The sequence below is a fragment of the Lygodium microphyllum genome, chromosome 22 (genome assembly GCF_053477565.2).
Source record: "Lygodium microphyllum isolate KBCC chromosome 22, Lygodium_microphyllum_v1.1.10, whole genome shotgun sequence".
NCBI lineage: Eukaryota > Viridiplantae > Streptophyta > Polypodiopsida > Schizaeales > Lygodiaceae > Lygodium > Lygodium microphyllum.
In genome coordinates, this window is record NC_141156.1 from 13,775,842 (window position 1) to 13,847,930 (window position 72,089).

The window sequence follows — 72,089 nt, forward strand, 5'->3', positions numbered from 1 at the left end:
TTATGTGGTACGGATTGACCTCATTGCCCTACATATGGGCCCCATTGATGTTGTCTTAGGCTATGATTGGTTGAAAAATGAAATTTGCTATGGACTTCTCTCAACTCTACATGGAGTTTATAATTCATGGATAGCCCATCCACTCTAGAGGGAGTTCAAGATCATGTTGATTTTCAGCTCATTATAGCAACAACTCAAAAGGGAGTTTGAGAAATCCTCAAAAATCTTTGTTTTGCAATTGAATAAGGACAATTTTGGTCAGCCCTTTGTAGTATCCCTCTGTAGTATCTAATGATTCAGCCTTGTAGGCCTTACTTGAGGAATACAATGACCTATTTCAAATGCTTACAGCCCTTTCTCCTAAGAGGCAACTAGACCACCCACTTGATTTAGAGCCCCATTCCAAGCTAGTAAACAAGTCCCCCTTATAGACTCTCCAAGTGTGAGCATGAAGAGGTTGCAAAGCAAGTTAAGGAGATATTGGAGATGGGTTACATTGAACTGAGTTCTTTCCCCTATGCATCCCCTATCCTATTAGTCAAGAAGAAAGATGGCTCCTTTCGCATGTGCATTGACTACAAAGACTTGAGCAAAATCATGGTGAAGAACCGCTACCCCATCCCATGGGCTGACGATTTGCTGGATGAGTTAAAAGGGGCATGCTTTTTCACTAAGATTGACTTACGCTCTGGCTACCATCAGATTCATATAAGGGAGGGAGATGAGATCAAAACGGCCTTCAGGACTGATCATGGAATTTATCATTTTCTAGTGATGCCTTTTGGGTTGATTGACACCCCTGCCACATTTCAAAGCCTCATGAACAAAATCCTACAACTCTTTATGTTCAAGTTTGTGCTTGCTTTCTTTGATGACATCCTCATTTACAATAAGTCGTCCAAGGAGCATTTGACACATGTCAGAAGGGTGTTTGACATATTGACAGAGCATTGAATCTTTGCTTAGGAGAGCAAATGCACCTTCATGCAGACATCTATGGAGTACTTGGGGCACATTCTGTGAAAAAATGGAATACAGGCTAACCCGAAGGTGCAATGTGTTAAGGACTAGCCCACTCCTTCCACCATCACTTCCTTGTGTGGCTTCCTTGGTCTCTCTTCATTCTATAGATGCTTCATTAAGCACTATACCACCATTGCAACACCTTTGACTAATCACTTAAAAAAGGAGGAATTATTTTGGGATGCCACTACTGATCATAGCTTCAAACAGTTAAAGGATGCGCTTACTACTGCCCATCCTTGTCTGCCCCCTAACTTCTCTAAGTTTTATACCATTTATTGTGATACCAGTGGTGCCAGGGGTATTGGTGCAATAGTGTTGCAAGAGCATGGTGTGATTGCATTTGAGAGCCGCAAGCTTGATAAGAAGGAGATGCAAATGAATGTATATGACCATGAGATGTTGGCCATCCTCCATGCAGTCAAGAAATGGCACCACTATTTGTATGGCCGTCGTTTCCAAGTAAAAAGTGACCACCGAGTCCTCCAGTACTTCTTAACTTAGTCCACTTTGACTCCTAAGCAAAGGCGATGGGTGGAAACCTTACAAAACTACGACTTTGACATTTCGCACACTCGGGGTAAGGATAATACTATGGTTGATTCACTCTCTCAAATGTGGGCATGCAGAGTATCCTTTATCTCAGAATTGCACAATGATTGGGTTGAAGAGCTTCAAGAGGCTTACTTGTTAGATGATCACTTCAACCACATATTCCAAAAATTACAGCATGGTGTCATGGCTAAAACTCCCAATATCAGATTAAGCATGGCCTTATTTGGTCCCATGGCAAGATTGTCATCCCACACACTTCACCCTTCACGCAGAAGATCATGGAAGAGATGCATTCTTGCCCTACTATTGGTCACTTGGGTGTTTTCAAAACATATAATAGGATTGCCAAGATCTTTCATTGGAAAGGCTTATGGAGGGATGTCAAGGACTTTGTGACCAAATGTGTTCCATGCCAACAAAACAAGGACATTACACTCTGGCCCATTGGCCTCTTACAACCTCTCCCTATCCTTGAAGGAAAATGGACTCACATCACATTTATCACTAGCCTTGCCATGACCAAAAAAGGGTGGAATAGTTTCTATATGGTAGTTGATCGCCTCACCAAAGCCACCTACTTTATCCCCACTAAGACCCAATACATTGCCTCTCATGTGACCACTCAGTTTATGGAAAATGTCTTCAAGTTGCATGGCTTACCACAAGTCATGGTCCATGATCGAGATGCAAAGTTTATGAGCAACTTCTGGCAAACAATTTTCACCTCCATGGGGACCAAGCCTGCTCCATCCACTGTATACCACCCTCAAACTGATGGCCAAACTAAAAGAGTGAGAAAATGGCTTGAGACATATTTGAGGCACTTTTGCCATGATGTACAACACTCTAGGATATATGGCTCTAGTTGACTGAGTTTGCATATAATAACTCCTCACACTCTAGCATTGGAGTTTCCCCTTTTGAGGTCTTATATGAGTATAAGGTTCCCCTCCCCATAATCTTATTTAATGATAAGATCAACCCTCAGAGTCAGGCTAAGTTGGATCGCATGCAAGCTTTACTTCAGCAATGTAAAGTAAAACTTCAAAAGGCCCAAACACACATGAAGCTCTATGCTGATGAGAAATGAAGGCGTTTGGAGTTCCAAAAAGGAGATTTGGTCATTTTGAAAGTGCCTAAGTCCCGTTACTCGACTCTCAAAGAGGGAAGCAGTAACAAGTTGGCCCACTACTTCTATGGCCCATACCAAATTTTGAAGAGAGTTGGTGACTTGGCCTACCGCTTAGAACTCCCCCCTACCACCAAAATCCACAATGCGTTTCATGTCAGCCAGCTGAAACCCTTCATGGGCTCCTTAGTGGACTATGTGGAAGAACTTCCCCCCATGGATGAAGAAGGCATCTTTTAGTATATCCCTAAGGCCATCATTGGGCACAATCTTGATCTATCAAAGAATACATCATCAAATGGCAAGGCCTACCCTTGGAAGAAGCCTCTTGGCGCCCAACAACCATTGTCAATGAATTCCCCTACCTCCAAGTGGCTACACGGCCTAAAGACTAGCCAGTCATGCCCCATTTTACTATTTTTTGCCTACAGAGACTACACACTGTTTTAGAACAATTTTGTACTTACCCCAATCTCAGGCATGCGCATCCTACCTAGCTGAAAGTACTCGTCATAAGCTCTGCTTCGACATGTTGTATACCCTATTTGGAGCAACCTATCAAAAGTTATGACCCATTTACTTTAGCAGGCCAGTAATCCTAGACAGCATGTTGTCCCTAGTCTTTACCCACCCAATTTTCATTGTAAAAGGGCTCGGAGTAGTACTCTGCAACCCTCCCTTAGCCCACCCATCACTCCCCTCTACTTTTCCTTGTTTTGAGGGAAAAAAACTTCAGGGTGGGGATGGATTGTAACAAGCGGGATACACACCGACTAGGGGTTAGACACCCAATCACACTAACCGGGGTATATAAGGTGTAAGAGTCCCAAATTAGGGCAACCAGTTATTATCAAGAACATACTTTTCACCTTCATCTCCAACTTCCATGGCTTCCTCCCTCCTTCTCTCCTCGTTTATGTCTTTCTCTCTCCTCTTCTAGTCTTTTTTCTTCTTCTTCTTGCTCTTTTTCTCTCTTTTCAATCTTCTCCTCTCTCCTTTCAATTTCATTTATTACATTCTTGATGGAGCGCGTGGTGTTTCAATCTCTAGCTAAAATCAACTTCTACAAGAATTTGTGATGCCATTGGGAGTTGATGTTAGCATAAGGACATTGGGCCAATACTTTACCTAAAGGGGAAGCAATGGAGTCCAAAAAGGGGAAAATGGTGATTTGGTAGATTGGGAAACTTGATCCAGACAACCAGTGCTAGATTTAGGACCCAATGGGTGGAAGTTCATTGTCCATCTAAAGAGTGTAAGGGGGAATTGCATAGCATCCATTGACCATAACCCATGAGGTTGACAACCATTTTGTGAGATTCAAATGTTATTACATGTAAGTATCCAATGTAGAAAACTCGAATTCCTAACCACTACCAATTATCTTTAACCCAATTTCAAAGAGCTTTATTGATGGATGGGGACCATCGCAATGCCCATAAAGAAGTGTGAGATTGATACTCCTTCACTCAATGAAAAATCCATTCATCAAGAATTTGAATTGAAAAAACTGCATTCTTAGTTTTTGCCTTCATTTTGTGGGTCTTCAAAGGTACTCTTGTTGACCTTGTTTGATCATGGAGTAATTGCTTATTGAGCTTGTGCATCAATTCCTCCCGAAACATTACTCTCATGCATTGCTAATGTAGCATCACGAGGTACTCCCTAGGCTTATGCATCCATTCCTCCCAAAACATTACTCTCATGCATTGTTGCTTTGTGAAGCCAATGGGAGTAGGGGGCCAGTGAGACTTTGGAATGTGTTGGAAGGGGGGCAGAGAGAGAGAGAGAGAGAGAGAGAGAGAGAGAGAGAGAGATTATGGGGGTTTTGGTATTAGTATTGGGTTCCATGGAAGAGCATTCCTAGTGTTTTTTGTTGCAAATGAGTTGTTGTGGGAATTTGGAACTAGGGGTTATTTAGCATGGTTGGATGAAGGTTGCTGATGGGGGGCAGATCCATGATAGGGAGGTATACTTGCTAATCCACATAAGTGATTGAGAGAATGTGTAAGCATGCCAAAATAAGGAGTCTCACAGGCTTCCAAAGAAGTCTCATGTGAAAATAGATTTTTCCATGCATTCCTTTGAAGTTGAAGACATGCAAATCACAAAATCTTCACCATGGTATTGTGACAAGGAGAGCAATCGAGGAAGGTCATAACTTGCAGTGGGATTAGGTCTTGGGTAAAGTACCTAGTGGTGGTGATCCTCCTACATGGTATCACAAACTGTAGTAGAGGATGATCTCTTATTAGCCACATGGCTAATAGATGCCACCAATGAACATTGTGGTAGAGGACAAGCCCTTATTAGCCATATGGTTGATAGATGCCACCAATGAACAAGATGGCACCAAATCAGACTTAACTATCGACTTAGTGTCAAAAACAACTTGAAATGTGGACTAAGCACCACCTACTCTCACTTGTCAAATCAAACTAAAACAATAGACTCATATTAGGATTCAAAATGTGCAAAATGGATATTGAAGAGAACTATTGTATCGATTCCAATATTTAGAGATGATGCTAATTAGTACTAGAGAGAGATCAAAAGCACCAAGAGTTATTTGTTGCCAAATTGAGAAGGCTTCCAAACAATGTTGCAATAGGCAACTATTAAAAATTAGGTTGATATAGAAAAGTTGAGGCCACCGAGGAAAGTGAGAATGGGGTAATGATAACTCATAAACAAGTCAACTAATTTTGTTAGGCTAAATAACCAACGATATTGAAACATCTAAGGATGCACAAAAAAAGGTTACATAAATCATTGGCTAAATCATCTAAGCAATGAGAGTAAGAGGCACTCATTTTGGAATGGGTCAAACCATCATTTTGCAACCCTTATTTCACACCAGCATGCCAATCAAAATGTACTAAGGATGGTGTTTCACATGCCATTTCAAACCTTGTACACTTATTTTTCAAACCATCCAAATAATATAATCAAAATGTACTAAGGATGACCTTGCACATACCGTTCCAAACCTTGTACACTTATTTTTCAAATCATGCAAATAATATAATCAAAAATCCCTATGAAGTTCTATTACTTGATCTCAAGGCTTGTGTCGTGTGTTTGAGATATGTGGGGAGTTATATACGGCAAGTTCAAAGGGATATTCAAATGTGAGAAACATGGGTGTTAAGGCAAGAATAGTGGATGTGAATGAGGACAAGATGTGAGAGAAGGTTGTGAGGTGGATAAGGCTTAATGAAGACGTGAGGAAAAAGAAAATTAGTGAGAAGCCTTAGTATTGGGTGAGAAAGGTTAGAAAATGTGTGGTTAGGAGAAAAGGGCCTAGAATATAAGGTTTTTTGAGATTCTTTCTTTCATTTGGCTTTAGTAAGGTAGCACGACACAAAATAGGGGCGAGAGAGAAAAGGATAGGTGGTCAATCTTAATGTTGTGAAGGGTCAAAGGAATAGGTGGGGCAGTTACCATGTGAAAAGAGAATCATATTTAAGGTTTTAAAAACCTTAATAAACATCATGATTGATGGCATAGACATAGGTGGCCTTGTTTGGCAGGAATTGAATGCATGGCTTGGTAGACTGGCTATGTCAATCAGTTGAAGCTAGAGAGGAAGAAGTAGGAAAGGGTATACCCATTGGTGCTCCTTTTGTTGTGGAAATTTATGGTGGGGTTAATATCATGGGGAAATATGGTTGTAGCAAGTGGCGATGAGCAAGGTACTATCATGAGAGAGGGAAGCTACAATAGGAGTTGTAGCAATAGGGAGTGTCAATATTGGCTACAAAGGTACCAATCACAAACTTGGATAAATAGGAAAGTGTGGTAGAAGATGACAGCTAGATGAAGTAATAGGGAATCCTCAATGACTAACACACATACCTAAGGACAGACATCCATAAGGCTTTTTTACCAATTTCAAGCATACATCTTGTGTACAAAGGGATGGTACCCTTGTAATGTTGTTGTGGTGTTGATGCCTTATAAACATGTATGTTGGACAAGCCACACCATTCAACAATTGCATATAATCCTTTCCATTTAATGGTGATTGCTTCTAATAGGCCATGGCTTTATCCCACATCCATTCGAGGATTTGCTCACTCTTCACCCACACTATGTATCTTGGACTACAGAGTCAACAAAGAGATGGAGGTCTACTTGATCCACCATCACCACCCGAGGTTAGCCTCACTAAATTGGGTCAAGGTAGTAACATAATAGTATTTATGGATCTCTAGAAATTTCATTGTGCTAGACAATAGCATATAGTCTACCTCATCTAACATGGTAAAGGTAGGAGAGCATGAGATAGGTATGCTTCTTTTCTCATATGTGGGGAAGTGCAAGAAACAAGGTTTTTGAGTAAGCTTTTGAGCAAGTTTTTTGTGGTAATCCCTCCATTCTTATTCCACATAGTTAATTTCTTCTACCCTTTAGTTGTGCCCACCTCCACTTTCACTTCTACCACCACCAATGTTAGCTCCACTACCACCTTCTCTCTCTCTCTCTCTCTCTCTCTCTCTCTCTCTCTCTCTCTCTCTCTCTCTCTCTCTCTCTCTCTCTCTCTCTCTCTCTCTCTCTCTCTCTCTCTCTCTCTCTCTCTATATATATATATATATATATATATATATATATATATATATATATATATATATAATCTTTCTTTGAAAATACACAACATGAAATGCGTTTTATGAGGAAAAGGGAGCCCTTTGGGAGAGAAGAACAAAAACTCAAAATTCCCCCCTAACTTTTGGATGTCCTATGCGACCCATCTACCATATTAGGGGACATGTTGTTAGAGGTAAAAGTTTTGGGGGGGTGGTGGTGCTAGAATTAGAGGTAGGGGACAAGCCTATTTGTGGTGGACCCAAGGGGGAAAAGAGAGTAGATAAATTGTGCACATCACCCCCTCTCCCATTGGTCATGAGAGAAGCATAAGGAAAGAGAGAGAGATAAAGAGTGAGTTAACCTAAAAGCTTTCCTTTAGGAGAAAATAGTGATTCTTTTTTGTTCTAAGTAGTAGCTCTAATTTTGAAATTGTCAAAGTTCTCAATTCATGATGCTTTTGCAAAAATATCCCGCATTGAAAATCATGTTTCACTCAAATTATCTAAGTTCAAGTGCAAAAATTGCAATTTGGAGCACAAAGTTATAGAGATTTATTGTTACTATCTCGAAGCTTTTTTTGGGAGAGAGAGAGAGAGAGAGAGAGAGAGAGAGATGATCTACATGACCACTACATGAATCTACGTGAAGAATCTACAATGATCATCTGGTTGAGATTGGGATTGTGAATGAGAATGAGATGGAGAGTGAGATTGTGAATGTGATTGACATCCTTCATGTACATGAATTCAACTCGAGGGTGGTTGAGTGGATTCACCTCCTAATCAAAGTGCATGTTTTAAATGCATTGAAAGTGGTTGCTCATTGTAACTCTATCGTGTATAATTCATATTTCTTCTTCTCTTCTCTGTACTCCCTATGATTCCATATTTCAATCACATACCATATTGATTTTGTATTACATTTAGATTATTTGATTAAAGTAATTTTTTCATGAATTTTAACTAGTGTAATTTGTGTATAAGTTGATATATTTAGGTACATATATTTAATCTATCCTCATTATTTATTATTCTTTTTTTTCACAATAAAATTATATTATGAAAATTAGAGTGAACTTATTAGTAAGTAATATGATTTTTATTGAGCAAAGATTAAATGAGAAAATATACATGCAACTATGATAGAGAGAGATGGAGGGAGAAAACTCATTCTGATTTTAATTTTGGAGTATAGATTATGTGATCATTTACGATGATTACTATTCTCTTATTATGGAATATTCGAAGGGATTTCATTCTATAGATGTGCATACAATACATATTGTGATAACAATATATAGAACACTGGTATTTTTTTATGTCATGCTTTGTATTCAATGATACAACCTTATATACAAATGTTATGATGAATGTTATGAAAACAAAAGGATGAGAATTTTCATCTTATGATGTGGGATACATTTATGATGTTGATTATGATTGAATCTATTTTGAGAGCTCTTAAGATGATTGAATCTCAATGGGCTTAATGGTGACGTTCTCCTTTATGATGTCATGGTCTAACAAAATTTAAGGGTACTTTTTAGTGAGAAGAAGAAAGTTATCTAGGATGCATTGATGTGCAAGTATAAGAAAGCTACCTAGTATGCATCAATGTGCAAGTACAAGTCACATATTCTTACACTAAAAGAAATAAGATTGTAGCTTCCAATGTCGGAGAGGTCTCCTTCAAGGGTTTTGAAGTATTCCTTGTTGTGCAAAATGAAGAGAGTGGGGGTACCCTCATCTTAACCATATCTGATCTACAACCTATTTTGTTGTGGGTAGACAAAGAGAGTTTTGTCATGTGTGTAAGAATCACTAAGGATGGAGAATCCACTGAATTTATCGTTGGGTATGTCGCAAACTCATCATGGGTAAGAGCCAGAAAAGGTGGCAATGCCTTTGTGACAAGATGGATTCAAGTCAATGTTATTCATGTTAGAGACGACGGTCAACAAATGCAACAACTTGCATGGATGCCATAAGATGATAGAAGATGAGAGTTAGTTGAAATTCATATTGTGATATGACCTTCAAGATGTGGAAGCCATGCATAAACATCATGAGAAGTAGCCTTTACTTAGCACAACAAACATCATGGCAATTGATGGAGGGCGACATGTTAGATATGGCATATGTCAATTAGGGTTGCTCTTGGATGGCCCCAAGCTTCAATCTCAAAGTTCTCATTGATTTGTTGTGGTCTTATCATTACTTTATTTTTCTTTGTTGTAAGCGTATATGTGACACATTGACTAGGAATGGTTCCATGCTTTTTTTTTTAAACTCTTGCTTCTACTCCCATTGATGAGATATTGTTGTGGCTTCTTCAAGGTGTTGAATATTTCATTTGATTTTAAGAATAAGTGCAAGTAAACAATGCAAGGGTGCAGTTAAAAGCCAAGAGGGAGGTAAAGGTGAGGATCCTACCTAATTTTACTTTAGAGATCTGAAGCTGAAGAAAAACCAAATCAATGTGATAGCTTATGAATATATAGTGTAGATACATTGAAAGGATGAGAACACCGGCCATATTTTCAACTCCTTCCTATCTACCATTGTCCATGCTCAACCTTTCATTTTGGATGAGCTTAAGTATGTGATCAAAAAGATGAAGAAGGATGTCTCTCAACCTAGATGTCTTACCCATTAAGTTCCATCATGTATTTTTAGATGTTTACGCTCATGATCTGTGCAACCTCTTGAACTCCTTCAAAGAATCTAGGGTTGTATCTAAGTATCATGTGAATATAGGTCTAATTAAGGTTTTCCCTAAATCTTCAAATAGAACAAAGACTTAAGTGATTGGTAGTGGTTGACTATGCTTGATACACCTACAAGGTGATCACTAAAGTGTTACCCTCTACACTAATGGATCTTGCTTTGTAGAGTGGGAAATAGTATGTAATATGAGTTTCAAGAAAACACACAATAGGATTTTGATTGTGGTTTTTAGTGTATGTGTTTTTGGTGTGTTTTTGCTTTCACTAGATTACGTGAAAATGTCGTTAGTACAAATCCAATGTTCTAAGGACTTTGGGATTTTGTCAAATGGTTGAGCCCTTCTTCACTAATGCAATAATTAAAGTGTGTATTAACTATGTAGGTTGGTGAGGCAAGGATATACTTTGGCCCCTCACCTATTTGCAATTCGCTAAGGGGATTGCAATTTTGAGTGGACGTTTTGTTTTGTAAATGTTCGCACACAACAATACTAATGTTGTAGAGGAAGTCAAGGATTATGTTAAGGAAATGCTCAAGTCTTTAAGACTACTATTTGCACAACTACAAAGGATGGATAATGTCAACCATGAAACAAAATACTACAGTCCTTTATTACAAGGCCCAAAGTACAGCTTCAACAAATGCCTTTACTCCTTATATGGGAGTATAAGCTATTTGTTGTCCAAATCAAGATGCTAGTTAGAAGGTCTAACTTGATGAAAGCTTTGGCAAAAAGCTAACAATCAATAATAAAAAAAGGGACATTGGATTGGAAAAAGGAAGATGAAGAAGGATAAGAGTTAGCAAGTTAAAGGGGATGCCACCCTACTTGTGCTTTGCATGAAGACAAAACGCAAGTATCTACCATCTCTTCAAGAGTACTCGGCAATTAGAAGCATTTGGAGGAGACTTGAGCGAGTAATGTATGATGCAATGACGCATAGCACTATCAAATGTAGGCAAGCCTTGTTAAGAGATGGGGGCAACATGATGAAGCTTGTTGGAAAATTTGGGCTCTCGTAAGCAAGCAAGTGTTAAAAAGGATCTAGAGACTTAGAAACCATAGACCTCATGGAAAGCAAAGGTCTTACAAGAAGGGATAGATGATGCTCTTGGTAAGTGTTTAGGGAATGTTGAAGCCTTTTTGGAATCTATCAAGAATGTTGATTGGGATCTTAAGGGTTGCTTATAAGGCTCTAAGTAAGTTCACATCTTCCCTAATGGAAGATGTAAATTTAAAAATTTGTAACCAAATTCCCATGTTTCTACTATGCCAAATGATGGATTTCAAGACTCAACAAGGCCTAGTTGAAGGTTTGCCACTTCTAAATGGTCGAGAATTCTATACACAACTATTTGCTTGTGATAATTCAAGCATTGTTGAGGCAAATAAAATGAACATAGAAGTGGTCTTAGAAGTGTTTGTCATGTATGCAAATGTTTCAAGGGAGTTAGTAAGGTAAAATTTTGCTAGGGCCTAGTGTGTCCAATAGCACCAAGATGTGATGGTCGGTTAGGAAAATGGAGATGAATATGACAAGATTTACTACAACCCCCACTAGTTTCAAAGGTGGTCTCATCACGTTGGATAACACACTTTTGACAATAGCAATGTTTGTTGCTACACTCGCTTCCTTTGACAAGGCTTAATGGAATACCATAGACAGATTGATGAGATCCTTTTTGTAGAAGCATGGAGATTCATAAAGGTGACAATCAATTGCATGGGATCTAGTAACTACTGCAAGTAGAAATGGTGGTCTAGGACTAGAAGTAAAAAGGATCATTTTCAAGCTATTACCCAAAAGAGAAAGTAGCGAACCTTGGGTGGCCATTTGCAAATTTACTATCAGCCACACTTCACTAGGTTGCAAACGGGCAAGGGAAGACAAATTTCTTGCAATGGGAGCGAAATTAAAGATTAGAGGGCATGGCACCATCAAAAGAATGGCACATTTACGTAGGAATTGCCTCCACCATCTTAGCTAGAGAGAAGAAGATAGAAAAGGAGACATAAGGCTGCTATGATACATTTGGTCATTTCGATTCACATGTAAGGACAAGTCTCCACTACTCGCTAACAAACCAAATTTCACTGTAAGATTGGCAAGGAGAGAGTTGGTCAGGCATATCAAAATATGGGATAGGGGCAATGGCATCATAGACTCTGAAAAAATATCCAACAAATTTAGATTAGGAGAAGAACTATGTGAAGGGATTGCTGCAAAAGAAGTCTTAGGATTGGCCAGTAACCTATAAGGTTGGATCAAAGAATGTTTGGCAAAGTCTTGTTAACTTCAGGGGGAAACGTGCAGTTAAAATGAAGAAAATGGACTTCCACCCCTCATCTTAGCGTCAATGAGACCTACACGCAAAATCAGGCAATCGGACAATTTCACCTAGTGGCCATCAAGAGTTTCCACTAAAGTGGCAAGGGCATGGAAGGACCTCTATCCTTAGACACCCATCAACACTTGGTAAACCAATTCTTAATCAGCCACACCGTGCCAACAACTCAACCTGTTACTCTAGAAAATCCCAACAAAACACAATTAACAATTTAGAGGAGTTGGCATACTTTGCAGACTCGGCGCTGTCCACGGAATCTATCACCCACATTTTGTGGCACTGCCAAGATGCAAGGATGCTTTGGAATAGCATGGAGTGGGTGAAGCACGCAGATCTTAGTAGTGCTATCTCCATGAGACCAGCCCTACTTGGAGACAGTGGCAGACTAGATGAGGAGACTCCTAGAGTCTCGAGCATAATTAGGGCTATTTTCTCTAAGCAAATCTGGTCCAATAGGAATAGGGTAGTCATGAGAAAAGAAAAGAAAAGAAAATCTCCTTTGAAAGCATTGTCTTGAATTGTAAGGAGGAAGTATTAGCTCTTTTGAAGGTTTTGGGCCCCAAGAGTCCACTCTTTAAAATAGCTTTTAAAGTTTGGGCCACAGCCCATTCATCCTTTCCAATGTACACATTGTCAATTATTTAATACAAATCCACGTTATTTTCAAAACAAGTCTTTCTTTCTGGGTTTCTTTTTCTTATAAGAACATAGACTAACAAAAACACTTCTGTTTTTCACCTGTGGTGGTTGTTTGTCAGAAGTGCACAGCTTATTTTCTTTGAGAAGTTTGAGCTTTACAAAATTAATGTAATCAACCTACTGCATACAGGCATCAAAGGCCAATTGCATCAAGAAGCTGAACATGCTCCCCAACAGAGACCAATGAATTCGCTGCAATGAATCCACTTGCAGCCACTGCAGGTATGCCTATGCCAGGGAATGTAGAATCCCCGCAGCAGAACAGGTGAGGAATAGGGGTCATGTGTGTGGGAAAAGTGCCCTTCCCTGCCTGGATGGCTGGACCATAAGTACCCCGATTCCTACGAATAAATCTTTCATGTGTCAATGGTGTGCCCACTAGCTTAATTTCACAGTTGTTGCGGAAGAAGGCAGGCCCAACCACACGCTCCACAGCCTTCCACATAACCTTCACTCAACAAACAATAAACAGCAAACATTGGTGAGACCCATGTGTTTATATGTTGTTAGTAGACTACATTGCTTACTGATTTACAAAAAGACCTCTTGACTTGAGGCTCACTGTAAAGACTACTTCCAGGGCTCACATAACACTATGTTTACCTCCGACCGTTCTTCCTTGAGTCGCTTGTATTCTTCACTGCGACGATCAAGGCCAGCCCAAATGTCATAAGGCTCTGTCCCAGGTGTATAAGCATGGATCACATGCTTTCCCTTGGGTGCCAGGTTAGGACTCAACACACTGGGTATGGAGATCAAAACAACATTTTGAGGTGCATCCACTCCAGTTGACCAGTCATTCACCACAATATGGTGTATGCCTAGATCAGAAGGCAATGCCTGTGATAAGAATGTTACTTCAAATTACACCTACGTAAAACTCGACAATCTTACAGCAACTAAGAAATGGAAAGAAAATAACACCACCTCTGCATCAACGCCCAAATGGAGATGCATAAAAGAATCACACTGGGGTGTTTTCATGGCTCTATCACGATACTCCACAGGAATTGAATCTCTCGGCAGCAAGCCCATTGTATCCCAGACAGAAGCATTACTGATCACAGCCTTCTTTGCTCTTATAAACTGCATGGAAGACAAAAACTGTGTCTGTTTTGCAGAGAGAGGATTTGCAAAATGGAATAAAAAACAAAAGGGGATGATCCATTCTCTAGTATTGTGAACACAAAGCAACAAGTTTAAAGAGGCAAATTAGATTTGAATGTCGACAGGATGCAGAAAACAAATGATAAAGTGCACAAGGAAACAACCAACCAACGTACAGAATGGCATCATTTTATGTTAGGAATTTGGTTAAGTGTGCAAATTGCATTTGGTTAACATACTGGTTACAATGCTAAAAACAAGTCCCACACAGAATGATTTGTACATGATACATTGAGTTAGATAAGAACAAACTAGATGGCATCCAGACCAACTCGTAGCCCCTTGTCTATAAAAAGACCCCTCACTTCCCACTGGGAGATCTAGCCTCCTCTTTCTTAAGAAATTGTACTCCCACCTCCCTCACAAATAGATTTGCATGTTTTACAACAGGATTCTAAGCCTTGTTCTTTGTGTTTCAATGCATCCCTTGGACAATTCAGTTTTCAGCCTTCATTCCTCTTCTGTTTCATGTTTGACAGAAACAGATCTGCACCACAAAGACAGTCTTCTTGGGACCTTATTGGAAGTTTGAAACAACTTATTGATTGGCACATGTGCAAAGCAAGCTTGTTTCCTCCCATATCAGTCTCACCACAGGCATTCATCTTCATCCATGTTTCATATTCAATCATTGTTGTGGTTATTGGGTCTCTACTCCAAGGCATGCATACGCAGGTCTGGGCAATTACATGAAAAAGGGAATGTCAAACCAGTTCTTTGGTGCATCCATAGACTTTCCAAGGTGGCATCAAGTACTCAAAAGAGGGGCTGAAATGAAACTCAAAAGAGGGGCTGAAATGAACAGCCTCAACATGGTCATGGAAGCCAACAACTAGCATTGGTACCCTTGTCTTTAGAGATGTCTAACATAGCCCTCCCCTCACATGATGGTCATTACCATGATCTTTGTGTTCACATGTAACTATTTTCATGGAAAACACATCATCATACTCAGTGTAGACCTCTGGAGGACCTCAAGACCCAAAGGCAGTAATGATTTGTCACAAGGAACTAGAAGTGGGAGGCTGCTGATTTTAGCAGTCCTCATCTGCCAAATAAATGTCAACTATCATGTCCAAGTTCCTTGCAAGTATTGCAGTTGCAGGGCTTGGAGGTCACATGAGACCTGGGTGTTTCCATTCCTGGAAAGTTGATGCCATTCCAGAAGCTGAGCTATGAAACGCCTGAGAATTTGTAAGAGGGGTCCCAAGCAAGTTGACTGCAAATTGTAACTTAGGTTTCTGAATGGCTAGCACCGAGTGAAGGCCGAGCTTTCCCTGAAGGCTAAGTTATGATGTGTACAAAATTCAGTGACAGTGAGTAAACAGTTGAGACTAGTTATTACATGTGCAAAATCCAGTTGCAAGACTAGATTACAGAACACTAGCTGAGATTTAGTCTATTCTTCAATCTATAAGAGCCATTAAAGATCCCTAGAAAAGATCACTTCTGAACAAGTCTATAATTTGACTTACCAATTTCTTAAGAAGATTATATCTTTTCGTTAAGCTGCAGTATGCAGGACAAGACATATCAACTTAAACATTACAACAGGCAAGAAATTGCACTAGTCCCAGATGCTCAAAATCATGTGAAAGACAATACAGCCAGACTTTGTATAAATGAACAGCTTCTTACTCTTCCATCTCTAAGCTTCACACCAGCAGCTCGCCCCTTCTCCAGAACAATTTCATTCACATGACATCTCAAGGACAGCTTTCCTCCAAATTTCTGTAGACCTCGGACTAGAGCATCAATGATTGCTCCAACACCACCATCTGGGTATTCTAGCACACATCCAGGTTTGTACCATTCTGCAAACATGTATATCTGAAGAAAAGTTACGTAAATGAGATTGTAAATAAAATAAAATCGTTTTGAGCTTTTACTACCACAGGGATTAAGGATTCTGACAGGCTGCTGCAATAGTTTATTGACTTATGGTTCAAGGTAGATCTCTTGTCAGATGCTAGCAATTCATTATAGATAAAACAGCTACATCTCAGACAGATCTTACAAGACTTGAAAATTTGTTACGTGTTTGCATTTTCATACCACTTCAGCAGCCAGTGTTCCATCTGCTTTAAGGCCAGAGAGTAAAAAGCAAAGAAGATCAACCCAGTTTCGAACAAATGGATCTTTCAACTCCAGGGAATCCATTACTGCAGAGAAGGGCCCTAAAAGCCTTGAAGCTCCAACTGCTCCCTGAGGACCCATCTGTACAAAAGACTTGAACGCTGCAGGTGCATATCGAAGACCAGCCGTAAGTAAGACGCCCAAATCCCCTCGTATGGCTGCTGGTGGAAGGGCCATTGCTGCTCCAGAAAGAGGAAGCACAGCATTCTGGCAATTAAAAAATTTCATGGACACCACATAATAAATAGATCAAGAACTGTGTAACACAGATGTAGGAAAGAATTGAAAACCAGTTGATTGGAATACACAAATGAAACAAGAATTGCACAACAGATCTGGAAACATTGGACTATTGTGAAGGAAATGTTACTTAGCAGCAATTTATGCCATCGTCTTTCCAAAGATGGCAGTGCAATAAGAGACTAAATAAGCTGAATAATTTTTGTTTGGACAAGGAACACTTAAACAAATGGGACAACAATTCTCTGCATTTGGCATGTCAAATTTCACCCAACTCATTTAAAATAGCTGCAATATACTATAAATTTGATACTGAACTCATTCATCATGATCAAAACATCAAACGGATATATAGGTACCAAATTTGTTATAGCCTGCTTTTTGGCTGATATTTCTAGGATAAGCCGATTTGTGATCCTAGTAGTGACATCAAAAGCAAACTCCAATAGCCAGTATAATACATATTTACAGAACACCATAGGGCTAAATAACCACAAAAGCAAACATCAATCTAAAATATATATACTTGTTGGATTGAATGTTGTAAGTGTTGTGTAATGAATGAAGCTGAGAGGAGAGAGGAGAATGAGCTAAAGAGAGAGAAAGAGAGAGAAGAATAAGAAAGACTAGAAGAGGAGAGAGAAAGACAGGAAAGACAGGAAAGAAGATCATCAATGGCTCGTCACCAAAGCGAATGCTTTATGGGGATTACGTAAATCCCGGTCATGGTGGAGGGAAACTGTGATGGCGGGCTGGTTGAACAAGACACCCTTCAAATGTAAAGTTTTTCTTTGGAGAATGATGGTTGGTGGTCTTCCGCTTGCTTCGGCTCTCTCCAAGCGACGAATCTCCAATGGCCACTGTTTCTTTTGCACCACTGCTGTGGAATCCGCCCGCCACCGATTTATTTCTTGCCCCCTCGCAAAGAAAGTCTGGTTATTTATGTCGGCTGTTTGGCAAGGAGTGGTTGGTCCCACCCTACGCCCCTTTGATTGGGTTTTCGGGCAGCCCAAATACCCCGCTCCTGCACAGCCACATATGAAGCTCGTGTATCATTTTCTTCGATATTGGGGCTGCTGGCATAACTGGACCGTCCGGAATGCTTTCCTTTTTGACTCCGCCTATAATATTCAGCGGCATATTGCCAGGCTTAAGGGCCTCTTGTATTGGCAGTTGGATCTTCTCCGGCATTCTGATTTGCTCTCTAGGGAGGACTTACGTCCCTGGCATAGGGCAATTTCCTCTGCATCTTTGCCATGATGTTGTAACTTGTAGCACTTAGAATCTCTTCACATGATGACTTAGATTGTCGTCATGTATCTTGTAATCAAGTAATCTTGTATTTTTTTTCGTAATTAATACAATTACCTTTTACGAAAAAAGAAAGACAGGAAAGAGGGGGAAAAGGAGGAAGCCATGGAAGCCGGATATGAAGGTGAGGAGTAAGTTCTTAATAATAACAAAATGCCCTAAACTGGGTCTCTTGCACCTTATATACCCCGGTCAGTGTGACTAGGTGTCTAACCCCTAGTTCCCATGTATCCCACTCGTTACAATCCATCCATCCCCACCCTGAAAGACAACTGGAGAGGCTTGATAAAGGGGCTAAGGAGTGGGGCGCAAAGTACTACTATAGTCCACATTACAATGAAAATGGGTGGGTGAAGATAATTGGACAGCATGCTGTCCACTACAAGTCTGCTGAGGTAAATTTGACACAACTTTTAATAGACTGCTCCAAATGGGGCATGCCACATGTCAAAACGGAGCTTATGACATGTATTTTCAGCCCATATAAGAAGCACATGGCTGTGATTTGGCAGGTACAAAACTGTTCTCAAACAAGTGTGGTCAAAAGGGAACATAACTTGCTAGTCTCCAGGCCATTGGGCATCTTGGAGATGAGGAAATTCATTGACAATAGTAGCTGGGTGCCAGTAGGCTTTTTCAAGGGTAGGCCTTGCCATTTAATGAGGTATTCCTTGATGGATCCAGATCGTAAATATTTATCTCATTGCCCAATGAATGATACCTTCTTTGTCTATGGGGGGAAGCTCTTCCACATAGTCCACTAAGGTGCCAATGAAAGGTTTCAGCTAGCTCACATGAAACACATTGTGAATCTTAGTGGTGGGGGAAAGCTCTAATTGGTAGGCCAAGTCACCAACTCTCTTTAGGATCTAGTAGGGGCCATAGAAACGGTGGCCCAACTTGTTACTGCTACCTTCTTTGAGGGTGGAATAACAAGACTTAGGCACTTTCAAGAGGACCAATCCCCCTCTTGGAATTCCAAATGCCTTCTTTTCTCAGCAACGTAGAGCTTCATGTTGGTTTGTGCCTTTTGAAGATTCACTTTGCATTGTTGAAGCAGGGCTTACATGCAATCCAACGCAGCTTTACTTTGAGGGTTGATCTTGTCATTGAATAAGACGGTAGGAAGGGGGACCTAATACCCGTATATTGCCTCAAAAGGGGAAACCCCAATGCTAGAGTGAATGGAGTTGTTGTATGCAAATTCAGCCAAGTGGAGCCATGTATCCCACCTATACTGTACATCATGGCAAAAGTGTCATAGGTATGTCTCAAGCCATTTATTTACCCTTTCGGTCTGGCCATTTGTCAATGGGTGGTATACAGTGGATGAAGCAAGCTTGGTATCCATAGACATGAAAACTACGTGCCAAAGGTTGCTCATAAACTTGGTATCCCGATAGTTCACTATGACGTGTGGTAATCCATGCAACGTGAAGACACTTCACAAACTGAGTGGCCACCTAAGAGGTAGTGTATTGGGTCTTAGTAGTGATAAAGAGGGCAGCCTTGGCGAGGCGATCAACTACGATATATATACTATTCCATCCTTTCTTTGTAATGGGGAGGCTCGTGATGAAGTCCTTGGTGATATGTGTCCATTTCTCTTCAAGAATAGGCAAGGGCCGCAAGAGGCAAGTGGGTCTAAGCATGATGTCCTTATTCTGCTGGCATAAAACACATCTAATCGCAATATCCTTGACATCCCTCCACAAGCTTTTCCAATGAAAGCCCTTGGCAATCCTATCATATGTTTTGAAAACACCCAAGTGACCAGCGATAGGGCAAAGATACATCTCTTCCATGATCTTCTATGTGAAAGAAAAAGTGTGGGGGATGACAATCTTGCCATGGGACCAAATAAAGCCATGTTTGAGCTAATATTGGGAGTTTTCAGCCATTTACCCATGCTGTAATTTCTGAAATATGTGACTGAAGTCCTTATCCAACAAATAAGCTTCATGAAGATCCTCAATCCAATCACTATGCAACTCTGAAATGGAGGATAGTCTATATGCCCACATCTGAGAGAGTGAGTCAACCATAATATTATCTTTGCCCTGAGTGTGAGAGATATCAAAATCATAGTTTTGCAATGTCGCCACCCATCTCCTTTGCTTAGGAGTCAAAGTAGACTGAGTCAAGAAATACTGAAGGACTCTATAGTCACTCTTTACTCTAAAGCAGTTGTCATATAAGTTGTGTCATTTCTTAATAGCATGGAGAATGACTAGCATCTCCTAGTCATACACATTCATTTGCATCTCCTTGACATCAAGCTTACGGCTCTCAAAAGCAATCACACCATGTTCTTGCAACAATACAACACCAATACCTCGGCCACTGGCATAACACTAAGTGATAAACTCCTTGCACAAATCAAGGCATACGAGGATGGGGACGGAAGTAAGCATTTCTTCAACTGCTTAAAGCTATGACCAACAGTAGTGTTCCAAAAAAATGATTCCTTTTTTAACCGATCAATCAAAAGTGTTGCAATGGTGGCATAATGCTTAATGAAGCATCTCTAAGGAAGACAGACCAAGGAAACCACGTAATGAAATAGTGCTGGATGGAGTAGGCTAGTTCTTAACACATTACACCTTCTTAGGATCAACATGTATATCATTTTTACTAACAATATGTCCTGAGTACGCCACTGATATCATGAAGATACACTTACTTTCCTTAGCAAAGAGTCAATGCTCTCTCAAGATATCAAACACCCTTCTAACATGTGCCAAGTACTCCTCTTATGACTTGCTATAAATGAGAATGTCATCAAAGAAAACAAGCACAAACTTGAACAAGAAAGGGTAGAGAATTTTATTCATGAGGTTCCGAAATGTGATAGGGATATTAGTCAATCCAAAAAGCATCACTAGAAAATGATAAAGCCCACAATCAGTCCTGAAAGTTGTTTTGATCTCATCATCCTCCTTATACAGATCTAATGGTAGCCATAGCGCAGATCAATCTTAGTGAAGAAGCGTACCTCTTTCAACTCATTCAACAAGTCATCAATCCACGGGATGGAATACTTGTTCTTCACGGTGATTTTGTTCAAGTCTCTGTAATCGATGCACTTACAAAAAGAGCCATTTTTCTTCTTGACTAACAAGACAAGAGATACATAAGGAAAAGAACTCAGTTGAATGAAACCCATCTTAAATAACTCCTTGACTTGCTTTGCAACCTCTTCACGTTCACACTTGGAGAGTCTATAAGGTGGCTTATTCACTGGCTTGGAATGGGGCTCTAAATCAAGTGGAAGGTCCACTTGCCTCTTAAGAGGAAGGGCTATAGGCATCTGAAATAAATCACTATACTCCTTAAGTAAAGCCTACAAGGCTGAATCCTTAGATACTTTGGAGGATTGATCTAAATTTTCCTTATTAAAGTGCAAGACAAAGAGTTGTGAGCATTTCGTAAACTCCCGTTTGAGTTGCTTTGCTGTAATGAGGTGAAAATTAACATTATCGTGAACTCCCTCTAAGCAGATGAGTTGTCCATGCATCAAAAACTTCATGTAGAGTTAACAAAAGTCCATAGCGATTTTCCCCACTTATTTCAGCCAACCACATCCCAAGAGAACATCAATGGGGCCATGTCTAATGCAATTAGGTCAACCAATGCCATATAATTCTCAGCCAAGCATAGAGGGACTGTGAAGCATACATATTTGCTGATTTCTTCCTCGCCATTTGCTACTTGAACTTTCAAGGAATGCTATAATTCCATAGGGATGCATTTCAACAGGTCAATGGCTGATTTATTGACAAAGCTATGAGAACTATCACTAACTACAAGGATAAATACATGCTTCCCGTGAATACTGCCTTGAATGTGTAGCATGTTGGGGCTCCTAGAACTAGTCCAAGCATCCAGGGAGATGAACCAAAGAGAGGTGGTAGTCGGGTGGGATGTCAGATCAAGAGCATGGGATGGGCAACTACCTAGGTCAAAGGGAAACCCATCTAGGATGGAGCAAAGAGAGATAGAATGTCAGATCAAGAGTATGGGATGGGCAACCTCCTAGGTCAAAGGGAAACCCATCCTCCAGGTCATAGAACTGCCCGTGGTCCACATCCTCAACATGCTCCTAATGTTCAACAAGAAAGTCTTCCTCATCATTGTGCCAATTTTCCATCACATACATGCTATGAACTTTGACCTTGGTTGTCTTCTAGGGAGGCATAGTCAATCTGCAGTGTACTTATCCCCACATTTAAAACATAGGTCTTTTTCTTATCATTCCTTCACAACATCCAAAGAAATGAACCTTTGGCCACTTGAATCATTGAAGGGTGATGTAGTATAGTGTCTATTTTCAACATATCTACTCTCAGCATTAGAGCCAAGTGCTGTCCCAAAAGTGCCCTATTTTCTTTCAGCATGGAAGGGCAGTAAGTGGGTATTTTGGGGCTGCAATTAGGTGTGAAATTGCCTCTAAAACCACCCCCATATGGGGCTGATCTCAATGGGGTGCAAGGCTGTTCATAACCTTACTAAAAACTATCATTTTTATGATACTTTCTTGCATATCTTTCAACCAATTCAATTGCATCAAATAGAATAGTAGGCTTTTGAGCCATGACATCTGCCGATAGGCTAGGTTCCAACCCATAGACGTACTTATGCAATTTGGCATCATCACTAATGCTCTCCACATACATGATCAAGTTCATAAACTGATTTGTGTACTCTCGTACAGTGAGATTACATTGGTAAAGAGTGTACCATCGTCTTGCCAACTACTTTTTTCCATGGGGAATACAAATACTTGAGCCATATGCATTTTAAATTCTTCCCAATCAATGAATTGATGATTCTCTCGATTGATATAGCGCCATCCTATGTGGACAAGTCCTTCCAAGTGGAGAGAAGCAAAGATAATTTTCTCGTCATCCATGTAGGAGTAAATATTAAAGTAGGACTCTAATTTGGAGGTCCATTCTTCTAAGTCTGATAGTGAGGGAGATTACCCATTGTACTTAGCAATAAGAATCTTGTCACGAAGATCATGAGGGCCTTGCTACCCATGGAAACCTTACTGTCCATACATACCATGATGTCCGTACATACATTACTGTCCATACATACCATGTTGTGCATTTAAACCATGCTGCCCATTATTACCATGCTGTCCATGATGAGATTAAGCCATATAAGTTCCATTCAAGCTATGAGGAAGAGTAGGGGAGCTTCTACCAATAATGGGTGAGGGTCTCACTAGAGGGTTGCCTACATGGATGATGGGGGAGCTCAGCAAAGGCTCGTCATGAGTGTGAGAGGGTTCACCGACTTTATAGATGAAGAGGGGATACACTTGGATCCAAGAATGCCCTGTGGACCATGTAGTGGCTCCAATGGTGGAGGCTGTCGAGACTCACAATTGGATTCATTCACCTTTTCTTGGGCCAGAGTAGTAGCTAGCTGAGCTACAAGAGTAGTGAGCTGCTCTAGGATTTGTTGAGTCCTAGAGTTTGAGAAGGCCATTCGCTCAATTGCTACATCAATTTTTGAGACCATTTTTTAATGGTTGGCAACCATGTCATTATGCCTCTCCATGTGAGGAAGCTCATGCGGACATAGTGTGGTTGAGCAGGCTGTAGGAATCCATATCATGTACTTCCTCATGCATATCTGTCACAAGACTGTGACAACTATTACCTTTTTGTTGATTTCTTTATTACATATTTTATTTGGTTTTTCTTTTTGGAAGGATCCCTCTTGAAATCTAAGCGCTTGAGTTGCATGGCCAGTTTGTGAAACGGACAGGAATGTCTAGTGAGTCAAGACTGAACAGTTAAGGTCCAGTATAAGTTTGGAAGAGACTGATGGCACTGTAGATTGACTAGCCTAGAAGAGACTAGTTCAAAGTGAAGATAGACAAATCTTTAAGAGATTAGTCCATGTGGGGTCATCAGTGGAAATTCACTTTCAGTTGAGCTACATTGCAAATTTGGATGTAGCCATAGTCTGCAAAGATGGTCAGAAGACTAGTGGGGATGCAATGGAAGCAACTCCTAAAATTTAGGGAGTTATTATTTTTGGACCCCAGAATCTGTTCGCGTCATTATCTTCGTTTTTGTACAAGGATTAATCCTTCGGTCTGTGCCGAGGTCAAATTTTGAACCGAGGATGGAGAATTTTAGACCGAAAGGTTTAAACAGGAAAATTGTTACATGTATGCCATGTGTCACAATTTGGGCATAAATTCCCAAAAGAGAGAGAGAGAGAGGGCAGCACAAAACGAGTTTCAATGCATGGGGGGCTCATTTTGTGAAAGGGAGATGGATTGCTGCAGATGGAGAGCTCTTGAGAGCTGGTCTACCTTGTCTATGATGCACAGAGGGCTGAGCTTGCTTCCTACTCTCTCTCTCTCTCTCTCCCCCTGACAATATGGTTATGTTGCAGAATCAAGGGCTTTTCTTCTGATTCAGGTACAGCTATGTGGAATATGTTGTTTTTGCATGAGGCAAGAGCGTCCTTTCTCCAGGAACAGGAGCAGTTGTTTGCAGTTCCCAGCAGGGACAGGTGAGGGTGGTAACCTCACCAAGCAAGTGCCTGAAACAAGAACTGATTCTAGACTATTCAGAGGGTATTTCAGAGCCCAATTGATGTCAGAATCAAGGGGCACTTGGCACAAATGATGCAGGACAGTGCAGGGAACAATATGAGCTGGAAACAGGTTTCAGAACAGGTCTGAACCAGTAATTACAGCGGGCTTAACAGTACAGGGAACAGTATGAGTTGTAAACAAGTCTCAGAACAGGTCTGAACCAGTAATTACAGCAGACTGAAATGGTCAATTCTGCACTCCAACCAGAAGATTCAGACTTGGGCAGAGTTTCCCCTCCTGGTCAACTTGATTTGGGTCAGTAATTGTACTGTTATGCTGTTGAATTTCACCTAGAATAGGTGAAAGACAGCCCATTGTACTTTCTCTCTTTTTAAAAATAAAGAAATACCGCAAGGGGCGCCTGACTTAGGGGCCAACAAGGTGTCTGTGTGGCAACAGGAGCATTCTAGCTTCTTGTATTTCTACTTGACTCTGTGTCTTTAAGTTCAGGTAAAGTGGGCGACTGTGAATTGGGTGAAAGCATTTATATATTTTGGTTGTACACTACCGCCCTTTCCAGAGAACAGGCCGGTTACATGGTTCCATTGCCGGGATTGAATCACTTTTTCCCTAAAGAGTGAGCCAGGGTTTGTTTGGGTGTAGACACGGAATTGTGCATTATGGCTGATAGAAAGGAAGACACCAGAGAGCAAGCGTCTTCATCACAAGAGATCCCTGTTGTTCATGAGGTGGGAGTCTTCTAGACCTCCACAATTTGTTACTCCTCCTGTTACGGTTGAGCCACAAGTTCTTACGGCTTCTTCTATGGATGAAGACATTTTCAAGACTCAATTAGTTGCTGCCGTGAGTATGTTTACTCAAGTGATGCAGAATCCAAGGTTTTTGGCATTTTTGCAGCCTTCCCTTCCTTCACAGCAAGTTGGGCAATTTGCAAAGATTTCGGATCCAGTAGAGGTCCAGGATAAGGGTAAGCATGCTGCAAATTCAGTGGAAACACCAAGGCAGCTTGCGGAGTCAATGGAGACTCCAAGATTGGTTCCGACTATCCAGGAACAGGTGGCGGAAACGCTAGTTACACAGGCATTGCCAGTTCAGCCCTCCATTTTACAACAGCCAAATGTTGGCCTAAATGGACAGGGAAACAATTTTCAAGCTTTACCACAGGTTTTCCCACCGACCTCTGTACATCTTGGGTACTTTGGAGGTGGATCTGTATTTCAAAGTATGGCTGGTTATGCACCTGGAAACCATATTTATGTACCAGGAACAGTGTTTGGGGGTACATAGCGTTTTATGCCAAACCCCATGTATGGCAATATAGGCATGCAACTTGGATTTCAGGGAGTTCAGGGCAGTTTTGGCATGCCACAGGGCACTTTTGGTATGGCTGGTTATCAAAATCAGCAAGCAAGTATTGTGTCTACAAGCCCTGTAGTCAGTGGTCCGGCAGCTCCTATGCCACCTATTAGTGTTCCTATGTTACAGGCATATCCTACAGACCCTTTGATGGCTCATGAGAAGCCAAAGCCATACAAGGAAGGTGGTGCAGCCATACAGTTTGACATCTTTCGAGGATTTGAAGATAGGACTAAGGCTCTCTCTTTCTTACAGCAGTTAGATGCTGCATTTGCAGGAGGGAACTTTACGGAGCCTTCTAAGGTTTGGAAAGCTGCCACTTTTCTTAAGGACAATGCTAGTCAGTGGTGAATACACTGTTGATGCAAGGACAGGCTCCTGCCACTTGGACTTTCTTTAAGCAAGTATTTGCTTCTGCTTGGTTGACCAATGAATTTGAGATTGATGTTATGTCAGCTTGGCACAATTTGGATGCATCTAAATGCAAGGATCTGAAAGACTATAACAAGAAGTTTTGGGAGGCTTTGCTTCCAGTCACTTCTTACAAGGTTGTGCCATTGACCGAGCAGATAGAGAAATATTGCTGTGGGCTGCCCAAGGAACTCCGGAATTATCGTACAAAGACAAAGGTCACCACTTTGACTCAGTTAATTGAGAATGCTACCACAGGAAATGCATTATTGTTGGGACAGTCAAGTGGTTTTGGGGGCAGCATTAAACAGGACAAATCTGAAAAAATTTCAGCAAAGAAGCCATTTGGTAAACAAGTTTCTCAGATTTCTCAAAGCACAGGTAAATATTGGCAGTTCAAGAAGAAGCCAGCCAAGTTCTTTGGACAGCAGCCAAAGGACCAGAAGAAACTTTTGTGCGCAAGTCTCTTGAAGAGAGAAAGGCTTTAATGGCTGAGAGGAAATGCTTTATCTGTGAGCAGACTGGTCATATTGCGTCTAACTGTCCGGACAAGAATAAGAGATCAGCTGATGATGATAAAGAGGACAGGAAAGGAAAGAAGCCCAAACCTTCAGCAGGTTTAGTGCCAGATATGCTGGGAGACAAGCCACACTCGGATGCTAATGAGCTCTCCAGAGCATGGGGTAAAGTTAGGGATCAACATGTACTTATTTTCTTTGATCCTGGAGCTAAGGCAAACTTTATCTCACCAGAGTTGGCTTCTACTTTGGGCATCAGAGCAGATGAGATGGGCTACACAGCAGAGGCAGGGTTGGCATGTCCTGGTCACTCAGAGTTTGTGACACCCAATCTTGGGAAGCTGCGTCTTCATGTACAGTCTTATGTTGATACAGAAGAATTTTATATAATGCCACTTGAAGGCTGTGATGTCTTGTTGGGAATGCCATGGATGTTCAGAAAGCATGGTGTGTTGGATGCCTTAAACAAGACACTGACTTTGGAACATAGGGGAAAAACTCATGTGCTTGATGTGAAGCTTAAAGGAGAGTCTGTACCTGTTGTATCGGCTTCTGCCATTACATCTGTAATAAAGAATCATCTTTCTGCGTACTTGATTTTTGCTCGTGATGTCAAGGATAATGATGAGTCAAATTTTTCTATGTTAGATAGAGACAGGTCTGCTTTCTTGTCTCAGTTCAATGATTGTTTTTCTGACTCATTACCATCACAATTACCACCAGAGAGGTCTGAGGATCATGCGATAGATTTGGTGCCAAGCAGTAGCCCACCAAATAGACCTCCGTATAGGGTTACTGCAGCCCAACAGAAAGATATTGAGCCAGGTGAATGAGCTCTTGGAAAAAGGGCTGATTCAGCCAAGTTCATCTCCCTTTTGCTCACCAGTGCTCCTAGTGCAGAAGAAGGATGGCTCTTGGCGCATATGCATAGATTATCGAGCGTTGAACAAGAGTACCGTCAAGAACAGGTTCCCCATTCCAAGAATTGACGACATCCTTGACCGTTTGGAAGGAGCGTCAATTTTCAGCAGGATAGATTTGAAGAGTGGATACCATCAGATCAAGATTAAGGGAGAGGATGTGCATAAGACTGCATTTAGGACCACGTTTGGTCTCTATGAGTTCTTGGTAATGCCATTTGGACTTACTAATGCTCCTGCTACATTTAATCGAATGATGGATAGGATTTTTCATCCATACAGATAGTTTGTTGGTACATTCTTTGATGACATGATTGTCTTTTCAAAGAATGAACAAGAGCATAGAGAACACTTGAAAGCAGTTTTTGATGAGCTTCGCAGTAATAGGTTGCTTATCAATGGCAAGAAGAGTGAGTTCTTCTTGGAAGAAATCCCGTTTTTGGGGCACATAGTGTCAAAGGATGGTGTCCGAATGGATCCTGCTAAGGTTGAAGCAATTAGAACATGGCCAGATTTGAAGACTGTCCATGATGTTAGAAGCTTCTTGGGTTTGTGTTCTTACTACAGGAGGTTCATTCGCAATTTTGCAGAGATTGCTTCACCTTTACATGCTTTACAGAAGAAAGGAGTCTCTTTCCAGTGGACACAGAAAGAGATTTCAGCTTTTAATCTTCTTAAAGAAAATATGACTTCTAGTCCAGTGATCATTCTACCAGATCTTAGGAAGTCATTCGTTGTCCAATGTGATGCCTGTGGCAATAGCATTGGTGCAGTGTTAATGCAAGATGGCCGGGTAGTGGCTTATGAAAGCAGAATCTTGCGAGAGCCAGAGAAGACTATGCAGATCTATCAGAAAGAATTGTTGGCTGTGATTCATGCGCTTTCTTGTTGGAAACACTACCTACTTAGGGCAGATTTTGTTGTCCAGACAGATCATCAGACATTGCGTTATTTCTTAACTCAGACTAAGCTGTCAGAAGAGCATATGCGTTGGGCAAACTTTTTGTCAATGTTCCATTTTCAGATTATGCATGTGGAAGGCAAAAAGAATGTTGTGGCTGATGCTTTGTCAAGGAAGCCACAAATTTCAGCTGTGTCAATTCCTTATCATCATGAGCTTGATGATATGAAGGAACAGTATACTGATGATGAAGATTTTGCAAGGATCTTTGATCAGCTTGTCAATGGACAACATCATGAGCATTATCTTCTCAAGGATGGTTTCATGTTGATGCATGGTAGACTATGTGTGACTATGCCATTGAGACGAAAAGTTATGACAGAGAGTCACTCTCCACCGTATGCAGGGCATCGTGGTATTGATGCAACAGTCAAAGCAGTAGAGACATTCTTTTATTGGCCTACTTTGAGAAGAGACATAGATGCTTTTGTGCGGCAGTGTTTGATTTGCCAGAAGGTCAAGTTTGACAGGCAAAAAGCACCAGGGCTTTTACAGCCATTGCCTATTCCAAATAAACCATGGGAAAGCATAGCTATGGATTTTATCTTTGATCTTCCAAGGCAACAGACAGGAAATGATGGGATATGGACTATTATTTGCAGGTTTAGCAAACAGGCTCATTTCATTCCTGTCAGGAAGAAGATAAAACCAAATCAGATGGCACGTTTGTTTATGTGCAATGTTTTCAAGTATCATGGTATGCCACAATCTATTGTCAGTGACCGAGATCCATGGATGACAAGTCTATTCTAGAGAGGCATATTTGAGAGCATGGGCACAATGCTTAAGTTCTCTTCGTCATTTCATCCACAAACTGATGGATAGTCAGAAGAGGCAAATTCTATTGTCTTGGATCTGCTTAAGTGCTATGTGTCAGAGCACAAGTCAAAGTGGGAGCAGTATTTGCCTTTGGTCGAGTATGCATACAATAATGCTGTGCATTCATCAACAGGCAAAGCCCCTTTGGAAATTGTTGAAGGTGGTAAAAACGTTCCTCCCATTTTGCATACAAAGGATAAGATTTTTCAGGCAGATCAGTATGTGCAGAATATGGGTGAAATGTATCAGAAAGTTAAGCATGCACTTGAAAGGACTCGGGCAAAGCAAAAGAAAGCTGTTGATCATCACCGTCGTGAATTGTTGTTTTCACTTGGTGATTGGGTACTGTTGCAGTTTGAAAAGGCATGCTTAAAGAAGCAAAAAGGCAAGGAAAGTCTTTTCACTAAGCTTAGTATGCGATACTATGGGCCTTTTCAAGTAACAGAGAAGATTAGTGATGTCAGCTATAGGCTGAAATTGCCTAACAATTGGAAGATTCATAATGCTTTCCATATAAGTCTTCTTAGACCCTATGTGGGTGATGTGCCAAAAGATATGCCAGCTGAGGAACAGCCCGAAGTTGAGGAACTTGATGAAATTCTTGTTCCAGAACAAATATTGGCACACAAAGAAAGGAAAGTGAAAGGCAAGGTTGCTAGAAGGTATTTGGTTAAGTTCAAGAACTATCCAGCTATAGATGCTAAGTGGATGGATAAAGGTGAACTTGCAGAGTCACCTAATGTGTTGGAACTTTACCTTGAAGCATTTCGCTTGCAACCTACCTTGACCCCTTGTATCTCTAAGCTGAAATAGATTGTCAAAGTGACAATTGCTTAAGAAAGAAATTATGTACAGAAACAGATTTTGTACAGATTAACACTTATTGTGTCCATATGGTTTTCTCAATGCTAAAGAAGTAAGTATTGCTTACAAGAATACAGTTTTTACTTCTATTGAATTGAATACATGTTGTAACAATGGTTACTCGATCGGGCATGTATTCTGTGAATTGACTCAGTGGGGATATCATTTTGATGTACCGGCCACTAGATCTCTAGTCAGGGTGATGTGGAGTCATCAAATGAGAATCTGCCACTATGGGGATATCATTGTGGTGTACCGGTCACTATATCTGGAAACAGTGATGTGGAGTCACATACTGATAGTCTACCATGTTTCACAGTTAGAACATACATGTGTTAACAGTGTGTTTAGTACACAATGTTGACTGATAGCATGTATGTGTTGTACATGTGCTGCCAGGTGTAAGTTCACTGGGTTAGCTGGAAGCATGTATAACATTCATGCAAACGAGGACGTTTACGATTTCGAGAGGGAGGTATGTCACAAGATTGTGACGACTATTACCTTTTTGTTGATTTCTTTATTACATATTTTATTTGGTTTTTCTTTTTGGAAGGATCCCTCTTGAAATCTAAACGCCTGAGTTGCATGGCCAGTTTGTGAAACGGACAGGAATGTCTAGTGAGTCAAGACTGGACAGTTAAGGTCCAGTATAAGTCTGGAAGAGACTGATGGCACTGTAGATTGACTAGCCTGGAAGAGACTAGTTCAAAGTGAAGATGGACAAATCTTTAAGAGATTAGTCCATGTGGAGTCATCAATGGAAATTCACTTTCAGTTGAGCTACACTGCAAATTTGGATGTAGCCATAGTTTGCAAAGATGGTCAGAAGACTAGTGGGGATGCAATGGAAGCAACTCTTAAAACTTAGGGAGTTACTATTTTTGGACCCCAGAATCTGTTCACGTCATTATCTTCGTTTTTGTACGAGGATTAATCCTTTGGTCTGTGCCGAGGTCAAATTTTGAACCGAGGATAGAGAATTTCAGACCGAAAGGTTTAAACAGGAAAATTGTTACATGTATGCCATGTGTCACAATTTGGGCATAAATTCCCAAAAGAGAGAGAGAGAGAGAGGGCAGCACAAAAACGAGTTTCAATGCATAGGGGGCTCATTTTGTGAAAGGGAGATGGATTGCTGCAGATGGAGAGCTCTTGAGAGCTGGTCTACCTTGTCTATGATGCACAGAGGGCTGAGCTTGCTTCCTACTCTCTCTCTCTCTCCCCCTGACAGTACGGTTATGCTGCAGAATCAAGGGCTTTTCTTCTGATTCAGGTACAGCTGTGTGGAATATGTTGTTTTTGCATGAGGCAAGAGCCTCCTTTCTCCAAGAACAAGAGCAGTTGTTTGCGTCACCAACAGGGACAGGTGAGGGTGGTAACCTCACTAAGCAAGTGCCTGAAACAGCACTAAACCAGAACTGATTCTGAACTGTTCAGAGGGTATTTCAGAGCCCAATTGATGTCAGAATCAAGGGGCACTTGGCACAGATGATGCAGGACAGTGCAGGGAACAATATGAGCTGGAAACAGGTTTCAGAACAGGTCTGAACCAGTAATTACAGTGGGCTTAACAGTACAAGGAACAGCATGAGTTGTAAATAGGTCTCAGAACAGGTCTGAACCAGTAATTACAGCAGACTGAAATGGTCAATTCTGCACTCCAACCAGAAGATTCAGACTTGGGCAGAGTTTCCCCTCTTGGTCAACTTGATTTGGGTCAGTAATTGTACTGTTATGCTGTCGAATTTCACCCAGAATAGGTGAAAGACAGCCCATTGTACTTTCTCTCTTTTTAAAAATAAAGAAATACCGCAAGGGGCGCCTGACTTAGGGGCCAACAAGGTGTCTATGTGGCAACAGGAGCATTCTAGCTTCCTATATTTCTACTTGACTCTATGTCTTTAAGTTCAGGTAAAGTGGGCAACTATGAATTGGGTGAAAGCATTTATATATTTTGATTGTACACTACCGCCCTTTCCAGAGAACAGGCCGGTTTCAATATCACCATGATAATCTTGTGCCGAGCTAGGTTCATCATTCATTGAGGTCCCAAAATCCCTAATCTCCTTCTAGACCTCTTCATGGGTCTTACTTTAGTCTTTCTAGCCAGCCATTTAGATGCAGTCCACAAGACCCCTTGTTGAGTCCTAGAGTTTGAGAAGGCCATTTGCTCAATTGCTACATAAAGTTTTGACATCATTTTTTTATGGTTGGCAACCATGTCATTATGTCTCTCCATGTGATGAAGCTCATGTGGACATAGAGTGTGGTTGAGTGGGCTGTAGGGATCCGTATCAGGTACTTCCTCATGCATATCACCATGATAATCTTGTGCCGAGCTAGGTTCATCATTCATTGAGGTCCTAGAATCCCTAATCTCCCTCTGGACCTCTTCATGGGCCTTACTTTTGTCTTTCTAGCCAGCCATTTAGATGCAGTCCACAAGACCCATTGTCATTAAATGGGGTGTAACTTTTGGTGGGAAACTCTAATCAGTGAGATTTCTTATTCAAATCGAAGGGGAGGAAGCCCTCTTTGAGACTCTATCCTTGAGTGCAGTGAAATGAAGATGAGTGGAATGCGCTATTAAGCTTTGTAGCAAAAAATGATTAGAGAATTTTGCAATTGGATTTCTATGTCTGTCTTGGAGTGGTCTTCACCTTGTTCACAATGACCTTAGTGCACAAAAATGACCATAACTTTGATTAGGGAGATTTTTTATTCAAACTGGAGGGAACAGAGCCATCTTCGAGAAAGATATGGGATTCACTCCTAGGTGTAATACAGAATTTTCTGTAATTGGATTTTGTGACTATCCTCGGCTGACTATGACTAAAACACTGTTTGTCCCTTTTTTACAAATGCATGATATGTATGGCTCATATGCTAAGGGACCTGAGCATCATAATAAACAACATCCTGAGAATACTGAACATAATCCCAAGTACCTTTATACATCCATTTTCTCTGTCATCATTGCATAAGTGGATCTTAATGCCATACATCTCCTTTGACTGCATACATGTCAAGTGTCATACATGGGTGCCATGAGCACTGAAAGGGTATCCAAAAAAGGGGTATTTCATTGGGAGTGGGTTGACCATGGGACATATCTGCACCTACATACAAGTATCGAGCTCCGGATCATCGGGAGGTGGGCAACATCCCCCCTAGACCAAGTTGTGTACCCCTTCAAGGTCTCAAGTGGTAAGGGAGGGTCACCTCTCTTTTGGTTTACCACCTCACTTCGCATTGACCTTTTTCCTCAGCGAGAGTATGCATGGCAAACATTTTTCTTCAAGGTCTTAAGCGGTAAGGGTAGGTCACCTCTATTTTGTCTTACCACCTCACTTGGCATCGACCTTTTTCCTCAACCGGAGTACACATGGCAAACATTTTTATTAAGCAATCAACATGAGATACATTGAAAAGAAAATATTGAATCTTTTTATAAGATGCAAGGATACAAGAGCTTGGGTAAGACTTACCTTGGTAGTCTAGTGACTCACTAGCTACTACTTACCCTTTTTACAAAGGCTTACTACCCACTTGGGATTAATCCAAAGCATACAAGATCAGGGACAAGTTAATGTCGACAAAAGCAATTGATTTAGAGTTAATCATGATGCATTGGGAAGCAATTGGGTCATTGATTTCAAGTAGGTACATGCATACAATGAAAGATTGAACTAATGAAGCATATGCAACTGTAATCTCTCCAACAAAAAGAATTATGCTTAGCAAGTGGACTAAGATGAGAGATTACGATTGGATTGACATACCTTTTTAGTGTTTGGGGAAGATAGATACATGATCCATCATGATACCACTTTCTTCATGAAGTCTGTCTGATTGATTGGAACACTTCAATGGATAAATCCCTCAAGGGAAAAGATGCTTCCTGTGACGATAGGGACTCCCATGTTTATTCCTGAGCTTGAACTTCAAGAATGAAGAGCTTCAAATGGAGCTTTCATGGTTGCCCACAAGGATCCTTTGCATATTGACCTTCATGTCTTCAATCCGAAAGAATTGAGGCCAAGAGGCACCGAAGGAGGTATTGGGGCTTGAGATTGAAGAGGTTCGACAGCTTAGGTTGAGCTTCAATGGCTGCCTCAAACAGTTCACTACTACGTACCAGGGTTTTCACCATGTGGGAGCTCAAATGCCGGAGGAAGGATGTCAAAGTCTTGCTCAAGAGCTTCAATCAGCTGGTAAAGGAGCAAGAAAGCCATGAGAAAGGCTGGTTACCGTTGAAGAGGGGCTGGAGGAGACCAGGGGCAGTAGCGCAACTTGTGCCGCAAATTTGAGGGCTCTTCCCAACCTATAGGCTGCTCTATCTACTGCTGGAGATATGGGAAATCAAGCTACAGTGGCTGATGTCTTAGAGAAAGCTAGAGCAAGATCTTGGGGTTTCTTGGAGCTAGCAGCAATAGCAACTTGTGAGAGAATAGAGAGAGGGGGGTTGAAGCAAAAAGTAATTGGGGATTTTGCGCTTTTCTAACTCTTGAACCTCCAACTTTGGTCCTAGGATCCCTAAAAGTTGCATGAAAAGGAGTGATGACCTGCTAAATTAACCACTTTACCTTCATATATATCTAATTCTCTAGCCATAGCTTCTGCTTGCGCCAAAAAGCTATAGCTAACTGTGGTCCTTCCTACTGTACCTATACCTGTGACTTGAGTAACTAAAAGGGGACTAGATGGAGAAAGAGAAGAGAAGAAAAGGATCAAAGCCTGATGCTCTAATCCCACTTGTAATGAATGAAGCTGAGAGGAGAGGAGAATGAGCTGAAGAGAGAGAAATAGAGACAAAAAAAGAATAAATAAATACAAGAAAGAGGGAAAAAAGGAGGAAGTCATGGAAGCTAGAGATGAAGGTGAAGAGTATGATCTTAATAATAATTGATGGATGCCCTAAATTGGGTCTTTTACACCTTACCTACCCCAGTCAATGTGACTAGGTGTCTAGCCCCTAGTTCCTATGTATCCTGCTCATTACAAGTTGAAGCTTTGGCTAGAGGACCTTAGTAAACCCCTGGTCAAGCAAGTATCCTTCAAATCTATGCATAATCACATAAGGTGGCATAACATAGATACCAATAATTGTTTGTAACCAGGAGGGAACCTATTTGTGGTCATGTTTTATCCATGTCTATTTTATGTGTCATCCTAGTTGTGTCCTAGTCATTTCTGCCTATCCATGTCCAGCCAGCCTAGCCTCAGCTGCCCCCAACATTCCAATTCCCAGGTTGGCCAGTTTTTGGCTAACTGGTCCAGCCACCATTTATGGTTGGAAAATGCTGGTCAGGCCAATGCCTCCATTTTATTGATTTTCTGAGAGACTCCATAGCTGCATTTTCTTAGGCTGCTGCTGCATTTCCCCTAGCCCCTATTCAGGTCTGATTGTCACATCATCGCATGGAGGTTTCTTCAATGACATCCCAATGCGCTCATGATCAGCAGACCATCATCTCTTGTTCAGCAACCAAAATCAAGGCCTGCATTAACTTCCTAATTTTACTCCTTTAAAACAGCCCCAAAACACTTTCATTATGTTAAAAGGCTTTATTTGTGCATAGTAGGACAAATGCCCAAAAATTACTTATGAGAGGCCATGTTGTGGGCATCCTTTGCCCCTCAAATCATTCTCACACTTTCACTCTCCTCATCTCTGAGTGTATCTCTCCATCAACACCTCATGGTTGTTGCGCTTCATTGAAGCTGCTGCCCACACAGCTGGTGTTCCCACTTATCCCTGCTGGCTGTGCCAACACTGGTAGGCTGCTGCCTAGCCTACGGGACCTGCTGGCAGCTGCCTACTTGTGTTTTCATATTCTGCTCCTTTTGGAGCTCCTGCAACCACATAAGGGAGCTGTGACCTGTCATCTGTGTTTTTTTCTGCTGCTCCTCCAGCTGGTTGCCACACACACTGGCAAGCTACTGGCCTGCCTACAAGGAGTTGGTGCCTATCTGCATTTTGATGCTGCTGCTCCTGACGGTTGCTTTCATCAGCTAAAGAGGGCTTGTTTCACTCCCTTTGCTGCTGCACACATCTGTCCAATGTCTTCTATGGCATCCCCTTGCCCAGCGGATTACATTTTGCTCCCTCCACAATGCATAGCATCCAGAAATGTCAAAAATGTTAGAAATGTGTTCCATAAGTTTCTTCCAAGAAGGGGTAAAATAAGAAACAGAGGTTTTTATATAAGGGATTTTTTTTATAGATTTAAGCTAGGGATTCGGGAAACAGGTCTTAAACCTCTATGGAATGTTAGCAAAGTATTTGTCAGCTCATGTGTGAGTCTGAGCTTGATCTGGGCTGGGCATTTTTATTAGGTATTTTAGGTATTTTTCTGGTGTGGCATTTTGTGCCAGTGGAGCATTTTATGCACTAGTCGGCCAGCTTTAATGCTGTCCGACCAGCATTATTGCTCCCCACTTTTTTAGCCTATTTATACTCAGTGGCTCCTCCTTAGTCAGTCACTTCATCTTCACCATCTGCAGACTCTGTGGAGAGAGGAGCCAGTGCCAGTGCCCACGCAGCCAGTGACTCACTGTTGTATGCGACTGTCTTGTGTTCAGATATATGATTCCATTTCCCATGCATACATCTGAGTTCTCATCTGTATCGTGTTCTTTTCTTTTCTCTTTTTGTCTTGTGTTTCAGCAATTTATTTCAGCACATGTTTATGCTTCCACCGCTGCTCCACTTCTGACATGGTATCAGTTTTCAAGATTTGTGTTTCTGCTGTGTTTTCTTGCTGATTTCAGGACTGTTTTGTACCCCTGCTGATCAGACGACTGCTGTCGCAGCCAAGCTACCTGTTTTGGGGCTGTTTTCAGCCTGCGTTTTTTGCAGTTTTGCCATCGCCTGCTGCCTCTGCACCCTCTGCTGCCTACGCACCCTTTGCTGCCTGCGTTTTTCATCTGCAGCTGCTGGCGACAGTTTTCTACCTGTTTTTCTCCAGTTTACAGCCTGCGTTTTGCTGATTCAGCATCTCTCGTGGCTGGGTGACTGTTACTTCAGGCCGTTTTTGCTGTTTTTGGCAGTTTTTGACTGATTTTTTGACTTTCTGCAGCAGATTTTGTCTTCTATTGATCAGATTTTGGGTTCTATTGCATGTGAACTCTCATTTTCGGTAGTCTGTGCTTGTGTTTTGGCTGTGTTTCCTCTCTAAATTCCATCTCTTCTCTACTTCTCTTCTTATCCTCTCCATATGACTCCTCCGTGCACTTCCACTGATGATAAGTTACATATGACCTCGATGCTTCTTGAGCATGAGGCATCCTTGAGATTACAGGGGCGGCTTCCGGCACATTATGGAGGTGAGGCTTATGTAGCTTCAGAGAGGGGTAACGGGAAGGCGAAGTCGAAGGCCCAGTGTTACCAATGTGGCAAGAAGGGACATTTGCGGAAGGACTGCAAGAAGTTAGCGGCTTCCAGGAAGAAGGAGCAGAAGACGAAGCGGGATGTTGACTCTACCGATGAGTCCTCTCCTTCATCAGACTCCAACTCCGATCCTCCGACCAAGGTGAAGTCCAAGGTGCGGAAGGGATCCTCTTCTTTGGATTGCGGGAAGGGCTTGGTGGCCCCTTCCTCGGCTGCTTTCTAGTGGTGGTGATGAGGTCATCCCTCACGACTCTCTTGTGCCAGAGAGGGAGTGTGAGCGGGTGTTCAGATGGGGCAGCCGCGCCTTATCTATATTTTTATACAGGTGCACAGGTTCCAGAGAGGGACGTTCCTGACGCATTGACTTCAGTCTGGCGGAATCAAATCCTGGAGTTGGGATTGACATCTAGGTTCATGATGAGCTGGTCATCTGACAGAGAGCGGGAGGCTTTCGTCTGGAGCTCACATGAGGGGACACTTTGGTGGTCTGGCCAAAGGCGGAGAATCCATGGTCACATATGTTCAGCGGCATGTTTGACAGGATGGTCTTGTATGCTACTGCGAGACATTGGTGATGGACACAGAGACATGCTATGATCTTCTCTATTTTCAGGTGTTTGGTACGATCGACATCGACATCAGGTTCTCTCCGAGGCACCTTGGTGGTGGCTTGATCACCCACTGCTTGGGTATCCATGGTTCTACTTGGTGGTTCTATGTTGTATAGTTTCTGATCCCTTTTCATTGTACTGTTGTATTGTATCAGATCACCCATGATCTGAGAGAGGGTGTTAGCAGAGTATTTGTCAGCTCATGTGTGAGTCTGAGCTTGATCTGGGCTGGGCATTTTTATTAGGTATTTTAGGTATTTTTCTGGTGTGGCATTTTGTGCCAGTGGAGCATTTTATGCACTAGTCGGCCAGCTTTAATGCTGTCCGACCAGCATTATTGCTCCCCACTTTTTTAGCCTATTTATACTCAATGGCTCCTCCTTAGTCAGTCACTTAATCTTCACCATCTGCAGACTCTGTGGAGAGAGGAGCCAGTGCCAGTGCCCACGCAGCCAGTGACTCACTGTTGTATGCGACTGTCTCGTGTTCAGATATATGGATTCCATTTCCCATGCATACATCTGAGTTCTCATCTGTATCGTGTTCTTTTCTTTTCTCTTTTTGTCTTGTGTTTCAGCAATTTATTTCAGCACATGTTTATGCTTCCACCGCTGCTCCACTTCTGACATGGAACTCTCTCTCAAACAAAAAAGGGCAAATTGAGCATAAGCAATCGTACATGAGACTCAATTGAGAATAACACATTACACATCCATTATCCACTCATGTTAAAGTTTAGTCTTTAGACAAGCTATACTATGATTCAGACCTGAGACATCATCTTTCACACATATCAAACAAAGAAAACTCAAGTAAACATGTTACATAGCCCATGTGCAATACGGAATGGGTCAAGCTACAAAATCATGATTCTCGTTCCGAAACAAAATGAAATTTTTCCAAAATCCAGAATGAATCATGATACATCATACATAACTCATAAATGAGACTAGAGTCTATCCGCATTAAGGAATACATATTGTCCGAAAACCATTCTTCTTACCATTAATTTGGTTACATCCTATGCAACAGCTAATGTCAAAATTTTAAGTCACCAATGCAACTGATGTGTACATTCTCAACAGGGACAGACTTTCAACCCAACAAAAAGCATTTATTAGCTTAACAGTTGATAAAGAGATCTCCAGGAATCCCTAGTGATATCTAACATTACAAAAGGGCACAGAGTAGAACATTCAGTACCAGTAGCTTTTGCCATTCTTGGACAGCATTAGGGCCTCCATACCTCCTAAGATCCTGAAAGCAGAAATAAACTCATCTAGCCTTTGATATCATGCAATGAAATTGAAGCCAAGAAAGAAAAGAACCCAAGACACGCTAGGAAAGACCCTGCAAAACTTCTTTATGAAAGGAGTTAAATCTAATCTGTAAAAAACATTTGCAAATCAAGTCATCTACCTTGAAAAAATCTGTGGGTCCAATGCGAGAGAGAAATTCCCCCTCAGGTAAGAAGACCATCCAAGAATCATACTGAGAACATGGAACTCTCTCACCCAAAGCATCTAGCACCTACAAATGTTATCAGAGAGGGATTACTCCAATGAATACAATCCACTTATGACAGAAAATCATGAAAGGATACCCTTTTACAGCTTAAGCTCACAGTTCTCAACAAAATAATGACAATGCAGCCGCACATTCAAAAAGCAGAAGGGGTTACTTGTGTATGAACATGACCGAGCTTCTGTAATGAAAAGCACTCAGAATGCTGAATCCTGGTAAAATGCACAAGCTCATGAAATCTGAGCCGTTCATTATAGAACATTATAACCAGGGCGGCCCATAGCCCTTTGTGGTTTCATAACAATATCAGATCCAAGAATTATCCTATGTGAGTCAAACAACATCAAATATTCTCAAAAAACAAAAATTAATATACCCACACAGTCGTTAGTTGGTTGCAACAAAAGACGAGTTCAGACACCTGTACCAATGGATTTGCTTGCAATCCACGGGAAGAAAGACCAGAAAAGAGAGAAGGCCCTGAATCAAACTTGTATCCCTTGGTTTCAAACGAATGTGCAGCACCTCCTGGTATGTCATGGCTCTCTACAATAAGCACATCTTGTCCATATCTAGCTAGCAGACCTCCACAACACAATCCTCCAACCCCACTTCCAATTATCACAATATCTGCCTCAGACTTCCCTGCAGGTTGCTGCTTGTCAGGCTTAAATGTCAACAGTAGTCAATGCATGATGCTGATTGTTTAAGTGAAATTACAGAAGGTGACTCTTAGCAGTGCTGGACATCACAAGTGGCAGCATGAGGAGCAGCCTATACAATGTACATACCAATGCACTATTAATCGTGTCAGTACAGCAAAGCCTTCTAGTCACATAAACGTGTCTGTTTCTAAGCTCAGCTGTTCTCACTGGTGGAAGAAAAGATATCCTTATCGTTATGCCTAACAAGAGTAAAGTGTATGGGAAAAAGAAAAGCTAACCTCCCTGTTTACACCCACCTTGGCAAGGGCACAAAAACAAGTTTTTCCCCCCCAAAAAAAAGCACCTTCTTTTTGGGAACAACCAATGTTTCTCTTTTTTACTACTGTCCCAAATCAAACAGTCGCTACAAGAAAACTTCAAAAACTACTACGGGAAACAAAGAATGTCAAGTCTCCTCAATCATAACCCAAAGTCAAATTAGCATAAAGAGGGAGTTTGATCGGATTGAAAGGCAAACTAGCATAAAGAGAGACTAGTCCTGTAAACAAAAAACACGTCAATGTTGGGTTCTTGGAACAAAATGTGATTTCCAGAACTCCAAACTGTCCAAAATCCCTAAGACCGATGTCAAAAAATGGCCAGTACATGTGCAAGGAAATGCCACTATACCTATTGACATACTGTATCATGTCAAATTGTCCAAACCTCTGCTGGATGGACGACCGCAAAGTGAACATGGAACAGTTTGATTTTTTCTTTAGTAATCAGGAATAAGCCCACACATGTCTCCAAAGGAACCTCTCTGGTTAAATGAAAGCTGCCTTAACCTGGTCTGCATATGTTGCAACCAGCAGAAAGGGAATCAATGATCTGTTGAAGTTGGCTGCAGATACAATCGGGTGGAAACACACCATGAACTACAAAAGATAACAAGAATACAAAACCCTGCTCATTGCACAGAGACCAGGGAGTAAAAATTGAAGGGGAAAATGCAAAATCGCCTTCACTCATTAGCAAAAAGATTTCTTGTTTGGATTTTATGAAGCAACGATACTTGCTTGGCTGTAAGCACCAAGCAATTAAAAAGCTTTCCCTGAATAAACATGAGGTGCAGTCCAAAACCCAAATAGCCATCAATTCAAGGGACAAGAAGCAACAAAAAAGGAAGTCACATAAGTAGCCGGACAAAGTAGCTCTCAAAAGTCAGTTGGAACTTGTATACTAACCCAACCCTGGTTCACATCCACCTCTGTTTGGCCAAATGCGCATGTGTTATTTGGCACTGCTAATGCCAATCCTTGCATGTCCAGTAACTGCCAGTAACAGTTAGGTGAAGGCTACTGCTGTCAATCAACTCGTCAACAGTTTTTTTTTTTTTTTTTTTTTTTTTTTTTTTTTTTGCAATAACTATTTGCACATACTGAGCTCATTTGAAAGGTGGAAAAATGATTTCTACAACCACATTATCACCAGATAGCTGGACTATACTTATTTGTGCTTGAAATAGTTCTGTGTGCTGGAAAGAAGGAAGGACGAAGCATGTGCATAAGCTTGCACAATGAAGATTGGGGCTACTTGAAACAGAATTCTCCTCCAGCCGGCACTCCCAACTCCTAAATTTTTTTGTTGCCATTCCAAGCACTAGCTGCAATGATGGTCCAGATAAAGGCCAAAATTCAGGTCCCAAAGGTGATGGCCTGGCAGTTAGCACTTGGCTCACAATCATAAGGTTGTGGGTTCAAGCCTTGTTGGGTGCATCACTTGGTTGGACACCTACATTGACATGGTTCATGTAAGTCCAAGCTATTGCCCACTCAAACACTCAGATGATCGTCCTCCTTGATATGGTCATCAAGCTCCATCAAGCATCAAGGAGGAGGGCCCCAGTGCAATCGAGCTCTGTTGCTCACTCAGCTTGAGATCTATACTATCTGCACCAATGAAAATTTCAATGTGTCTTTTGCCCACTCTCTCAGCTGATACTTGGAGGGTAGGCACTCCCCTTGTGGGCATTAGGGTGTGTGTCTTACCTCAGAAGAAAAAAAAAAACTCAGTTGCAATGCACCCTAACAAGCCATTAGTTCTGGAGAAAGGAGGAAATACATGGCTTCAACCCTGCAATGAAGATTTTCTCCCTGAAAACTGTCGGTCACGCTTCATCACTTGTCTTCATGAAATTCCTTCTTCAATGCAGTATCTTGGTCAGTGACACAATCCCGATTTACAGCTCTCATATTACTGTCACATGCAACGCAGTGGGACTCACTGTGATAGCAAACAATATCATTATAATGACCAGTTTTCAAGATAGATACACTTCTCCTCAGCTGAGAGGTCATGCAAAAAGTGCATTGCAATAACAATTGCTACTACAACATCTATTAAGATCGCCTCCACACACACCGCATGCTAGAATTGGACCATGTAGAGCAAATGGGACAACTGAAGCAGTTTGAAGCTTATACTGGGAGCTTAATAGTTACCAGTCACATAAGGTGACATCATAAGACAAATCATTCCATTTCACTTGAATCCATTCTCTTCAATGGCATCTCAGTGCACAATCAATCATTCTTCTTTCTCATTTATCAGCATACAGTGTGTAAAACAGAATCCCTCTACGTACGAGAAAAATGGAAGAAGCCTCTCTCACCTGCCGAAGAAGACGGGCTGAGCGCACCGAAGTTCTCCTTGGCAGGGCTGGAATGTGCGCCATCCCGTTGTAAAATGCTTGCAATAACGCATGGGGCCTTGTGACCAGGCCTCCGCCGTGAAGAAGAAAAAGAAGAAGATGATGAAGGGCCGGCCGTATGTGGCAGTGCGTGTGTCGATACAGGGCATAGTACTGAGAGCGCCTGCAGGTGCATGGCGGTGGTAGTGGCGGTGAAAGCACAGACCTGCCAAGGATGATCGGCTCTAACAAGCTAGCGCACTAGAAGGCTATGATCGTCCACGTCACACGAGAAATACCATATGACTAATCTGGCCAAAGCCTTTGTAATTGAGACTAGAGGTTCACACTACAAATACCATATGACTAATCTGGCCAAGCCTTTGTATATGAGACTAGAGGTTCGCGCTAGGACCTATGCAAGCGTGGGCTGTTTGGGTGCTGGTAACATATTTAACCACCACGGTCCACCACCACCTTCTCGCCCCCCACCCCTCTTTTAGTTTTTCTAAACATCTTAGAGCTATTCTCTGGGCTTTTCGAGGGGGCATTTTCCAAAGGATTTTAAGGAAAATCAAAAATCAATCTAGGTCACATTGACCAGTTCTTAGTTTTCCTTGAAAACCCTCATACTCTCTAGGAAACCCCTTGCCGTGGTGTCTGAACCAAAACCCCTTCTCTAATTAGGGAAAAGAGCAAGGTTGTGGCTCTTACTTTTCCAATAAAAAAGAAAAACAACCGTCGCATATTCAAGGAGACCCTTTTTACATTTCCTTTTTAATTGTTCTAAAAACCCCATGTGGCTTATATTTGAAATTGAAAACCCTTTTTGGGGTGGGCCCTTCTAAAAATAGTTTCTTATGGGAGACCCCCACGGGAGTGACTCCAAGGTGATTCACATAATATACATTGAATAACACAACTAGAGACGGAGACAAAGAGAAGAGGGGGGAAGGTGCTAAGATCGGTTAGCTTAAGTGGTAACGAAATGATATAATAAACCCAAGGTCATGAGTTCCATTCTTGTGATATTCTATATATGTGTACATACCTCCTTGCCTCAACTCCATATACATCTTTAATAGTGTGCATATGAATGTGTGTTTATGTATAGTGTTTTATATGAAAAATGACTATTACATTTAACATGGGTGAGAATAATGTTGATGGTTCGTATTTATCTATGTGGGTGAGAATAATGTTCACGTGAGATAGATGCAACCACGGATGTCAAAGTACCTCCTTTCTAATTCCTCTGTGTGTGTGTGTGTGTGTGTGTGTGTGTGTGTGTGTGTGTGTGTGTGTGTGTAAGAATTAAGAATGGGCACCTACCACCCATAGTTTACAGGTGTGTGAGTATTGTAAGTATAATGAATACTCGGGTAGCATAGGTACAAGTACCTTTACCCCCAATAACCTCCCACTTAAAGGTGAATGTGCCTTTAGTGAGGAGAGAACAAGAAAAAAAAAGTGACAAAGTATAAAAATACGTAGAGTACAATAGGATGAGGAAAGACTTTATCTCATCCTAGACCCATCATCTTCTTTGCGGACGGCAAACCAGTTCACTAAGAGACTTTTAGTGAGCAGATCTGCAGGATTTTAGTCAGTTGAGATCTTAACAACCTCAATGGACTTGTCCTTCAATGACCTCACTAGTAAAGTGGTAATGCACCTCAATGTGCTTTGTCTTTGAATGGAAGATCCGAACTAAATAACACTCAAAGAATTCAAATGTAGTATAGGGGCTGATCAGTAATGATGCCAAGAGGCATATGCCACAGTGGATTTCGTGAGGTTTTACGGTGGATTTTGTAAAATTTGATTACCGGGGCTCATACACAAAGTGGATTCTTTGTGCGAGAAGTCGATGGGGACGCCTATCATTTTCGAGCGTTTTGTTAATTTTATGTATACGTGGGTGATTCCATAGCGGGTGATTCCGCAAAATACATATTTAAATTAATAAATGTTTATGAGTTTAGAGTGCGCACTCGTGATAAATTAAGGTTAGGATTGATTTCTAACCAATTTATTTATGTAGCTGAAGATTGCTAGGTATTCACTTTTGTCAGTTTAATTGTATTATTTTTCTAACAATTGTGAATGCTTCAGTTGATGTGTAGAGCTAGCAGTGGTGGCAGTGGGAAGCATTGGAGGATAGCGTGTATTCAAGTTATCGTCAATATTTTGATGGGCGTGTATCTTAGGCATGGCGCCTATATTTTGTCACACTTATTTATCAAAGCACTTGATATTTATTTATTATTTTTGTATGCGCATAGGCGTACAATTTAGATATTTATATTGGACATTGTATTTGGGTATGCCTGACTTCTTGGACGCCCATTAGCTTTAATTCTTTATTGGCACAAAAGCAAACTCAAAAGCTAAAGCATGCTATTTTGTAATTTGGGCTATTATTTGAGCTTGAAGATGAATAATATATGAAATACATGCTTTGTGGAATGCTCACACAAGGCATGGGGGGAGATTGCACGCAATTAGTCTCTTGTTCATGTCGTGCAAGCTTTCTACATTGATTTGTGTGCAAAAAGTAGAGTTCTTTTGTTCTTGAGGACCTTCTAATGCTCACTACGCGCGCATATGGCGACCGATCTATGCACCAAGTAATACCAAGGTCTACCACTAGATGGCCTAAGCAAAGAGACTCCTTACAGCCTCAGTGGTAGCAGCATACTTTGCCTTTGTAGTAGATAGGGTCATATATTTCTACACCCTAGACATCTAACAAATGATACCTCCAATAAAGATGAAGATGTAACCAGAGGTGGGACTCCTATTGTCTGCATGTCTTGCATAATTAGAGTTAGTGTACCCCATAACTCCTATATCCTGGCCACTATAACATATATACATATTTGCAATGCCCTTAAGATACCTTTCACAACATCCTTAAGAACAAGTGGCTATCATAGCATATATCAAATTGCCCATAGTAGATGCATAAGGGATCTTGGCCTTCTGCTCATCAAACTATGGACAATTGGCTTCACTAACCTTCACATGAGAAGGTAAAAGATAGCCAATAGGCTTAACATCCTACATATGAAACCACTCAAGGACTCTCTAGATGTACTCTTTTTGTGACACGTAAAGGAGCCCTTGAGAGTAATCATGCATGATATGCATCCTAAGAATATGTGAGGCCCATCCCATGTCCTTCATCTCAAAGCTCCTCTTGAGCTCACTTTTCAAGGCATCCATCGGCTCATCATGAGCTCTCCCAACAATCAACATATCATCCACATAGAGTATCAAAATCATAAGACTGCCATCATGGGCCTTCTTTATGTATAAACATGAAATTATATCACTACGGATATATCCTTGTGAATGTGTGAAAGTATCAAACTTCTGACACCATTCCCTAGGTGACTGCTTAAGGCCGTCAAGATTCTTTCTCAACTTGTACACTAGATGTAAGTTGCATTTTTTCTCAAAGCCCTTAGGTTGCTACATATAAATCTCATCATGGAAGTCTCCATATAAGAAAGTCATCTTTAGATCCATCTAATAAAGGTCTAGAACTAACTAAGAAACCAAAGCCAATACCAAGTGTAGGGTAGCCATCTTAACTACACGAGAAAAGACCTCATCAAAGTCAAGACCATGCTCCTACATATAACCCTTAGCAACCAATCTAGCCTTATATGCTAGCTTGAGCTGTCCAAAGGTACTCTTCAACTTGTACACCCACTTGCATGGCAAAGCGCGCTTTCCAATAGGCAAAGAAACCAAATCCCATTTGTGATTTTTCTACAGCAAGTCATACTTTAACTACATGGCCCTCTCCCAAGAATGACTATCACCTTTGTGTATGGCCTCATTATAAGTAAGAGATTCACCAACATTTATCACCATCACATAGTCCATGAGAGAGCTCAAATTGTTCAAGAGGACATCTATCTCTAGTAGGACGTCTCAAAGCAAGATATGGAGCCAATACATATTGTCTAACATCATGGTCATGGGCTATTGAAGCATCAATTGCAAGCTATCTAGCTAGCTATATAAGAGTAGAAGGCTTCTTTTAAAATATCAATCTACATACCTCAAGTACCTGCTCAGGTTGCATATGCATTTTCTCTTCATGGAAAATAACATCATGGATACCAAGCCTAGGGATCCCATAGGTGATAGCCCATCTCACTTCCATCATCATAACCAAGCAAGATACATTTCATTGACTTAGGATCCAACTTACTACACTTGTCCTTGGGGACAAGGCAAAAAGTCTCACAACCAAAGACACACAAATGGGTATATAATGGAGGTTTCCACACCATATCTCCTTTGTGACTTGATAGACAATAATAGTGCATGGGGATCTATTAATCAAATATATGATAATAGTAAGTGCCTCGTCCAAAAGTGCTACAATAAGCCTGCCTAGTTAAGCATTCTATAGACTCTCTTTTGAATTTTCCTATTTATCCACTTAACCATACCATTTTGTGATAGGGTATATTGGGTGGTCATTTGATGCTTAATACCCCTCTCATCACAAAATTGCTCAAAGACTTTAGATGCATACTCACCCCCATTGTCAAATTATAGGTATTTCAACATATATCTAGATTGGTTCTCAACAAGAGCAAGCCAACATTGAAACATAGCCAAGAGATCTAGTTTATACTTTATGGGGTATGCACAAGCCTTATGTGAGTAATCATCATTGAAAGTGACAAAATACTTTATTCCATGTAACAACAACTGATAGGACACAAGTCCATAAATATCAAAATGAACAAGAGCTAGAGGCTCACCCATATGCATAATACTAGACTTTTTATGCGAACTACATGTTTGCCTACCAAAAGACAACGATCACAAGAATCAAAAAATTTATAGTCAAGGGTCGGAAGACATTGCAAATGAATAAGCATTTTCATTCGCTTTAATGACATGTGCCCAAGGCGATGATTCTATAATGATACATGTAATATATTTGTAACCACTGCCAAAACAAGGTCAATAGATATAGATACAAGGAAGGATTAAAGAGTGCTTGACTTGACACCTCGTGCAAGGATAAGATTTCCACATGTCATTTACCATGAGGAATCACCAAAAGATACAAAGTAACCTACATCATCCAATTGTCTAGCAAAGAGTAGGCTTTTGGTAAAAGCCGGAATATGGTGTACATCATGCAAAATAAAGATGCTCCTTGAAGCAAAACTATAGCCAAAAATCTCCGATACCAACAACATCCAATGCCAAGTCATTATCCAAGCAGACAGATCCAGTCATATTGCGATAGGAATGGAACCCCTCTTGATGAGGGGTGACGTGAAATGCAGCCCGCAAATCAATCAACTAACATTGAGCATAAGCATACAAGGCATCAATCAAATGTGAAACATCAAGAGAGGAAGCTAGAAATATGTAATTATCATTAGAATTAGTTTACACTACATTAATCTCTTTAATCTTGATATTGGAGTTACTAGGGACAATGTTGTGATCATCATTCTTTTCTATACTTTGCCATTTTCCTTTTCTTTGTGCTTATCATCACGTATTTTATGCCACTATGCCAAATATGACTTAGCTTCTCACAATAATGACTAGACAATGCAAACTTATGGCCATGGGACTAGTGCAAGAATGTCCATGTGATTGAGAACAAGACTTCTGAGAGCCTCTTCCACAACAGTCATTACTGCTCTTAGTATTATTTCCTCTAATTATCAAAGCATGAGAGTTATGAGAAGTATCAACATTCGTTCTGTTAACTTCTTTATTCAATAATGTACTCTCTATATCCTACAAATTTAACCCGTCAACACACATATTTGTACACATAGCATTACAAAATGTGTCCCATGATTTAAGCAATGTAACCAGCAACAATAACAATGATGATTATGAAAGATTCTCCTTAAAGTCAATCCCTTGTGAAGAAAAGTGGTTGAAAATAGAATAAAATTCATTTTAGTGGGTAGACATGGAAGTCTCCTCCTTCATATGAAGGTCCATGAGTTGCTTCAGCTAATACATTTGAGAGGCAAGGCTCTGCTTATCATAGACATGATAGATCTTCTCCCATAACTACCATACAACCTACTCTTCAATGATAACATTATAGAATACCTGCTAAGAGTGACAAAATGATTGTAGATTTACATAAGTCATCCAATTAAACCCAATCCTCATCATCAAAGTTTTTGGGTTTTACACCCTTGTGTATCAATGGCTTAATCTACAATTTCTATACCAAAACTTGCCATATCCATACCTTCCAATAGTTGTAATTAGTGTCATTCAATTTGTCAATGTTAAAGATAACACTGTCATTTGATCCACCACCCGATATGTCAACTAATGAAAGCACATTATAAGAAAATAGATTGTTGTAAATGATTGCAAATCAGTCCAAATCATAGCCAATACAAGGTTTAAATGGAAGAAAACACCAAAGTGTAAGGCTATCTACTAACTATCAGTAATGAACTATCAAATCAAATCAGCTGCTCTCATAAAGAATGTATAAACAATTACAACACTGCTGTAATAAATGCAACAATGAATTCAAGATCAACTATGGGCAATCAATCAGGAAAAGCCAAGATCACACTATTAGCTATATTGGACAACAAAAGGGATGTGTAAGAGCAATTGATAGTGAAGATGCTTACAACTGATACAAGATTTGTCACAACCTCAATGTGTTAGTAAACCATATATCCACTAGAAGACGTTCATATCATGCATGTAGTAGGTCTTAGGAGGAATAAAAGAGAATTGCCGAATGCATGACTAACTAAGCAAGGGTAATGAAGCTTAGCAATGTGTATACATCAATGACATCACTCTGATAGAAATAGATGCCAAGTCCAAAGCATGAATCAAATCAACCCACTAAAAGGTAATTGCATCCAAGAAGCATCAAGAGCGCATGTACATAGCTCAATGGATCCCATTGTCTCAATGAAAGAAGCTTAAGCTCAACTCTATGAATCCAAAGCTCAATGCAAATATCCAAGTTTCAAGTGACTCCCATTGGAACAAAAATAATGCCAATTGGACAAGGCAAGCTCAATAAATCATATACGTGACATCCGAGCATCCAAGATACATGAAGCATAAGCTAGGAGTATAAAACCCAATAAAATCTTCAAGCTCATAACTATGTAAGCCACTATAGCAATGAAAGCGTGAAATAACAGTGCCAATACATCAAACGTGAAGCTTGAAAGCTCTCAAGAGCATATCCAAGTATATCAAGTAGTGCTAAGCATCAATATATCCAAATGTCATACCTATGTATCATTGAATGATAGTAAACATAACTTTTCACTGTGTAAATGCTTGTTGTCCAAAAGTATTCCAATAGTGAAATGACTATTAAATCATTGAGCTATGGTAGTTCAAATTAGCCCAAGATCACCTCAAGACATCAACCAAGTAATCCATAAGTGATCCAACATCAAATATGCATGAATAGAAGCAATATAGGAGTTACAATCTTCGAGAAGACATAATTCCAAATATGCATGAATAGAAGCAATATAGGAGTTACAATCTTTGAGAAGACACAATTCCAAATCTATAATAGTAGGTTTGTTGTAAATAGCATCATGCAATAGAGATATAGCCACTCTAAGAGGTGCACAATCATAAGTATTCAATGATTTGGAAGTAGCTAAAGTTTTCCCAAGTGTCTAAGGAGTGCTGCAAGTGATAAAGCAGATGTTGGAAGTCAAGAAAGGAGTTGCTAATGATAGATGTTGATCCACATTGATGTGCAGATGGTTATATTTCTCATAATGATGTCAATGCTAACTAGTGAAATGTTGTTACTGAGCATGAAGTAGATGCCCATTGATTATCCAAGTGCCCCAAGGGCCAATAGAGTGGCCAAATCAAAGAGGGGAGCTATAGTGGGATCATAAGTGCAAGTTGTAGGAAAACACGCTAATCTATTAGACTTGTTGATGCTATTGGTGGATGTGATGGAGCTCAAGAGGCACTCTAAGGTGCTCAAACAAGCCTCCTCAATGCTAGGAAGAAGCTTACACAAGGTGGGGAGTAAGTGAGCAACAATGGTTATCTCTTTAAGTTGAAGCCATAGCTACCATGAGTGTGAACTATATGTATTCAAATTCGAGCTGAAGTAATGTTGGGTGAAGCTCCTCGATCAAGGCTTTGATACAAGTTGAAAGGTAAACCCAAGTGGAAGCACAAGCAAGTGGAAGCAAGACAGAGATGAGCTATGGAGGAAGAAGCAAGAGAGAAAGAAAGAGAGAAAGAGGATGTGGGAACTCCAACAGTCACAATGTGTGACCGGCCTTCAATTATTTATGTCATTGAAATAGTAAGCAATGAAGTGACAGTGATGGATGCCTGCCACTTGCAATGTATAGGTGTGTGGGTAGTGAATACATGGGCAGCATAGGCACACATGGCTTTACCCCCAATGGATGTGGTGGACTTCTCAAACAATAATATTACCTAACCCAATGTGGTGATGAGCTTTGAGGAGCTAGGTGGACCTAAAAATGGTCTATTGGCAACTATAGGCATGCTTAGGTGGTGGTATGGAGTGGGTTTGAAGAGGTAAATGAGGTGGATGAGGTCCTTGGTGGACCATGGACTACATTTGATTGAAGAAGAAGTGAGAGAAAAGGGAAAATCTTAATTTAAAAAAGAGAAAAATAGAGAGGTTGCCATGTAAGAATGGTATACTATTTGTAAGCTTGGTGTTTCCACTCGATAAGGTTTAGTAGATTTCAAAATAATAGATAGTATATATACTCTAGTAATTCCAAGCCTTAGGATAAATTCACACTCATCTAGATGCGACCCATTGTTATTGCGGCTTTTCAAATATCTAATGTTGATTGGTGGATTGGAACCTCATTTGAAGGTTATTTAAAAAATCATTGGTTTGAACACAAATCATCCAACCGCTCAAAGGGCCTGCTCACACATAATTGATTTTGGCACCTTTACACACAAAGATACCTATCGACCCAAGTAGCAATGGCTCACAAGAGTCATGAACCGTAGACTATTGACCTATGAGATGATAGAGAGTGAATAGAGGCAAAGTATCTCAAATATGTATGTTTATAAAGAGGAAACATAGTGATAGTCACTCATGCCAGGCGGCATATTCCATGGTGGATTCCATTAGGGTTTTCAGTGGATTCCGTAAAACTATATGTATTTGTTGAGCCTCTTCCTTGTGCGAGAAGTTGATAGGGATGCCTATCCTTTTCGGGCGTCAGATTCATTTATTGTGCACGTGGGTGATTCCACAAAATACATATTTAAATTAATGGATGTTTATGAGTTTAGAGTGCATGTATTAAATTAAGGTTAGGACAGAGTTCTAACCTATTTAATTATTTTGTAGCTGAAGACTGCTAGGTATTCACTTTTGTGGATTTTATCTTATTATTATTTAACAATTGTGAATGCTTCAGTTGATGTGTAGAGCAAGCAGCTGTGGCATTGGGAAGCATCGGGTGATGGCGTGTATTCAGATTACCTAGAAGAATTATTATTTTTGATGGGCACGCGTCTTATCACTAAAGGCATGGCGTTAATATTTATTTAGGTGCGCTTATTTATTAAAGCACTTGACAAACATTTATTATTTTTGTATGTGCATAGGAACTGGGTTTAAATATTTCATTATTGGACATTGTATTTGGGCATAGCTTGACTTTTTAGATGCCCAAACACTTTATTCTTTATTTGGGCAAAAGCAATCACAAAAGCCAAAAACATGCTAATTGTAAATTGGGCTATTTTTGATCTGGGAGATTAATAAATTTATAAATACATGCCTTATGAAGTGCTCGCACAAGGCATAGGGGGAGATTGCACCCAATTTTCCTTTTTGTCTCATGTCGTGTAAAACTTTCTTCTTGCTTTATGAGCTTTTGTAGAGTTCTTTGTTCTTGGGGACCTTCTGGCATTTAGTACGTGTGCATACAACATCCAATTTGTATACCAGTGGTATTAGAGTGAAGCTGAGATCAAGGCTTCCAATCGCTTACCATCTTGCGCGAAGGTGAAGCTCCTAGAACGAATGGACTCTACATGATGTCTCACAATGAACCATCAATACTAGCGTGTTCTTGGTAGTGAAGAACCCCTTGATGTGTTGCCAGATCGCGAAGGACCTTACCCATGAAGCTGAGGACTACCTGTGAATATCCTTTATAAGTCTTTGGTATAATAGAGAACATAGAAGGAAGATTATTAAGCTTGGAGTTAATAAGTTTTATAAGCTTAAAAAGAAAAATTTTCCAATTTCAACGATGAGCGACGACAACATCTACTAAACAGCGTCGACTTGGGCTAGAACATACTATCGTCCTACAACGATTATTTCAAATTGTTAAGCTTTTTCTTTAAAGCTTAAAAGTTTTAAGCCTTATAAGGCTAAAGACTCAATCTTTAATCTCCTTCATAGTGGGTGTTCACATTGAGCTACTCCCAAACTAGTTCTGAAAACTCCCACAAGCCTCTGTTCACACTTGCACTTTGGCAGAGTTGATTCATAGCAAGCGGGCTATCACATGCAATCTAACAGAAGAAATTTTCACTTGGAAGAAGACCGTCATCAATTGCCGTACCCGCGAAAAAGCAAGATCATAAAAGTAAAAGCAAAAAAAAAAAGAAGCAAGCCTTGTAAACCCAAATTTGAGCTACGCTCATCCTTCTAACGAGATTTTGAGTGTGAGGTTGTTTGAGATTTTTGCAGCATGTTCGATCAAAACATGTAAGATTTTATGACCGAAGGTGATTTGCCAGAGCCAACTTTGGAGCAAAAATTGGACCTAATCATGATGCAACTTCAAGAAGAGTGAAGAGCACGTCAAAATTTGCAAGCACAAATGGCTATACTTCAATGATCCAGTGTTGATCAAGATGGAGCGCAACTAGAAGATGTTATTCGATGGACGATTGACGCGACACTCAATGCATAGTCTCTCAGGAAAGAAGCTAAGATAAGTAAAAGAAATTTCAAATTCCGTACTTTTAATGAACAACATGATGGAAAAATTGTTCTCGCTTTCATTAGTCAATTTGATGAATATTTTTACGAAGAGCAATATGCTAAAAAAGATAAACTTAAATGCGTCACTAACCATCTAGTAGACAGAGCATCGTTATGGTAGACTGTTGTCTGCAAGAGTATTTATTGTCCCTCTACTTGGGAAGCCTTTTAAAAGAAAATTTTGCAGAATTTCCTTCCACCTCAATTCCATGAAAAAATCAATCAAACAGTGGGATCTTTTGCAACAAAGAGATCGTGAATCCATCCCGCAATACACTGAGCATTTTTGGAGTGCCTTACTACAACTTTGAATGCTTGAAGATGTTCCTAAGGCGATCCACAAGCGCAAGTATATGTCCAATTTGCTTGGTCACTTCTATGTAGAAGTGAATATGTTCAAGCCAAAGACTTTGGAGGCGATCTACAAGTGTAAGTGTATGTCTAGTTTGCTTGGTTGCTTCTATGTAGAAGTGAATATGTTCAAGCCAAAGACTTTGGAGGATGCAATTTCTTTAGCGCATGATGGTGATGATAAAATTCATGGACAAGAAAAGTGACTACAACAATTTTCAACTAATGGTAACTTTGGTACAAAGCAATTCAATTCTAACTTTCAAAGATTCAATCAAAATCACTTTGTTCCTTTTTCTTTCCATAAACCTTGGACTCAACCTCCTGCTTTACCATCAAACACAAATTCAAACCCTAAGCCTTCTCTCTAGCTAAATCCCAACATACCTAAATTTCCAGCCCTTACCAATAATGTTTCCAAAGAAAAGTCTATAGTTTGCTACAAGTGTCATCAACCTGGACACTTAGCAGAGTGAACTATCAACCCAAGAAGCAAGCTGTTCAAATCAATCACTTGGGATTGACTGAAGACGAAGACCATGAAGATATGCCAAACTTCACTGAAGATGATGATGATATTAGTGATACTTCAGATACTTTACCAGGTATGCCAAATCCTCATTCATTATTAACGATGAAATGTTTTGTGCATGGTCAAGAAAAGATTATTTTACATGATGATGGAATCATGCATGATTTTATTTTTGCAAATTTGGTAAAAGAATTGAATTTATCTACTGTTCCAACTCGTTATCGCATAAAGGATGCATTTTTAGACACTAGATACAATGGTACACAAGAAGTTCATGATTTAGAAATTAAAATTAGTGATTATATTGAGTGCAAAAATTTCTTGGTTGTGCATTTGCAAGCTAGTGATATTATTTTAGGAATGCCTTGGCATCACAAATATAATCCCAATATAGATTATTCCACACATTCCATGACAATTCATTCTAACGGAAAACAAGTCACATTATATGAAACGCACACCTTTGATAAAATTTCCCTACTTAGTCACACATAGGCTAAACGTGCATTGAGAAAAGGTAGCAAATCATACTTAGTATGGGTAAATGAAATTGAAGCTAAGAAAAATCAGATGTATCCTAGGCATACACAATTTCTTTCACAATTTAAAGATTGTTTTGCTACTGATTTACCCCATGGTTTAGCACCTCCACATCCTGAAGATCATAAAATAGATTTAATCCCAGGTTCTCAACCACCATGTAAAGCACCTTATAGACATAATTAGATTGAAAAGAAAGAAATCCAAGCACAAGTTGAAGAATTATTAAACCAAGGACTTATTAGGCCCAGTAGTTCTCCTTTTGGTGCACATGCCCTATTAGTTAAGAAGAAAAATAATACTTATAGGATGTGTATTGACTATCGTTCCCTAAACAAGATCATTGTTAAGAATAGGTATTCGATCCCTAGGGTAGATGTCCTCATAGATAAAATACAAGGGGCCACTGTTTTTAGCAAAATAGATCTCAAAATTGGATATCATCAAGTACGATTGGATACACTTGACATTTTCAAGACTGCATTTAGAACTCAATTTGGTCATGATGAATTTCTTGTTATGCCTTTCAGTTTGACCAATGCACCAGCTACATTCAGTCGTATGATGAATCATATATTTTTTAAGTATCAAAATTGTGTGATTGTTTTCTTTGATGATATATTGGTTTTCAGTAAGAATGAGAATGGGCATTGTGAACATCTATCCTTGTTTCTCAAATTATTGAAAAAGAATTAATTATATGCTAACCCTAATAAGAGTGAATTTTTCCAAATCCAAATTGAATACTTAGGTCACATTGTTTCTTCTGATGGTATTCATGTTGATCCTAATTAGATAGATGCAATTAATAGCAGGTCGTCACTTCTTTTCATGAAAATTTTAAGGGTTTTAGGCCAAGTTTAGAGTCCCAGGAGTTGGAAGAGGACAAAACCTCAGTTACTTTTTGCTCTAGCCCTCTCTCTCTCTCTCCTCTTACAAGATGCCATGGCTACCAGCCCAAAAAAACCCCAAGATCTGGGGCTTGAGGGTGCTCCCCAACATCAACTAGCCCCGAAACATCATCCCCGACCCCACAAGATACTAATCAAGTAGTGGATTGGGGGAGTTGCTACCCTAAAGGCCTACAAGGCAACTCTCGCAATTTGCGGTGTGTTTTGCGCTGGCTGTCTTTTCCTCCCCTATCCCTCTTACCATTCCCCCATTGCTCCCTAGCCACTCCTTGCCACTCGTGGGCATTTATTCAACATACCTCTCTCTTCTCTCTTGGCACTTCTGATCCCGAGATTCAGCCTTCAAGATGGACAATAGTTGGACAGTTTAGAAAGTTTGGGGCAGCCATAGATTCTTCAAGCTGAAGCCATCTTTGACCCTGAGAGCTCAAACCCCACAAGTCCTTGAACCCGTGAATGATCTCTCTCACTCGAATGAAGGCATGGAGTTCAGCATGCATGGAAGCTTTATGGGCAGCCATGAAAGCTTCACTTGAAGCTTTCCATCTTTGAAGCTCAAGCTCGGGGACAAGCGCAGGAGCCTTCCTCCGTCAGTAGGAGCGTTCAAATGCTTAAATCTTCCTCCACAAATGCCCCCAATAAACCAGACTTGATCGATGGAGCAATTGGGCATCATGATGATTTATGCTTGAACAGTCTTTCCAAGCATTAAAGAGGTATGACAATCTGATCTTAATCTCTCAATTTAGCCACTTGCTGAGTTTAATCCCTTGTTGGAGAGATTCAAGATTGCATAGGTTTAATAGTTCAATTCTTTTCATGTGCATGCATCATACCTCTTCCTGAAATTTATTGTATTGATTAACATTAATCCCCATTTGGTCATGTGATCTTGGGTGGGCCCAAAATGAATAATAGCCATTGTAAATTGGGGAAGTAGTAGCCAGTGAGTCATTGGACTGCCAAGGTAATCCCTACCCCAACCTTTGTCATTCTTTGCATCTCATGAAAAGGCTCAATGTCTCCTTTCCAATGCATCTCATATTTATTGCTTAGTAAAAATGTCTACCATGTATACTTCGGTTGAGGAAAAAGGCCGATGCCAAGCGAGGTGGTAAGACAAAAGAGAGGTGACCCTCCCTTACCACTTAAGACCCTAAAGGGGTGCACAACTCGATCTAGGGGGAACTTTGCCCACCTCCTGGTGATCCGGAGTCCGATACTTGTATGCAAGTGCACGTCCTCCCCATGAGATCCACTCCCCCTGATCCAATGATCCCTCTTGGACACCCCCACAATGTTAATGGCACCCATGTATGACACTTAAAGTGCATGCAGTCAAAAGAGATGTATGGCAATGAATGTACTTATGCATTAATGGCAGAGTTGATGGGTATGCAATGATTCTTGGGATCATGCTCAGTATGCTTAGTATACTATTGATGTTTCTGATCAGGCCCCTTGGACTATGCTCTATCCATGTAAGGCTTTGGCACAATAAGGGACATGCAGTGTTTTTTGTCACAGTCATGCAGGACAGTCACAAAGATCTTATTTCAAAAAATTTTGTTTTGAATCTAGAAGCAAAACCCATATCTCACCTCAAAGAGGGAATCAAAAATCTCCCCAATCAGAGCTACGGTTTGAAAGTTCTGCCCATTTTTGTGCACTAGGGTCACTATGGATAGGGTGCAGACCGCTCAAGGACATGCACAGTAAATCCATTACAGAAAATTCTAATCATTTTTTGTCATAAAGGATAATAGCCAAAAACCCTCCGACTTGGGCCAAAAACCTCATCAATCGGAGTTTCCTACAAAAAGTCATGCCCCTTATACTGATAACAGGTCATGTGGACTGCATCCAGATGGCTGGCAAAAAAGGCAAAAGCAAGGCCCAAGAGGAAATACAGAGGGAGATCAAAGACCCTCAGACCTCCATGAATGAGGAACTAAGCTCAGCATAGGATTACCATGGTGACATACAGGAGGAAATGCTTGAAACAGATCCGTACACCCTTCTCAATCACACCCTTTGTCAGCATGAGCTTTGTCATATGGAATGACATAATGATATGGTCACCAACCACTGCCAAATGATGTCCAAGTTTGATGAAGTGATTGAGCACATGGCTCTCTCAAACTTGAAGACTCAACAAACCTTGGAGTAGTTCACTACTCTTGTTGCTCAATTAGCAAGCGCTTCATCCCAAGAGAAGGCCAATGACTCTAGGCACAAGCCTAGATGTCATTCACATCAAGAACCATTGCATGGTCCATAGGGTATACTTGGTGCTAAGGGAATTTCCCCTTCTATCTACAAGAATGGTGAACCCTCTCATGTGTATGATAGCCCCTGTTGAATTCCCCTGTCCACCATGCAGCCAATATCCATTTGAGGCCTTCTCCCACCCTTGGTTGAATTTCCCCCACTCTCCTTAGGAGCCCCCATGCACCCCATATGAATCAGCCCCATCAAGGACAATATGTTATGAATGGCCAGCCTTGCAATCATGGACATCATGGTTATAATGGACAGTATGGGCTTAATGCACCACATGGAATGTACGAATAACAAGGCATATATGGCCACCACAGGATGTATGGATAGCAAGGGTTTCATGGGCAGCATGGCTCAAATGAATTGCGTGACAAGATTATCCTCACAAAGTACAATGGGCAATTCCCCTCACCATCAAACTCAGAGGAATGGACGTCCAAGTCGCAGTCCTACTTCAATATCTTCCCTCGCACAAATGATCAAAAAATCCTTTTTTCTTCTCTCCACTTGGAAGGATTTGCCTACACATGGTGGCACTATATCAATTGAGAGAATCAACAGTTCATTGATTGGGAAGATTTTAAAATGCATATGGTCTAAGTTTTTGTGTCTCCTGTGGAAAAAGAGTGGTTGGCAAGACAATGGTACACCCTTGGCCAACGTAACCTCACTGTACGTGAATACACAAATTAGTTCATGAACTTGACCTTGTATGTGGAGAGTATTAGCGATGATGCTAAATTGCACAACTATATCTATGGATTGTAACCAACCCTATCAACAGATGCCATGGCCCAAAAACCTATCACACTGTTTGATGCAATTGAATTAGCTGAGAGATATGCCAAAAAGTACCCTAAGAATGAAAACTTTCAGCAAGATGTTGGACAACCCCGCATTCCATCACGATCAGCCCCATACAAAGGTGGTTTTCGCGGCACTTCTATGCCCAATATCAACCCCAAAGTACCCACTTACCTCATCTTCATTGCTGAAAGAAAAATTGGAACTTTTGGGACAACATTCGACTCTAATGCTGAGAATAAGTATGCTAAAAATATATAGTCTATTGCATCACCTTCCCATGGATCCAGTAGTCAATGGTTCATCTCCCCAGATGTTGTCAAGGAACAGAAGGAAAAGGGCCTATGCTTTAAGTGTGGAGATAAGTACACTACGGATCATGCTCCCAAATGCTCATATAAGAAAGCCAAGGTCAAAGTTCATAGCATGTATGTCATGGAAGATTGGCACATTGAGGAGGATGACCTGCCCATTGACCAAGCTGAGCCTACGAAGGACGTTGATCACGAGCAGTTCTATGACCCAGAGGATGGGTTTTCCTTCGACCCAGGTGGTGATCCATCATGGATACTTGATTTGAAATCCCACCTACCTACCACTTCTCTTTGCTCAATCTCTTTGGATGCTTGGATAGATTCCCGAAGCCCCAGTACCCTTCGCATTCAAGGCAGTATCAATGGAAAGCATGTCTTCATCCTGGTGGATAGTGGTAGCCCTCACAGTTTTGTCAATAAATTAGCCATTGATTGGTTGCAATGCACCCCTCTGGCACTATACCACCCCTTGAAGGTCGAAGTAGCAAATGGAGAAGAAGAAATTAGCACACATGTATGTCCTACAGTTCCCTGTACTTGGCTAAAATTTATATGGCACTGGTTGACCTCATTGCCCTAGATATGGGCCCCATTGATGTTGTCTTAGGCTGTGATTGGTTGAAACAATTGGGAAAAATTGCTATGGACTTCTCTCAACTCTACATGGAGTTTATGATACATGGACAACCCACCCACTCTAGAGGGAGTTCAAGATCATGTTGATTTTTAGCTCATTACAGCAAGCAACTCAAAAGGGAGTTTAAGAAATCCTCACAAATCTTTGTTTTGCAATTGAATATGGACAATTCCAGTTAGCCCTCTGTAGTGTCTAATGATTCAGCCTTGTAGGCCTTACTTGAGGAATACAATGTCCTATTTCAAATGCTTACAGCCCTTTCTCCTAAGAGGCAACTGGACCACCCACTTGATTTAGATCCCCATTCCAAGCTAGTAAACAAGCCCCCTTATAGACTTTTCAAGTGTGAGCATGAAGAGGTTGCAAAGCAAGTTAAGGAGTTGTTGAAGATGGGTTACATTGAATTGAGTTCTTCCCCCTATGCATCCCCTGTCCTGTTAGTCAAGAAGAAAGACGGCTCCTTTCGCATGTGCATTGACTATAAAGACTGGAACAAAATCATGGTGAAGAATCGCTACCCCATCCCACGAATCGACAATTTGTTGGATGAGTTAAAAGGGGCATAGTTTTTCACTAAGATTGACTTACGCTCTGGCTACCATCAGATTCATATAAGGGAGGGAGATGAGGTCAAAACGGCCTTCAGGACTGATCATGGACTTTATCATTTTCTAGTGATGCCTTTTGGGCTGACTGACGCCCTCACCACATTTCAAAGCCTCATGAACAAAATCCTACAACCCTTTCTGTTCAAGTTTGTGCTTGTTTTCTTTGATGACATCCTCATTTACAACATGTCGTCCAAGGAGCATTTGACACATGTCAGAAGGGTGTTTGACATATTGAGAGAGCATTAACTTTTTGCTAAGGAGAGAAAATGCACCTTCATGCAGACATTTGTGGAGTACTTGGGACACATTGTAAGCAAAAATGGCATACAGGCTGACCCGAAGAAGGTGCAATGTGTTAGAGATTGGCCCACTCCTTCCACCACCACTTCTTTGTATGGCTTTCTTGGTCTCTTCTCATTCTATAGATGCTTCATTAAGCACTTTGCCATCATTGCAGCACCTTTGCTTGATCGCTTAAAAAGGAGTCATTCTTTTGGGATGCCACTACTGATCATAGCTTTAAACAATTAAAGGATGCGCTCACTTCAGCCCCCATCCTTGTTTGCCCTGACTTCTCTAAGTTGTTTACCATTTATTGTGATGCCAATGGGTGAGGTATTGGTGCAATACTACTGCAAGAGCATGGTGTGACTGCATTTGAGAGCCGCAAACTTGATGAGAAGGAGATGCAAATGAATATATATGACAAGGAGATGTTGGCTATCCTCCATGCCATCAAGAAATGACACCACTATTTGTATGGCAGCCGCTTCCAGGTGAAAAGTGACCATCGAGTCCTCCAGTACTTCTTGACTCAATCCACTTTGACTCCTAAGCAAAGGCGATGGTGGGCAACCTTACAGAACTATAACTTTGACATATCGTACACTCGGGGCAAGGATAATATTGTGGCTGATTTACTCTCTCGAATGTGGGCATGCAGAGTATCCTCTATCTCTGAATTGTATATTGATTGGGTTGAAGAGCTTCAAGAGGCTTACTTGTTAGATGATCACTTCAGCCACATATTTCAGAAATTACAGTATGGGGTCATGGCTGAAACTCCCAATATCAGCTCAAGCATAGCCTTGTTTGGTCCCATGGTAAGATTGTCATCCCCCACACTTCTCCCTTCATGCAGAATATCATTCAAGAGATGCATTCTTGCCCCACGGCTGGTCACTTGGGTGTTTTCAAAACATATGATAGGATTGCCAAGAGCTTTCATTGGAAAGGCTTATGGAGGGATGCCAAGGACTTTGTGACCAAATGTGTTCCATGCCAACACAACAAGGACAATACACTCAGGCTCACTGGCCTCTTGTAGCCTCTCTCCCTATCCTTGAAGGGAAATGGACTCACATCACAATGGAATTTATCATTGGCTTCTCGTGCGGGTGGAATAGTATCTATATGTGGTGCACAGATCGGATGTTGTATGCTCGCGTAGTGAGTGCCAGAAGGTCCCCAAGAACAAAAGAACTCTACTTTTTGCACAAAACTCAAGGTAGAACGCATGCACAACACGAACAAGAGACCAATTGGGTGCAATCTCCCCCCATGCCTTGTGTGAGCGCTCCACAAAGCATGTATTTTTTTTGTATTAATCATCTTCAAGCTCAAATAATAGCCCAAATTACAAAATAGCACGCTTTTGGCTTTTGATTTTGCTTTAGTGCTAAATAGAAATAAAGCTAATGGGCGGGCGCCCAAAGAGTCAGGCATACCTAATACAATGTCCAAATACAAATATCATAATCGTGCGCCCATGCATATACAAAATAATAAATAAATATCCAAGGCCTTAATAAATAGGCCGACAAAATATAGGCGCCATGCCTAAGGTATGCGCCCATCAAAATATAAGTGATAACTCGAATACACGCTATCCTCCAATGCTTTCCACCGCCACAGCTGCTATCTCTACACATCAACTGAAGCATTCACAATCGTTAGTAAAATAATACAATTAAACGGCAAAAGTGAATACCTAGCAGTCTTCACCTACATAAATAAATCAATTGGTTAGAAATCAATCCTAACCTTAATTTATCATGAGTGCACACTCTAAACTCATAAACGTTTATTAATTTAATATGTATTTTGCGGAATCACCCGCTATGAAATCACCCATGTACACACTAAATTAATGAAATGCCGAAAAGGATAGGCGTCCCCATCGACTTCTCGCACAAAGAATCCACTTTGTGTATGAGCCCCGATAAACAAAGTTTACGGAGTCCACCGTAAAACCTCACGGAATCCACCGTGAAATATGCCTCCTGGCATCATACCCCTGGGGTGGGATAGCAATTGCCCTCAATTGCTATTAGCTCAATGTGGAGCTAACAGAGTGGGAAAAGCATTTAAGTCTCTAGCGTGCATCCATTGGGTCTCTTCAACAGGATGGTTTTTAAACTTGACCAAATATTTAGAATATCTACGGCCAGTTCTAGTGGTCATAAAGTCAGCATCTATGATAGCTTCAGGCTCAAGGATTTCAGTCTCTTCATCTAGCAAAGGTGGGTTTTCATAAACAGGGTGTACAAGTAATTGGCCTCTAAAGGGTCGTAATAAACTAATGTGAAAGGTATTGTGAATTTTCCAATGTGGTGGTAGTTCTAACTTAAATGCATTGTCATTGATTTTATAAATGATCTTAAATGGTCCATAGAATCTAGATGCTAATTTCACAACTGGGTGTTTATCTACACTCTGTAATTTACGTTTCTCTATGATTGCCTGTCTTTTCTTATTGGCTTGTTTTGTATATGATTATTGGGCTTTGGCAATCATGTCTTTAACTTCATAAAAAATAGTAGCGTGCATGTTAGCAATATCATCAGCACTCTGAATTCTATTTGATAAAGATACAATAGATGTAGACAATCTATAACCATAAATCACTTCAAACGGTGCTTTCTTTGTAGCTGTGTGAGGTGTATTGTTATATGCAAACTGAAGTAACTGTAAATGTGTATCCCATGTCTGTGGTTTAGAAATAGTGTAAGCACGTAAAAGATCTAAAATAGTACTGTAAGTAGCTTCTGTTTGTCCATTAGTTTCAGGATGAAATGTAGATGAGAAATCAATCTTTGTTCCTAGGTTAGCAAACAAAGTAATCCAAAAATTATTACAGAATTTAGAATCACGATCAGAAATAATAACTTTTGGTAATCCATGATTAGTGAAAACAATTTTAAAAAAAAATTGTGATGCCTGAGATGCTGTTAAAGTTTTCTTGCATGGAATAAAATATGCTTGTTTACTAAACCTGTCTACAACAGTCCAAATCATATCATGGTTAGCTTTAGTGTTAGGTAAACCAGTAATAAAATCCATAGAAATCTGTTTCCATGGTCTTGATGGAATAGATAATGGCATTAGTAAACCATACTATTTACCATGATGTCTCTTAACTCTTTGACAAACCAAACATTCAGAAACAAAGTTAGATACATCAGTGTCCATATGTGGCCAATAAAAATATTTAGTCAATGTACACAAAGTAGATATAATACCTCTATGACCTTGATATGGGGGACAATGAATCTTATTCAAAACAAAATATCTAAATGGAATTGTAACACATAATCTCTTTTCATAAAACATGAATCCATCATTGTAAGAAAGTGAATCAATAGGAATCCAGTTATTTCCAACTAATTTACTCCAATCAGATTGAAAAGTAATGTCCTGATGATAAGTATCTTTCATAGGGGTTAGAGAATCAAATGATATGACAGACATATTATGAATGGTCGGTCTTCTACTTAAAGTATCAGCTACTATATTTTCTTTACCTGGTTGATACTGTATAAGGGGATGAAAACTCTGAATGAAAGCTGCCCATTTGATATGTCGGTCACATATTTGAGGTTGACTAAGGAGATATTATGAATGGTCGGTCTTCTACTTAAAGCATCAGCTACTACATTTTCTTTACCTGGTTGATACTGTATAAGGGGATGAAAACTCTGAATGAAAGCTGCCCATTTGATATGTCGGTTAGATATTTGAGGTTGGCTAAGGAGATGTCTAATACTTTGTTGGTCAGTCTTAATCATAAACTCAGAACCCATTAAGTAATGTTTCCATTGTCTTAAAGCTTGTACTACAGCTAACAGTTCTTTATCATAAGTGGAATATTTAAGTTCGGATGGTTTCAGTTTACAGCTAGAATAGGCTATGGGATGATTATCTTGCATAAGTACAGCTCCTATTCTAGATCCGCTAGCATCAGTAACTACTAAAAAGAATGGTCTATTGAAATCAAGTAGTTGTAATATAGGAGAATGGGTTAATGCATGTTTCAATAAATCAAAAGATTTTTGTTGATTATCAGACCAATGATAAACAATACCTTTCTTTAAAAGTTTAGTCAAAGGCAAAGCAAGTAATGAAAAATTTCGCACAAACTTCCTGTAAAAACTAGCAAGACCAAAAAAAGAATGTAACTCATGTACATTTTTAGGTATGGGCCAGTTTATTATTGCTTCTATCTTCTTACGATCAACCTTAATATATTTTGATGACACAATATGACCTAGATATTCAATTTCTGTTTGAAAGAATTCACTCTTTTCTGGATTAGCATACAATTGATTATCTTTCAGCAACTTGAAAACCAAAGACAGATGTTCATAATGCTCTTTCTCATTTTTATTGAATACCAAGATATCATCAAAGAATACAATAACACAATGCTGATATTTCAAGAATATGCGATTCATCATTCTACTAAATGTAGCAGGTGCATTAGTCAATCCAAAAGGCATCACTAGAAATTCATAATGTCCAAATTGTGTTCTAAATGTAGTTTTGAATATATCAGATTTATCTAATCTCACTTGATGATAACTAGATTTAAGATCTATTTTACTGAATATGGCAGAACCTTGTAGTTTATCCATAAGATCATCTACCCTAGGAATTGGATATCTATTCTTTACAGTAATCTTATTTAGGGCACGATAATCTATGCACATGCGATAAGTATTATTCTTATTCTTTACCAATAAAACAGGTGCGCCAAATGGAGAACTACTAGGTCTAATTAATCCTCTGTTTAATAATTCCTCAACTTGATTCTGAATTTCTTTCTGTTTAATCTAGTTATGTCTATATAGTGCTTTACATGGTGGTTGTGTACCAAGAATTAAATCTATTTTGTGATCTTCAGGACGTGAAGGAGGTAGTCCAGGTGGTAAATCTTCAACAAAACAATCTTTAAATTGTGCAAGGAATTCTTTATGCCTAGGGTGTATATGTTTTTCTTTAGCTTGAAGTTCATTCACCCAAATTAGATAAGATTTACTACTTTTACATAATGCACGTTTAGCTTGAGTATGAGTAAGCAGTGGAAAATTATTAGATGCGTGCATACCATGCAATGTAATGTGTTTTCCTTGAAAATGAATTTTAATGGAATGCGTGGAATAATCTATGTCAGGATTATGCTAATGACGCCAAGGCATACCTAGGATAATATCACTGGACTGTAAAGGTACAACTAGGAAATTCCTTTTTTCAGCGTATTCACCAATTTGAATTTCTAAATCATGCACCTCTTGTGTTCCATTATACCTTGTGCCTAAAAATGCTGCTTTAATGCGATAATGCGTAAGAACAGTTTATAATTTCAATTCTTTCATTAACTTTGCAGAAATAAAATCATGTGTACTACCATCATCATGCAAAATAATCTTTTCTTTTCCATGCACTAAACATTTCATTGTCAACAAAGAATGTGGAGTTGGTATACCTGGTGAAATATCTGAAGGAGTAGCAATGTCATCCTCATCTTCCGTAAAGTCAGGCATTTCCTCACGTTCTTCATCTTCCATTGCTTCAAGATAGTTGATATGGACAGGTGGCTTCTTTGATTGGCAATTGACTGCTAGATGTCCAGGTTGATGGCATTTGTAACAAACTATTGGCTTGGCTTTAGATACATTGTTGGCAGTGGCAGGAAGTCTAGGAATATTAGGATTTGGCTGTGAGGATGGCTTAGGGTTTTGATTGATATTTGATGGTAGAGCAGGTGGTTTTGTCCAAGACTTACGGAAAGATGATGAAGGAAATCGAATTTGATTGAATCTTCTAAAATTTGAATTGAATTTCTTAGAACCATAGTTACCATTTGCTTGAAATTGTTGTGGACGTTTGTCTCTTCCTTGAATCTTGTCTTCAGTGTCATGAGCTAAAGAGATTGCATCTTCAAGGGTTGCAGGCTTCAACATATTGACTTAAGCGTAGTAATGCCTAAGTAATCCAGACATAAACTTGTGCTTGTGAGTCGCTTCAGGTACGTCTTCAAGCATTCGGAGTTGCAGTAAGGCAGTCCAAAAACGTTTGGTGTACTGAGAAATAGGCTCACGATCTCTTTGCTAAAGAAGGTCCCATTACTTTATGGCTTTTTCATGGAATTGTGGAGAAAGGAAATTTTGTATAAACTTCTTTTTGAAACTCTCCCAGGTGGTAGGACAATTTATACTCTTACGAACCACGGTCCACCAAAGAGATGCTCGATCGACGAAGTGATTAGTGATACATTTAATTTTATCTTTTTCAGCGTATGCCTCTTCATGAAAGTAATCATCAAACTGATTGATGAATGCAAGAACAGTCTTTCCATCTCGAGTTTCATTGAAAGTACGGAATTTGAAATTTCTTTTACTTATCTTTGTTTCCTTGCAAATGGATCGAGCTTTGAGAGTCGCATCGATGGTTCGTCGGATAAGATCTTTGGGTTGTGGTCCATCTTTGTCGGTAGTCGATCGTTGCAAATTGGCCAATTGAACTTGCAAAGCTTGTCGGGCTTTTCGTTCTTCATCAAGCTGTATCATAATTAAATCCAATTTTTATTCCATCGTAGGTTCAGGAAGATCGCCTTTAGCCATTAAATCGTCCATATTTTGTTCCATCATCTTGTAAAAATCCAAAAGACCTCACACTCTTAAAATCCAATTAGCGAGATGAGCATAGCTCAAAGTCGGGAATACAAGGCTTATAGATTTTTGTTTGGCTTTCATGGTCTTCGACTTTTGCAGTTGCGGGATTTGTAGTCTTCGTAAAATCTGCGTATGACCTTCTGCGTGTGCTGAAACTGGTTCAGCAAGTTTGCGTATGTGAACAGAGTCTTCCACGGAACAACTTTGCAGTTCTGTGCTTCTGCGAGGAACAGTCCTTATAGGAGTAATTGGAGTAAGTCAGTTTTGATCTCTGCTGACTTGCTGGACTTGCAGAGTAATGAAACTTGTAAGACTTGATAAACTTTGAAGATTATTGACTTGTGGCTTATGTAACTAAGCTTTAATTGACAGTCGACGAAGCTTTAGCTTAAACTTTGAAGATTAGATATGAAGCTTATCTCTGTTTTGTCTGAGAAAAAAAATGACTTGGATAGGGAGATATTGACGTGGTCCTCCGCTTCCTTAGGCCGGTCCTTCGCGATCAGAGGCTGTATAGACAGAGGTTCTTGACCGCTAGGAATCCACCCGTATCAACCGTTCGCGATGAAACTGACTGTAGAGCTCGATCGTTCCAGGAGCTTCGCCTTCGCGCAAGATGGGTAGCGATTGGAAGCTCTCGATCTCAGCTTCTCTTTGATACCACTGTGCACAGATCGGATGCTGTATGCTCGCGTAGTGAGCATCAGAAGGTCCCCAAGAACAAAAGAACTCTACTTTTTGCACAAAACTCAAGGTAAAAAGCATACACAACATGAACAAGAGACCAATTGAGTGCAATCTCCCCCCATGCCTTGTGTGAGCGCTCCACAAAGCATGTATTTTTTGTATTAATCATTTTCAAGCTCAAATAATAGCCCAAATTACAAAATAGCATGCTTTTGCCTTTTGAGTTTGCTTTAGTGCTAAATAGAAATAAAGCTAATGGGTGGGCACCCAAAGAGTGAGGCATATCCAATACAATGTCCAAATACAAATATCATAATCATGCACCCATGCGCATACAAAATAATAAATAAATATCCAACGCCTTAATAAATAGGCCGACAAAATATAGGCGCCATGCCTAAGGTATGCGGCCATCAAAATACAAGTGATAACTCGAATACACGCTATCCTCCAATGCTTTCCACTGCCACAACTACTATCTCTACACATCAACTGAAGCATTCACAATCGTTAGTAAAATAATACAATTAAACCGACAAAAGTGAATACCTAGCAGTCTTCACCTACATAAATAAATCAATTGGTTAGAAATCAATCCTAACCTTAATTTATCAGGAGTGTGCACTCTAAACTCATAAACGTTTATTAATTTAATATGTATTTTGCGGAATCACCCGCTATGGAATCACCCATGTACACACTAAATTAACGAAACACTCAAAAAGAATAGGCGTCCCCATCGACTTCTCACACAAAGAATTCACTTTGTGTATGAACCCCGGTAAACAAAGTTTACGGAATCCACCGTAAAACCTCACGGAATCCATCATGGCACAAAATCCACCGTGAAATATGCCTCCTAGCATCAATATGGTAGTTGATCGCCTCATCAAAGGTGGCCACTTTATCCCCACTAAGACCCAATTCACCGCCTCTCAAGTGGCCACTCAGTTTATGGAAAATGTCTTCAAGTTGCATGGCTTGCCACAAGTCATAGTACATGATCGGGATGCAAAGTTTATGAGTAACTTCTAGCAAACAGTATTTACCTCCATGGGGACCAAGCTTGCTCCATTCACTGCATACCAACCTCAGATTGGTGGCAATACTGAAAGAGTGAACAAATGGCTTGAGACATATTTGAGGCACTTTTTCCATGATGTACAACACAGTTGGGATATGTAGCTCCACTTGGTTGAGTTTGCATATAATAACTCCACACACTCTAGCATTGGAGTTTCCCCTTTTGAGGCCTTATATGGGTAAAGGTTTTCCTCCCCACAATCTTATTTAATGATAAGATCAATCCTCAGAGTTAGGCTAAGTTGGATCTCTTGCAAGCCTTACTTTAGTAATGTAAATGAACCTTCAAAAGGCCCAAATACACATGAAACTCTATGCTAATGAGAAATGAATGCATTTAGAATTCCAAGAAGGGGAATTGGTTCTTTTGAAGGTGCCTAAGTCCCACTACTTGACTCTCAAAGAGGGTAGCGGTAACAAGTTGGCCCACCGCTTCTATGGCCCATATCAGATCTTGAAGAGAGTTGGTGAGTTGGCCTATCGCTTAGAACTCCCCCCTACCACCAAAATCCACAATGTGTTTCATGTTAGCCAGTTGAAACCCTTCGTGGGCTCCTCAGTGGACTATGTGGAAGAACTTCTGCCCATAGATGAAGAAGGCATCACTTAGTATATTCATGAAGCAATCATTAGGCAGCGAGATAAGTACTTACGGTTTTGATCCATTAAAGAATACCTCATCAAATGGCAAGGCCTACCCCTAGAAGAAGCCTCTTGGAGCCCATCAAACATTGTCAGTGAATTCTCTTACCTCCATGAGGCCCCACGGTAGGAAAACTAGCCAGTCATGCCCCATTTGAGCACCCTCTACCTGTACAATGCACACTGTTTTAGAATAGTTTTGTACTGACTCAAATCTCAGGCATGTGCATTCTACATAGGCTATAAGTACTCATCATAAGCTTTTTTTTGACATATGGTACACCCTATTTGGAGTAGCCTATAAAAAATTATGACATGTTTACTTCCACAGGCCGATCTTGGGCATCACGCTGTCCCTACTCTCTACCCACCCAATTTTCATTGTCAAAGAGCTCATAGTAGTACTCTACAACCCCTCTTAGCCCACTCCCCTCTACATCTCCTTGTTTTTGAGGGCAAAAACCTTTAGGGTGGGGATGGATTGTAACAAGCGGTACACACACCGACTAGGGTTTAGACACCCAGTCACATTGATCGGGGTATATAAGGTGTAAGAGCCCCAAATTAGGGCATTCGGTTATTATCAAGATTATACTCTTCACCTTCATCTCTTGCTTCCATGGCTTCTTCCTCCCTTCTCTCCTCTTTTCTGTCTTTATCTCTCCTCTTCTAGTCTTCTTTCCTCTTCTTCTTGCTCTCTTTCTCTCTCTTTAGCTCTTCCTCTCTCTCCTCTAAGCTTCATTCATTACAAAAATGTGCATGAGTTACGTTCTTTCTTTGGTGTTGCCAACTTTTATAGAAAATTTGTGAGAAATTTTTCATTGCTTGCATTGCCTTTGATGAAATTGTTAAAGAAATGTGTTGTATATCATTGGTCTGACAACCAATAAAAGTCTTTTGATTTGTTGAAACATGCTTTAATATATGCACCTATTTTGCAATTACTCGATTTTAATTGACCATTCTTTCTATTAGTCACTAATGCTAACGGATCAGGAATAGGAGCTGTCCTCATGCAAGATTCACATCCCATAGCCTATTCTAGTTGCAAAATTAAACCCTCTGAATTGAGGTATTCCACCTATGATAAAGAATTATTAGCTGTAGTTCAAGCCTTATGTCAATGGAAATACTATCTAATGGGATCCAAATTTATGATCAAAACTGGCCAATAAAGTATCAAACATCTCCTTAGTCAACCACAAATTTTTGACCATCATATTAAATGGAATGCTTTAATTCAAAGCTTCCATCCACTTATCCAATATCAACCAGGAAGAGAGAATGCTGTTGCTAATGCATTGAGTAGAAGACCAAGTATCCATAATATTTCCGTCCTATCTTTTGATTCCCTTATTTCTATGAAGGATACATATGACCATGACCCTAGTTTTCAAGTTAATTGGAACAAATTGGTTGCTAATAACTGGATTTCAATTGATTCTTTGTCTTATTATGATGGATTTATGTTTT

At 40.3% G+C, this 72,089-nt stretch overlaps 1 protein-coding gene across 3 annotated transcripts; it reads right to left on the minus strand.

Moving 5' to 3' along the window:
• Positions 1-13,009: 13,009 nt before the first annotated feature.
• On the minus strand, positions 13,010-43,565 carry LOC148016910 (FAD/NAD(P)-binding oxidoreductase family protein). Of its 3 annotated transcripts, none has more exons than XM_087662904.1 (9): positions 43,210-43,565; positions 40,313-40,536; positions 39,787-39,897; positions 39,571-39,624; positions 16,294-16,581; positions 15,877-16,068; positions 13,999-14,157; positions 13,675-13,911; positions 13,010-13,519 (listed from the first exon to the last, which is right to left on the minus strand). In XM_087662904.1, exons 1-9 carry the CDS (start codon positions 43,421-43,423, stop codon positions 13,205-13,207), a joined length of 1,794 nt encoding a protein of 597 aa, XP_087519030.1. In that variant the 5' UTR covers positions 43,424-43,565; the 3' UTR covers positions 13,010-13,204. The 3 variants fall into 3 exon arrangements, with proteins under 3 accessions (XP_087519030.1, XP_087519031.1, XP_087519033.1); XM_087662905.1 differs by having other exon boundaries at positions 40,319-40,536; positions 43,210-43,558; XM_087662907.1 differs by lacking the exon at positions 40,313-40,536 and having other exon boundaries at positions 43,210-43,419.
• Between the last annotated feature and the right edge of the window lie 28,524 nt (positions 43,566-72,089).

Coding starts and splice junctions, on each gene's coding strand:
- LOC148016910 (XM_087662904.1), bottom strand. CDS start 43,423: ATGCACCTGCAGGCGCTCTCAGTACTATGCCCTGTATCGACACACGCA. Junction 40,537..43,209: donor CAGCCCGTCTTCTTCGGCAG/GTGAGAGAGGCT, acceptor AGCAACCTGCAG/GGAAGTCTGAGGCAGATATT. Junction 13,520..13,674: donor TCAAGGAAGAACGGTCGGAG/GTAAACATAGTG, acceptor TGTTGAGTGAAG/GTTATGTGGAAGGCTGTGGA.